This window comes from Erithacus rubecula (genome assembly GCF_903797595.1).
Source record: "Erithacus rubecula genome assembly, chromosome: 1".
NCBI classification, from domain to species: domain Eukaryota; kingdom Metazoa; phylum Chordata; class Aves; order Passeriformes; family Muscicapidae; genus Erithacus; species Erithacus rubecula.
In genome coordinates, this window is record NC_136658.1 from 95,685,636 (window position 1) to 95,757,724 (window position 72,089).

At 40.0% G+C, this 72,089-nt stretch overlaps 1 protein-coding gene across 1 annotated transcript; it reads right to left on the reverse strand.

Annotated features, from left to right (window-relative positions):
• Positions 1-10,515: 10,515 nt before the first annotated feature.
• On the reverse strand, positions 10,516-40,962 carry VEGFD (vascular endothelial growth factor D). Its single transcript, XM_079297695.1, has 7 exons — positions 40,163-40,962; positions 22,790-23,000; positions 18,682-18,872; positions 16,547-16,695; positions 15,211-15,308; positions 12,641-12,836; positions 10,516-11,186 (listed from the first exon to the last, which is right to left on the reverse strand). The coding sequence occupies exons 1-7, from the start codon at positions 40,250-40,252 to the stop codon at positions 11,060-11,062; spliced, it is 1,062 nt and encodes a 353-aa protein (XP_079153821.1). The 5' UTR covers positions 40,253-40,962; the 3' UTR covers positions 10,516-11,059.
• Between the last annotated feature and the right edge of the window lie 31,127 nt (positions 40,963-72,089).

The following is a 72,089-nucleotide window of genomic DNA, read 5'->3' on the forward strand; positions in this document are numbered from 1 at the left end:
CCGCCCCGGCTCCCTATCCCGGGATCCCGCCAGTCTCGCAGCTCCGTATCTGGGGATCTCGCCCCGCTCCCTCCCCGTTCCCTCTCCATTCCCTCTCCATTCCCAGCTCTGTATCCCGGGATCCCGCCCCATTCCCAGCTCTGTATCCCGGGATCCCGCCCCGCTCCCATCTCCCTATCCCGGGATCCCGCCCCATTCCCAGCTCTGCATCCCGGGATCCCGCTCCCGGCTCCGAGCGCACCGCGCTACCGCAGCAGCAGTGTCCGTGCTGTAGCGGGAATCCCGTCCCGGATGGTTGTTGTCAAATAAGTGTGGTACGGAGCTACTGAGAAAAACTGACCTAAATGTCGTATAGCGATGGGATTGCCTCAAAATTCCAAAGGTTTTTCTCTGCCCCCTGTGGCGAAGCTCTTCTGGTGTGTTTGGCCTAGTTACAGATGCAGCTCCTGAAATGTTCTAGTCTCTTCTGCCACAAATGCTGAAATCTTGCTGTCTCTAAATGAAAATAAATAAAAAACCCAGGGGTTTTTATAGACGGACCAGGAGCTTGAACACTGAGAAAGGAGCTGTTTTGGCATCACTTGGCTGTGTATTCCTGGTCTTCTCAAGGAGCCTTATCATCAGCCTTTTCTGGAGCTTCAGCACTGTCCTGACTGCTGCTGGCTGCCAAGAAAGGTGTTCACGCCTTTCCTGTATGTTCCCAAAATGATTTTTGGCAGCTCTTTTTTCCTGCTAAGATTTCTGATATGAATTTTGTCAGATTTTAGTCTGTCATTATTCCTATGCAAATGTGCTTCTTGTGAGTGACAGTACAAGCTGGCCTAGGCTGGAGTGCTAGCTGGGTTCCTGTTAGACTAAAGCTTGGACAGATGTGATTTGGGGGCACTGATACCAGGATGGACTAAGGAGAAAATCTGGAGCTTAAATCTGGGGACTGAAAGATGTGAAAAACTCTTACTTTGTATTGAATAAGAAAAGCATGCTCACTGATTGAATTTTTCTCTGATTGAATGTGTTCAGAAAGGTGGTACCAGCATTAGCAAATTAGATTTCATCATCAGGTGCTTCTCTGGCATGTCAAGAACCAGAATTTCAGGATGAGAAGTGAGTGTGAGGCCAGAAGAGGGGAAGCTTCTCATCAACAACAGCGGGTTGTGAAAGAGTTTGAGAAGCAGGGGATTGTAGTGATCCTGGTTCTCAGAAGAAACTGTAGCCTGAGTGTAAACCTGTGGCCTCAAATTGCATCGAGGAAAAAGCCACCAAAGTAGTGCCAGGAGAAGGAGAAATGCACGTGGGGGTTCTCCACTGCAGCACCCCTTGTGAGCTCTGGTAAATGGTGGTGGTGACCTCCCTTGCTGTCACTCTGCCCTGAAGAATCAAGCTGTTGAGTCACTCCAGTTTTAGCTGTCATGGTTTTAGCTATATGGAATTTATTTTTTTTTTTTTTAAGATCTTTATAGAAGAAGTAATAGAATAGAAATAGTTCTTCTCTAGAAAAGTTGCAGTTCTTGGTATGCACACTTTAAAAATCTGAAGAGAAATCACAACTGGTGTATGGTATAGCAGCTCCTTTACCTTCTCAGCAGTAGTTCATAGGCTCTGGATGTCTTTCTGAAGGAGACCAGGGACAGTGGCCAACCTTCATGCCTTTGGCCTGGCATGTTGGCTTTGGTGCTCTGACATCTGTGTTCTTCATTAAATGTGTCCAGTTAGGCTTAGTGTCCTTCCTGTCAGTGGTCCAGTAAATCCCCCTGTATCAGCAGCCTTATCCTGTTGTCATGTTCAAGGGAACTTGAAAAATTTTTTGACCAACAAGCCTAGGAAAAACCTGAATGGAAAGGAATCTTTGCCACTGCCAAGCTGAGAAAGATGTTGCTAAATTTTGTCTCCACAGCTGGTTCACAAGGATGGGATAACATTCACTTCACTGGCTGTGCTGCTGTGTTGTGTATCCATAAAAGTGCCACAGACCCTGGTCATATCCAGAGCCTATCCTGCCCTGATCTGAGGTGAAGCTGATACTGAAGGGACCAACAGCTGAAGAAAAAAATCAAATTTTCTTACTTTCTAAATTCTGCACTCAGTATATTCACTCCCTCAGAGTACACACAAGGTCAGAGTGAGACTGTGAAATAAATAGAGTAGAGAGTAAAAATGTAGAACCTGTGACAGCAGAGTAATTGCCACTTCCAAGCCTGGTCCTTGAATGCTCTCTAAAACATCTCATAAATTGAGTTAATGGAGAGAGAAGATGGAGGACACTCAAAGAGACTCCTGTGTCTTTGTTCAGGTAGCAGATGCCATTGTGCCTCAAGGAGACCTCTTCAGTGTACTTGAAAATATAGGAAAAGTTTCTGCCAAATATTCTGCTTTCAGCTCCCACTCAGTCTCCTCTCAGGCTGAATTTGCCACTCTATCCCCCAGCCTGTTGGATGACATTGCTCTTATTCTTATTCTTATGGAGCAAAGACTATCACTATTTGGTGAAGTGCCTTTGCTGTGTGTTATAAGCTGGTGTATTAAATTAATGCATTTATTTACACTCAATAAGCATGCACATTTATTATTAAAACTAGTAGTAATTGACAAAAACAAGCTATCAGTTATTCACAGAGTACTTCACACAAGAGCTGTGAAGCAGTGCTGCTCTAGAGCTTGATGCTGTGACAAGGGACCCATAGTGCTCCTGGAAAAGAAATCTTGTGATGTGGAATAGTGATGTTAGTCTGCATAACTGGGCTGAAGTACATTTTTTTCCATGATTCAGGAAAGCTTTGTTGGAAGCCACAAATTAAGTACATCACAGAAAAACAGAACTGCTGAAAGGAGAATTGTGCTCTATAGATGTATCATAGACTGAGACTGATTAATGAAACCAAGCAGGACAGTCAGACAGCCCAACACCTTGTTTGAAAAATGACAGTGCTTGCAGTTTTTGATCCTGCTGGAATTAAATAGGTTCCAAAACAAAGAGGAAAGCAGTATTTGGAATTGTTCCTCTGAAGAAAGAGGACTATTTGTCCTTCCATTTAGTTTACTTTTACAGGGTTGGCCTGGAGTGCCTTCAAGGATTCCTGCATAGGAGTGAGTGTCCAACTGTCTATCTCAGCAGTTACTTTTTGCTGCTAGGAAATAGCAACAGGATCTAATAGATTTCTGTAATACCTTAGAAAGATTGGTTTTGCCTGGTTTCTGCTGCATATGGCCAATCTTATTACCTGGCTGAATACATCCCATAAAGTAGCCAGAAAAAAATCATGGTTTTCTCATTTAAGCACCTGGGTCTTCCATTTCACGGAATCCCACAGAAGCTGGCTGAAATTGCATGTTAATATACTTCTAAAGTACAGGTTTCAAGCTGAAGGCTTAACAAACCACAGTGCTGTCTGTGAAAGAAATTATCATTAAATGCAAACTGGAGAAAGGGCTTCTTTTCTTGAAGCCAAATTTCTCCCTTAGATGCCAGAAAATAAGTTGGTTTTCCATTTTACAGACACTTCTCCCTTCCAAGCAGTTTGGAATCCATCTGTGGGACATGAATTTTCTAACAGAAGGGGGGAGTTGGTTGGCAAGGGTGAAGGCTGTGCATGTTAGCTCTCACATGTGAGTGATCTGTGCCTCTATGCATGCCCTGAGGTCTCAGTCACTTGGTCATCCTCTGAGTAACACAATGCTCTTCCACCCCAGAGCCCAGAGCATTCCCTTCCCTGTCAAATCAGGTCAGTGAAGGTGAAGAAGAGGGCTTGGGAGCAGTCAGAGGATATATACCAGGAGTAGCTTCCAGTCCTCTGGGCTAGCAAACAGGTTACATCTTGTGGGGAGTAGAAAAGGTACAAGATTTTTAGAAAGCTGTGGGAAAGCAAATTTTCGAGTGAAGAAGTGTAAGAAAGTTGGGGATATATATATATAAATATAAAATAAAAGAAAAAACATCCCCAAACCAACAAATCTCTTAGCAGGACAGGACAGCTGCTTGCAGTGCACTGGCTGTTACTGAGAAGAATCCTCATTTTCACCACCTGTGAGTCACTCACACTGCCATGCAGGCCCCATTCCAGTACCTGAGCACTTGGTGCCTGGTCCTTCCTGGTCCCTAGCAGGAGCAGTCATGGCAAACAAAGCCTGGATGGCCTCTGACTTCTGCCTTCCCAGCAAGGCAGTGATTCAGCTTAAGTACTCATCAAATAGGGCAGGAAAAGATTCCTGAGCACACAATGCAAAGTGGTGTCTGTGCTGATCCTGGCATTTTAAGTCTGTCAGAAGTACTGGCTTCTTTTGTGGTGGCAGACCCAGGGAATCTGTCCTGCAGCCAGCACACCACTATTGCCCACTCTCTAACAAGCCTTCTGACTAATTTAACAGAAATACAGCTCAGCCTGTGTCTGACTTGGCTCAAATTATTTACAGTAGCACACAGGTCTGGTGTCAGTTATGAAGCCACAGCGTGTTGACCACGCTAGCCTTGGTTCTACTTTCTTTCTTTTTTTTTCTTTTTTTTTTTTTTTCTTTTTTTTTTTTTTTTTCCCTGCTTTACTAGATTTTACTGTCTTGAGGCCACCTCAGAGTACTTTAACACTGATGTGTCAGCTGTGCTAGAAGAGACTGCCTGTCCTAGAGGTCTTCTGTTTGTATCTTTAAAATTGTACTTGGCAAACTCTTAAAAACTGGCAATTTATGTAGCAGAGTTCTACATTGTATTATTCTGTGAGTTGGTACAAACTGGAGTGGCAGAACTGTCGAGTGAGTTTCAGCTTTTAAAATGCTAACAAAATGTGTTTAACTGAAAGATGAGTGTGTGTGAGCACTAATTGGTGGAGGAGGGAAAAAAGTGCAGTGACAACAGTAGATGGAGCTATTGGAAACTTAATGTGTGTTCGTCCTTGCAGTGCTGCAAAATATCTCTGTGCAAAGCTGAAGAACCTTTACCTGGTATGTTTTATTTCCTACTGCTAACACTCCTGCTACACAAATGCTCCAGAACATTTTTAGCCCTGTTCTCTGTAGTCATTATACCACATAGAGTAGTACCTGCCTGCATTTTAAAGTTTGAATTTAAAGAAAGCTGAGTTTCTTATAAAAGATAAGCATGAACTACCTATAGTTCTATATATTGATACTATAATTAACTATATATTGATAATTTTAATTCAGACTTAAACTGTAAATCAAGAATAATTAATTTTAATTATGCTTTAAAATCCATTAAATGAGACAAGGGTTTCTTTAAATTGATACTGCTACTGTAGCCTTGAATTGTAGCCTTTCATATCTAGGTGGGAAACAGAAGCCACAGATTTCAAGCTTTGTGCAGGCTGGAAAGTGCTGCTCTGAGGTTAATTTAATTGATGTGGAGCAGGGCAAGGTGAAATGTGACTCTGCTCCAGGGGACAGGTAAAGAAATGCAGGCATTCTCAGCTCTGAAAACTTTTAGGAGTGAGCTGTGGGGAGATTTAAAATGAGATGCACAGGGAAATGGAGGGACTGAGAGACTGGATGACTTTCAAGGACTTTTTGTGATATGCCTTCATAGCTCAGCTACAGGAAAATATTGATGTTTACTGCAAAGACAATATTGATAAGAAGCACTGCATAGTTCCTGTGGATGTGTTAAGCTCTCCTTTGTGTTTCATCACTTGTATTGGTGATTTTATTCTGAGGACTGAATCAAAATAACCTCTGTGCAACTGTATTTAAATGTTTAAACACAATTCTGAAAAGTTAGTCCATTAATAGGAATCAAGATACACTTTCCCAAGGAAAAAAGACCAAAGGAGGCACATGAGTGTGCAGAGACAGTGGGGCCTGGGGTCAAGGGAAAATTTTGGATAAATGCCTTGCCAGTGAGTCACCTAACAGAAACTGATGGGTTAGTCTGGGTGTCTTGCATTACCTTTTCAGCTGGACCTGTGATCCTAAGCCACACACAGAGACAGTCTTCACCAATTAAAAATACCACTTAGCATAAGAAAGTGGGGCAAATGGCAAAATGAAATGCTTCCTGCTTTGTTATCTTTTTTTTGGCACTTAATTTGTAATCACACTCCATAACTAGATACTGTTGTATTCTTAAATATATAGCATAAATCAATGCAGACTAGAATTAAATAATTGGTTATTCTACCATAAACATTTTAAAGCTACCTTTAGATATTTAAGAAAGGAAACAGTTCATGCTAAATTATTTATTCCCCACTGCTCTCAGCCTGGAGTGACCTTTCACATTGAGTAGTATTGTAAAGTACAATAAAAGTGGAAACAAAGAAGTGTGTTAATGGCATTGAAGTCAAAATGCAGACCAAGCCCTGACACATCATTTTCTGTACTCATTTTGTTTTATTGACCAAAGGAACACTTTCCTTTTATCTTAATTTAAACCAGATCTTTTACCCCTGAGTTAAAAGTTTCTAGTGAGGTTTTTAAATAACTGCTGATGTAGGATCTTGATAAATGAAATGAATGGCAGTACATCACTTGTAACCCCTACTTGTTTGTTTTTTTTAATGTAGACTTTAATGAATTAAAAGATAGATTTACTTGGCTTGGTGTCTATTTTGTAGTTCCAGAAAGAACAATTTATTCCACAAGTCCAGAATTAGAAGATGAAAACTTCTTTGATAGTTTAAAGTTGAAATGCATTTATCACTTATTTAGAAAATACAAAGGATCTGAGCAAAATTTAGATTCAGTTTTGGGTTCTCAAGATTTCCCTTTCCTTTTTTTTACGCTACTGTAAAGCAAAATAACTTTATTCACATAAATCCTGACTTGCAGTGGTACAAGAAAACAGAAAATAAACCCAAGCAGATTCACATTTGTTTTTGCTGCAATACAGGAAGGGACCTTACGAGTCAGCTGGAGCTGATGCCCAAAGGATACATTCAGATTTATATGTTTGCAGGGTACATGAGTATGGCAGGATTTTTATGTGCTCTGCCAACCCTCCCATGAATAATTCTTGCTGTAAGCAATGTCACAGCATATGACCTGTGATAGCTTTTGAAGCAAATGAGAGCAGTACTTTCAACATGCTTGAATTTCTTCCATGTCACCAGCATTTGGTAAGAGCACATGTGCCTCTGTCCTTCTGGAAGTCAAGTAGTTTTTGTAAGTAGATAAATATTTCCTGACTCTTTCAATGCAGTGTGCATATTTAGCTGTTACTCTGATTCATATTCTTCCTTGTCCCCCTCTTGCAAGAAAGCACATATAAGTAGAAACTAGCTACTCATAAAAACTGATGGTTTGAGAAACTTCATGTGTGTTTATTTAGAATTAGCAATTATCATTTAACTACTGTCATTCCTATTATATACATAACACAAATATCACATTAAAGACATCCCTCACTATATAAAAATTAAGACACACAGCAACAGGAATTTTTAGCACTATTATTCTGCCTATGAAATCTGTAAATCATGTCCATATGCCTAAAAAGCAAGTCATGCTGAATGCAGTAATAAAAGGCCTTTCAAACTTCAAAGAGAACATTCCACTGTTCAATAACCTCCTCTCTCTGAGGGTCATTTAGTCATAGGTTGAGTTAATGACATCAGTCAAAAACCAGATCTGCTATGAATTTTACATGCCTAATTTAATTCTTCTGAATTGTTATATTAAATATCCTAATTAAAAGTCAATCTGATGTATTGAAATGAAAGATAACAAAAAGCATCTCTATTTTAAAGTTTGTTGAATTTTTTAAAATGAAAAATCCAGAATTTCACCTACAAAATAGCATTGAATTTTTATAGATTCTCACCAAAATCTAATTATCTCCATGTGTTTACATCTTCACCTAGACCCTCCTTTTAGTCCTGGTCTTCCACATAGAGGATTTATGGCTATGCCACAGGGTTAGTGACATCCAGATGCTCTTGGGGCTGTGGCAGTGAAAACCATCACACTGCTCTGCCATTCACAGCACTGTGCTTAAATTCATGAGCTTTTCCACACAGTGTTTCAGTGGATGTTACAGATTTGCACTACCTGCTCTAGCTTTGGTAATTTTCTAATAATTAGGTGAGCAGGGCAACAAAGAGCAGCACCCTACAATAGACTGGCACAGGGCCTTAGCAGCAGGTGATCTGCTGGGGTAGGAATTTATTGTAAAAGAAATAGGCTGTAGGATGCCTGTGGGTTGCACCAGGGCTGACAGCCCTACTTGAAGCACACAGAAATATATTCATAAGGCTTCCAGAAACTAGGGCTGAGAACCTCTGAGGAGAATGGAAGTTATAAACTGGATAAAAACCTGTTGGCTGCTTAGGTTGTGCTTGCTAATAAATGCCACCACAAGCAGTTTCCTTTTCACAACAAACCTAAGAACCATTCTTAATCCTCACGCTTTCAGGCACACTGCTCCTGCGAAACAGAAATCCCTCACAGGTAGCAGAGCCTTTAGGGGGTCAAATTCAGTGAAAATCACACTGAATTTTACATTGACCTCCAGGTTTGTTTTTGATGGTCACATAGTCTCTGTTGCTTGAGCATGTCTGTATCTGTCCTGGTTTGGGCTGGGATAGAGTTAACTTTCTTCTGAGTGGCTGGGACAGTGCTGTGTCTCATTTTTAGTATGAGAATAATGCTGATAACACACTGATGTTTTGGCTATTGCTAAGTAGTGCTTTCTCTAAATCAAGGGCTTTTCAATTTTCCGTGCTCTGGCAGAGAGCAGATGCACAAGAAGCTGTGAGGAAGCACAGCCATGACCTCAGCGGGCCAAAGTGATATCCCATTCTATAGAACATGATGCCCAGTGTATAAACTGAGGGAGTGAGGGGAGTCCATCACCACTGGGATGGACTGGGTGGGTGCTGGACAATTGTGTTGTACTTCATTTGTGCTTATGGGGTTTTATTCCTCTCTCCCCCCTTTCTATTACAACTACCACTCCTAGCAGCATTGGTATTCGTATTGTTGTTGTAGTCGTTACATTTAATTTTGTTTCGATTATCAAATTGCTCTTAATTCAACCCATGAGGTTTACTTTTCCTTTCCAAATCTCCCCACTAGGATGGTGGTAGGGCAAGTGAGTTATGGGGTACTTAGTTAACAGTTGGGGTTAAACCACAACACTATCAAAAATGCCTAAGTGTTTAACAAAGTGATCCACAAGATTTAAGAGCAAAATTTTGAGGTTAAACATTAAATTCAGCCAGAGGATTAAATTGAAAGAAGCCTATCTCATCTCACTCCATCCCACTGAGACCTTCAGTCCTGCACTGGGCATCAGGTCTCTTTTTGGAATGGGGAAATGTGAAAAGCTCAGAGCAGGGTTCACAGTGGTGGTCAGTGCTGGTACCTCTCCAGGCTAGGTATTCTAATGGCCATTGTCAGCTCCTGGAGATTAGGTGGCTCATTTTCAAATCCCTCTCTGTCTCTGTGAGAAAAGCTTTGGGGTTTTCAGCCCCTCTGCTTTATCTAGGAGCCTTCTGGGGTTGAAGCAGACTTACTTGTCTCTCTGGCAAGAGCATTCAGTTTTGAAAAATGAAGTTGCATATTCACTGGTCAGGACAGAAAACCAAGGAAGCCTCTACAGATCAACACTGACAGACACAGATGTCATTAATAAGCATTCCAGTTGCTAAACTCCAGGATAAACTAGGAAATGTAAAAGTTTGATTTCTTTCCACAGAATTTAGCTTTACAGATAGTTCTGTGTGGTTTTGCATAAAGGTGTATTTTTACTCCATATACCTCTGGTGCTACAGTTAAGTGGCAGGTTTGCCTTACTGGGACTAAAAGCATGTTAAATTGTTTGGTGCTTTGTCCAGCCATTAATCAATCTTACAGTATTTGGTTCTAATTTTATTATACAGCAATCTATTTTTCCTATATGAATAAAAGTTACTTGCACCTCAGAAATCCTTTTCCTGTTCCCTGTGTTGTTCAAACCTTCCATCTCTGTAACATTCGTTTCATGAACTCTATTCCCTTTTTTCACAGTGCAGTGTAGAATTGGAGAATTCAGCAACTGGAAAAAAAATCATTCAGATGTCAAGAATATCACTTCCAGTTCAGAATTATTGCTTATAATATTTTCTCTGGACTAGCTCACACCATACTTCAGTGGCTCAGAAAATAATACTGCCCTTTTACCTGATCTTGTTAAAGCACTGTTACTCAGGTCTCACACTGGGGAGAGGAATTTCAGTGCAAAGGAGATATTTTCATTGTGTGGCAGGCTAAAAGGAAAGCCATTTTCTAGTGAACAATGATTTTCAAAAAAATCACTGAAGAGTTAGTACTAGTATGGTGTTATCCCCTTAGGAAGATTAACACACTATATCAGCAACAAATAAATAAATCACACATGCTGTCAGGCAGAGATGGGAAAAAATGCTTCTTTTTTACTGAAACTATTGGGTCAAGTGACCTTATTTCGATTTAGGTTTGGGCAGAAGCCAGTCCCTGTGGAACAAATGTAGGAAAACTGTACTTGAAATGGCTTTGGGTTTTTTTCTCATTTTCTTTTTGTTGGGCAGAGTTTTAAAGTAACAGATAAAAATCAAATCCACTCGAATAACTGATGTATTTATTTTCTTATATACACTTAAATATGGCACATCTGACAGTAGTTGTACAATAAACACAAAATGATAATCGAAGCTGGACAGTAGATCAAATAACTCAGTGCTGAACCTATTAGAAGCCAAATCCTGTACACTGAATTTCTGAAGAAAGTTTTACCCAGGAGCTGCATTAGCTAAGGATTCAGAGGCTAAGATTATCAAGTCTCAATTTCTGAATGACTGGCTGGAGTCTGTGACTCTCTTTCCAACACACAGTTTCATCTTCCATAACGTGACATTGAACTGGTACTTTCCAATCTTTCTTCCATGCAGCCAGAAGTTCATCAGCTGTTGTTACCTCTTAGAGAACATTACCAAGGTCCCAAAGGATTCACTTGCAGTTAGTGATTACTCTTATAAATAAATGCAGACTGGATTAATTCTTCTGCAATTAATGTGGAAAATGTTCATGTTTGCTATTGTTTGAAAGTCAGTGACAGCTACTTTGCGAAGCAGTGGATTTTTGAAGAATAGGGGAAGCTCAGTCAAGGAGTTTCTCTGCTTTGGGACCCATGAGAACCTCTCTTCTCCTTTGGACAACGACAATGCCTGGAACACACTGGTTTGGCAGTTGGGCATGTTCTGGGTTGGGATGGACATCTGTCTTCACAACTGTTTGATAAAGGAGAAAGAACACAAAAGAGAAAAATAATTTTACTATGAAAATTCTTCACTGTCATATTCCTCAACTTTTTCATCACTGAACACTGCAATGCTGCCTACACAGTTTGGGAAAGTGTTGACATCCTACAACACAGGGAGACAAGAATTTGCTGCCTCACAATTTTTGTCTACAGCAACATATCTTGCAGTGGTCCATTTGTCCAGATTCATAACTTAAGCGATGCTTTCCTTTCTTGAGACCAGGAAAGTCCTGAGGGTCAGCACTGGACAGTGCTGCCCTTGGACTCTGCAAAGTAGCTTATCTCACTTCACCATTCAGCTTTGCTCCTCCAGAAATACTGCACATGGAAGTCTGGCATTAAGGCCTTGTGTCCAGATTACAGGAATTTCTGGAAGCCAAATTCATGTAAACAAATTATGACATTTCTCCACTCCCACCTGTCTGAAACATATAAATAAACAATTCTTTCATGCTCATTTTTAGCTCTGCTGATTGTTTTAGCTATTTTTATACTTGCCCATTAATTTGTGTTTGTCTTTGTTTTCAAACTTGAACCTGAAGATGCAAACATTAATTCTTCCACATGAAGAACCTATGAAGCCACTGAGAGTGGACTCTGAGTCACCACTCAGTGAGCTACAGCTCTGCCAAGGTACCCAGGGAAACTGAATGCTGACTATCCTTATATAAACTTTGAGACTAAGCTACTGCATGTTCCTGAGTCTCTACAGGGGACCAAAGCTTTCTAAAAAATTTAAAAAATTAGCTAATCCATGAGAGCAGGTATTATAAGAGGGCATTTTCTGTCTGTGATTTGACACAGGAACCTCGAAACTAATAATGCAAACAGATTATGGGAATTCATGGAGTATAATAGTCCCAGAACAATTTTCCTGCTTCTCAGTGGAGTCAGAGCTGGTTGAGTAGATTTATATGTGTACCAAATTGCATTAGGTTAAAAAAATTACTTGCTCTGAGGACCAACTGGATAAGGAATGTGCTGTGTGCTCTGTGTGCAAATTTAGAGTCTTTGTCCCTAACCATCCATGAGATTGGCTTCAGCTGGCACAGAGAACAGCTGGCACAGGATGGGCTCTGCCTACCTACCAGACTCAGTATCTCACTGCAAAACCTAATATCAGTTGTAGTACAGGTGTAATCATCATTCTCTAAAGATTAGCAAAAAAAAAAAAGTAGTAAGTATTGACAGTTTAGTGGCCGTGTTCAAATTTCTTAAAAATACAAATAAAACTTAGATTAATTTTATATGGTAAGTATTGTAAATATAACTATTATTATTATTATTATAATAATTATTATATTATTAACTCCCTAACTTCAACAAGATATTTTATCCCAAGTGGACCTCCCAGCCAATTAAGCACTTGCACCTCTAATTCAGCTCTTGCAGTGTAGACACTGAGTGGCAAGGATTACTTACCTGCAAGTTTCAGCGTGAAATATCTTGTGTTTTAGAGCACAGCTCTCCTGGCTCTCCCTACACAAATAGCAGCTGCAATTCTCTTTACTTTGAAAGAAATCTGTGGGACACTTATGTCTACAGATGCATTCACAATTTTCTTCATCAAATTCCATATGTTGTCCACACATAGCCAGCTCAGCAAGAGGAGGGAGTCCTGCAATAGCACATACATCTTTTAGCAGTAAGCTTTACATGACTAAATCATGCTTTTGAAGAGACTCTTTATATTCTCTGTTCATTAGGACTCACACATTTACTTTCTGATAGATTCTAGACTTCACAATTTCTGTTGCAACTTCCCATGCAGAGAGGGACTCAAGAGGACTGAGCTGATTATTTACTTTATTCTAATACTGCTATTTCTTGTGGGTTGAACTTAGGACAAAAAGGTTTTGGGAGATATATACTGAAAGAGCCTAGTTTTATGTTTTTGAATGTACAAATATTTACTGGACAGCAAGTTTTAAAAAGATAATCTCAAAAAGGATTTAGTCTATAAAAAGGCACATCCATGCAAACTACCACACCCACTACATGTACTTCACTACAGAGTCACTGCAGGAATTTTTAAGGAGTAATGCTATGTCTACTAGGGGGCAAGCTGGCCTAGCACTTCAACAAGGAGCACATTCATATTTGTCAAAGATGAAAGAAAATACTTCATTTCAGAAAAAAAGCCAAAACAGCCAAGGGAACTCGCTGTCTAATATCTTCCCTGAAAGTGCACATCTGGAGTACAATGTGGAGCTAATTCTAGCAAAAAGGGAACACATTTTGTGAAGGCTTTATTAAAATGCAAGCAGCACATCCCTGGTTAAAGGTCATGGCATATAAGGTGTCATTGGGAAGGTAATTTCCTGTAGCTTTACAATTAGCTCTTGGATATAACCTATGGAATGTGAAATGTAACCTGCACCTCTGCCATCTGATCCCTGATCTCAGTGGCCAGAAATGACTTGCACATTACTTGAAAGAAATTTTCATTATTATTTACTCAATGCTGAAAAACCGGTATCTTGACAGAATAAAACCTAAGGGCTATTGAAAGGGAGGAGGGAGTCTGCCCAAAATTCTTGGAAGACAAACCCTTTCCTTGTGTGATAAAGCTTGGCATGTGTGAGGTGGTGCAGAGTGTTTCGATCTCACTTTGTTTCAACCTCAAAGACAGATTTTTAGTTATTTTGTCCCAGCCACTTGCCAAACACAATGTACTTTAGAGAATGATATTTTTTTCTGAGGAACTCTTGAGTCTATGTCAATAAAGGCCATAATTCAACAAGCCACAGATTTTAGTGCTCCAAGCTGACTTTACAAAGACTCTGAGTTAAGGGGGCTCTGGCTATTCTCAGTCCTTTGGACTCAGCCTGAAATACAGAGTACTAACCCTTCCTGGACTGAAAAGTCTGACCTGTGTTTGACTGCCTAACCTGCTGGTCAGAGGATCTTATCCACAGTGAGAAAAGATCCAACAGAAACCACTATGCAAATTATTTATTGCTAATTAACATTAGGAGATTGTAATCAGTAGACCAGTTTATAAGTTATTAGCTTTACTTTAGTTTGCTAGTCTAGGAATTACTCTCCAGATTGATTTATTGTTGTCTTGAATGGCTTATTCTTTCTCTTACTGAATGGAGCTTGAAGCACAAAGGCAAGGTTTCCTTCTCTGTTTCCTTTAGTGCTATGATCATGTCATTTTGACCAATACAATTTCCTGAGAAAAACAATTTTTTAAATCCTTACACAGGACTTGAAGAAAATTTAATATCTCTTAATATTTACTGCTAACTAAGTATGTTTAGACTTACACAATTACCACCCAGAATATTTCCTGCAAATTATTTTGACAAATTAAAATTTTACAGGAAAAGCAGAGGAAGAAAGGCAGTAGCTATTCTTCTACAAATTTTATCCTCTTCCATTTCCTTCCACAGACCTGAAGATACATACATATATACTCCTAAATATGTAGGGTGTATCCGTTTGAAAGATTCCTTAAGACTAACTTAAGATTATAATTTAAAAGGTTGTATTATTTTTGCACTGAGTACACTAATATGCAGGACTGGTTTTGTCTATCTTAGTCCTTATTATTTCTTTTCTTAAGAACTAAAAATAAACTTTAAAAAAAAATAGTACCTGCCCCATGCAATGTATTCTAGGGCATCTCTTTTCTACAGTTTAGAATTTTCCCTGATGTCCATAATACAATTTAAGGCACACATGAAATAAAAAATTTGTACAGAGTGCCTACTTCACAAAATCTTATAAATACTTTCCTATGTCCAGGTTGCTAATATAGAGAGAGTAAAACATCCAATCAAAAAAGCATGAGATGGGGGAAGCACATGTGTATGTTTATTTTCAGGTGAGTTTCCACACCATAATCCAATCTGCTTAGGGATGTGAAATAAAAGCTTTAACTCTCTCAATGACAAAAAAAAAAAGAAAATTGAAAAGAAAAAGAATGAGAGTTAAAGAGCTTGGAGGTAATATTCAAAAGTGTCTCTTTGTTATTCCATCTTTACCTTCTCGTCTGTTGGAGTGCTGTGTGTCTATCACACATTCACATTTGTCACTATCCCAGATCCATCCATTATGGCAAAATTTGTTGGTAAAGGGGCATCTAGAAGAAAAAGGAATTGAAATAGGAATTAAAAAAAAAAAAATAGGGCATCAGAGTATGCATTTGGCAGAATGAGGTGCTGGTGTGCTGTGTGCCAGCTGTACAGGTGAAGGCCTGGCAGCTGTGAGCTCTGCTGCTGCCAACAGAGGATGGGGTCTGGGTGGTTCTGCTGATAGGGCAGAGCTCTCTGGCTGCCAGTGACAGACACAACTGCAGCACCTATTTCAGATCACAGCCTTAGGAAAAAGCTGCAGTTTTGCAGCTCCACTTTTCCACAAAACAGCTTTACTCCAGGCAGGGTGTCTTTGTCCTGCAGTATTCATGTCGTGTAACTTTACTTAATTTTGCCTTGCTGTCAGGAGGTTCAGTTCCAGTTTAATTTGCCCATGTTCACGGATGCACAGGGGGCTATTTCAGTGTCAGAGGGACAGATTGACTTTGCTCTGGGAGGGGAACTTACAAACTGAAAGAAGACTGAAGTTCTTCTGTATTAGTCAAGAAAGAGGATTTGGAGTGGCCAGCAGGTTGAGGGAGGGCTGGAGTGGCTTTGGACCCCCATGTCCAACTGAAGGGCAGTGATGGGGACAAGCCAAATGCAGGGCTTGACAGAGAATTTCGAGCTGACTTCCAGTGAGCCACTCAAGCTATTTGAGCTTCTAGAGTCTTTGTTTAATATATGTAGCCTTTTCTCATCAGGAGTACTGGTATTTTATGCCATGTTTTGGAGTGAGATGTGAGGTCACTTTTCTCCCATCCACGAGCCCAACAGATGCAAATCAAGCCTGGGTCAAAAAGTGGAAAGCCAAGATTCACATTGATTCTGACCCAACATGCTCTGTCAAGTATGACAGAGGGCTTGAGCTTGAGCACAGAGCTCAGTGTGCCCTGGCTAAATAATGCACAAGCAGAGTTGCTGTGTCAGGATGAAAACATCTGAGCACACCCTCTCAAATAGCTGCAGTGGAGCATAGTGCCAATATGAGCACTTTGAGCCCCTGCTCAAGAGCCTAAATATCTTAATGACTCCAGAAGCTGCTGAACTGGTCTACAGTTTGTGGGATTCTGATGACCATTCACTTAAAATTCACATGGTTTGGGTGTCCTTCCTAACCCTGAGTGATAACCAAGTTATTTGGAAAAACTATTGGGATAAAAGAAAAAGAATGGACCATTAAAACATGCAAATTAGGACAAAACAATTTCAACATGTGTAGAAGTTGGGAAATGAGGGAACTTACCCATCTTCTTCTGGGTACTGGACAGATCTTCGTATGATGGTGAACTGCTGGCGCTGGGTATTTGATGTGCACTTACAGGCTGTGTGGTTGGCAATTTTGATGGGCACAGGCTCAGGAACACTTGTCAAGGGAACTGAGATCTCAAAGAGCTAGATGGGACAAATAACATTTATTTTTCAGTTTATATTTATCCTTCAGTTAATAATTTATTATTAATAGTTACTAATTAAATAGTAATTAATAATTAAGTTTTTAAATAAAAATCTTGTATTCTTTTCCACTATTTTTCCCACCTTTGCTCTTATCTAGGGATGGTTGCCATAAATATAAATGAGCAGGAGCTTTAGGAGCAGAGCAGGCTGCTGTCAGTGCATCCAAATTGCTAGGAGTGATCTCTGGGTAGGCCTGTGAAGGCTCTGGTTCCTTGGGCAGCTGCCTATAGGAGCTGTTGAAGTGATGCACACTCCCTCTGCCCCTCAAACCAGCTTCTTTCCCTTGGAAACCAAAGCACTGGACATGTCTTGGGGTGCCAGCTTGTCTTGGCTTAAAGCTGCATCCACCTGAGTATTCCTAAGCAGACTGCTCAGGCATTGAAACTCACATGTTGCAGAGTCTAACTTTAGGTGGCATCAATATCCTCCAAGCAATAATTTATACCAAGGGAAAAAATCCTCCCACTTATATGAGAATATGGGAATAATTCCACTAGATTAATAAATCTGAACTGATATCCAGAAATGGAACTTATCTGGGGACTTTTGAAGGAATGCTTATTTTGAAGGATGTTAAAGGAATGTTGCACTCTGCAAAATTGTGGTTTTTCAACAAACTTATGAACTGTTGCTCAAAAACACATAAATAAATAAATACTTCTTATCCTGACCTAGCTCCCTGAGCTGATCAGATGTCTTTTGTGTGTGGCCAACAGCTCATAACAGCTTTCTCCTTCTGGTGTGGAATGAAAGCAATTAATGAGCATTGACGCAAGAAGGACAGGCCCTGATTTATTTTACTCCAGCTATATTCCAGCACAACCAGACACAGTGGAATTGCATTCCAACAAACATAAAATAAATACAGAAGTCAATTTGAGCTGTTCCCCATAAGGGCTTCAATTTTCTTTTTGAAACAACTGCCCTTGATCTTTATTATGATTTAAAGAAAAGCCTTTTCCAGAAGTAGAATTTCATTTATTAGGCCAAGTGAAATAGCAGTGCACAAGGTGAAGGTTCATCAAAGAGGATCAGTTTCCTGTGCTTCATCTGTGGGTATGAATCATAGAATCATAGAAGGCTTGGTTAGAAGGGACTTTAAAGATCAGTTCCAACGCCCTTCCCATGGGCAGGGGTCCCACCCACTAGACCAGATTGTTGATGAACAGTGGTTTCATCCACATTTGCATTTGAAGTACTAAACTTGGAGCTCTGCTCAGTCACCCACTGAAGCAAGAGATCTCTGTAGATAGCCTCTAATGGGAGTCTACAGAAAGAATCTGTCTGGCTACTCTATGCTCAGTTTTTGGGACTGGTCATTAAAACTTGGGAATGCACCTATTTAGTAATTGACTACTGGTTTATGCCCTTCTTTCCCTAAGAGGTGTGTGATTTAGGACATTCAGATCCTGAGCCATGCTAATTAAGAGCATCTGGTCTCACCTGATTAATATGTCTCCTTTTCTGGCTTGCAAAATTGCATATCCAAAATTATTAGCCAGCTTTCTTGGCACAGACAATAATGTTGAAAGGCAGTGGCCCAACACAACAAAATTTCCTGGGGTTAAACCCTGGATACAGAGGATTCCTAGGAGACAATGCTCTCAAGGGGTTCCCAGTCCAAGTAACAATATGTTAAAGAAGGATCTAACTTCTGATGATCATGAGCCTGCAGTCACTTTCTCAGGGCCTGATTTTCCATTTCTACACTTATATAAACAATTTTTAATAATGCAACATGAATGTATAATTCTATTGCACACTCCTGCATTCGCTCCGCATGGACGAAAAATTAATTCCTCTGTTTGTTATGATAGTGCAGACAGATCTTTCATAACAGGATCTCAGAAACCAAACATCCTCCTTCCCCTCCCTTTTTGGTGAGCCAGGGTAAAAAGAAAACAGATGAACAGCCTCATTTACCGTTTTTGACACGTAAGTTGTGCTTGTATTCATGCAGCTGAGACTCTCCTCGTTACAGCAGCCCCCACATCTGAACACGTTCACACAGGGAGGCTTGAAAAATTTGTTGGTTGTTGTACCCAGCTCTTTGGCAACTTCCACACAGGTTTCCCTTGGCACACACTGAGTCTTTTGCCATTCTTCATCTATGACTGGAGAAAACACAATTTTTATAAGCAATTATGGCAAAGTTAAACCTCTTGATTAGTGAAGCAGAAGCATTATATAAATAAAAATGAAGCACTGGCAGGCCATTTACTTGGATCAATTTGCAGTTATTTGTATCAATCTAATGACCAGAGGGAGTCTGAGTGCAAAATTATCCCAGTAGCTTACACCAGCTGCACTGGCAGAGAATTGTTGCATTTATCTCCCTTTAGCTTTCAATGCAAATGATCAGAATCTGTTAATTCCAGCAGATCAGGTGCATTGATTTTTCTTAGCTGACAGTCCCCAGCTCCACAGTGTCTATCTGACAAAGCTGCCCCACACCTTGTTGCCCTTTGGTCCAGGGTAACCTTCCTTATTGTCATTTTATCCTCTCTCTGAGTTTTCCCCACCACAGACTCAGCAGAGCCTGGCCTTAGTGCAAAAGCACATTAATGATTCCCAGATTCTGGTCAGAGGGTATGAGCACTCCTGGTGGATGTCAGCCAGAGAGCACTGTTTCCAAAATGCCCAGTGAAATCCAAGACAAACAGTCTCACACCTCAGTGCCACCAGGGGGTTCAAGGCTGAATAACAGGAATATGAATTCAAGCATGAGTCGTCTATTCAAAGCACCTTTCAAATTCTTAATTGCTATAGACTTGTAGACTAGGCTTGACTGATTTGTCAAATTCTGACTTTGAGGGGGAATAACACATTAACTGCTTGAATCGGGCAGAAAAAATAGTGTCATTTACATAATACACATAATAGAGTCGAGTTTTGTCAACAGGTGGCTCTCCTTTTTTGCCTTTTGCTAACTTGATTCAAGTTATGGAATTGCTCATGCATTATCAAGCTTATGCTTTAAGTTCTTCTTAAAATGATGGAAAACATTTTTCCTCTTTACCCCCTACATCAGGCTTGTGACAGATGAAAAGCAACTTTTATGCTATTAAAAAAATATTCTCTCTTCTAGCGCAGTACTCCTCCCTCCTATTGTAAAAGCTGTGCCTACATTTACAGTGAAATTCTGAGAAAGAAGAAATTCTGGAATACTTGTAACCTACATGCTATACTTTGCCTTCAGATGAAGATCTATTTTCTCATTCCTGACTTTGCTTTTGTTAATTTTAACTCTTTTTTCAACTGTCTTTGTATATTTAAATAATTTTGTTTATTTCTGCAAAGTCCTTTGACAGGGTTGATTTGCTCCATTTTCCAGTCATGCAAAGAATACAAGAAGTAAGATTTTGATGTCTGAATTGTGAGGAAGAAGCTTAAGTTAAGAATAATCATTAAAATTAATAGAATTTTCTAGAGTAATGTTAGTTGAAAACACCAACCTAATCTTAACATTAAAACAGAAAATAAAGTGCCAAATTCATAAAGGTGTGTACATGTACATGACATCACTTCAGATGTCACTTCAATGAGTAGAAGCAGCAATGACCTTTCCAGCTACACACATCCTCACTTAATTAACCATTTTCTTAGCAGAAGGGCTATTGCAGGAACTGGCTGCCAAGCAAGTGGGTGTCACATCTTGTTCAATCCCCAGGGTCCCCCCGGTCATTTCTGTGACCAAGCACAGAGCAGCTTCTGAGAAATTTGTCTGTGGTAGTGTGTCCAGCTTGAAAGTCCTTAGTGACTGAGCAGCTCAGGGGAGACTGTGGTTAGATGAAGTGACACAAACTTTCAGGTAATTCTGTTAAAGCTTTAAAAAGGACAAACAAAGTCCTGAATTTTCCCTAGTGGAGTTTGGAGTGCTGTGGAAGATACTCCAGTGAAACAATGGTAAGTCTTGACCCAGCCTTCTCATCAAAACATTTTATTGAAACAAAACAGATTCCCTTGGCAGAAAGGTCACTGTTTAATGACTGCAAAGGGTGTGGGAAAGAAATACATGTTTATGGGCTTGTGTCTTTTTTAAAAGGAGCTTTAGTGCCTTGAACATATGAATACATTGGAACAAAAGTGGTACTTTCTGTCCTGGGATAATTCCAGAATGGAGAAGATGGTCCAATGGGATTTTTTTAACTTTTGTAACTTTTTTGAATTTCAGCAACCTGACTTTTAATGAGAAAGCTGACATCTCTGTGTCTAAAGTTACATTTTCAAAGGGAAAATAGGAAGCAGCCTAATAGCTTTTCCCAGCAGAAAACTGTATCTATATGACCACAGTGAAATAGAACCACATAATAGTTTAGTTTAGAAGGGACCTTAAAGATCACCTAATTCCAACCCCACTGCTGTGGCCAGGAACACCTTCCTGTAGACCAGGATGCTTACTGATCAATGCAGCCAGACCTTGAACACTTCCAGGGTCATCCACAGCTTCTCTGGGAAACCTGCTCCAGTGTCTGCCCAATACCTAATCTAAACTTACCCACTTTTAGCTTCACTACATGCCCTTGGGAAAAGTCCCTCTCCAGCTCTCTTTCAGCTCCCTCTTAGGTACTGGAAGGCTGCAATTAGATCTCCATGGACCCTTCTCTTTTCCAGGCTGAACAGCCCCATCTGTCTTGGCCTGACTTCATAGAGAGGTGTTCCAGCCCTGTGACCATCTCAAATTAGTCACAGCACTCCAAATGACCTACTGACCTTATTATCTGAACATTATTTGCATTATAAATATTGAGTTACATTACTCTGCCATTGAAAAATGCCATTTCAATGTTCCCTATCTCAGTAACATTTAAGAACATCCCCTGTTTTCCTGCTGTTATGACAAAAGGGATGTTTTAGTTTTGCAGAAATGTTGGTGTTCACTAAATGAACAACAGTGAGTATTGCATTACAGCACTTGACTCTGGGTACTCCTAATAATTCTATGGACGTTTAGTGTTTCTGAGTAGAATTATAAGGTTATGTAAGCAAAAATGTTTATCACTATTAAAAGCTGTCTTAATTGTTCTTCGTGTGTTTATTTGTTTTAACTATTTTCTGTACAAAATTTCTGTGAAAAGTGTATGCCTGTTATATGAAAACCCTCTTCAAACAGGCACTTGTATACACATTTCTGTGTTGTGGCTCAGAGAAGCAATTTAAGGCCCTGGCTCAGACATAATTTAGCTGAGTAATGGTGTGTGAATGTGGCTGGGGTTGTTGTAAAAGTGGTATTGGAACAGGATCAGCAATATCTGATTTCCCAAAAGGAAAGTGATATGATAATATCACATCAGGATAAAGAAAACAAAGAGATTATCTCAGCCTGTCCTTCATTAGGCTACAGTTTAGCTCTGCTGTATGTTGTCTATTTGCTGGACCAAAATAGAGTAACTGATCCTTTGTTTTACATCCATGAATATATAATACCTCCTGAGCATCACAGCTACAAGGAACAATATTCATACTTGTTCCAGATGGAGGGAGTAGGTTGTGATTCTCCACTCTTAGTTGCTGGTGTGTTGCCTCAGATCTGCTTTTGTCTGGAGAAACTTCCTTAAACAGATGGAGGTTAGGACAGCACCTTCTTTCTCTCAATTCCCACACAGACTGCTGCTGGTGCAGTGTCTTGTATTATCCCTAATAAAAAAGGGATTTCTATGCCTGCAGTAAAGTTTGTTCATTTCTGCCTGCAAGCAGGTTCTGGGATGTGCCACAATGCTGCTGTTCAGCCCCTCAGCTGGAGGGACATTGTACATGGCTTCTCTTTCTTTTGTGCACTGAGGAAATCCTGAAGAGTGCATCTTTCCTTTGGAGAATATGCAGAGAAAATAAGCCTGATTTTGGCCACAAAACAGGGAGGTGTGCTCAGGCTATTGTCTGACACTTTTTCATACAATGTAATTTTCCAGTAATGCCCTGTTGTTTCCAGTATGGGTATATGTTAGAAAACCTCTACTTCACAGTTTACTGCACAAGGATCAGGAAGGGGTCTTGAAGCTGAGACCAGACTTGGCCACAGAGCTGCACCCACCTTTCAGTGTGTCAATGTCATAGAAAGCAGCAGCAAATCTGGTGGAGCGATGTGAAGCAGAGCGTGAGTCTAGGTTGGCCAGGCTCTTGAGTTTCAGCCTGCATTTCCACAGCTTCCAGTCCTCAGAGTGAGTGATGTGAAGCAGCTCTTCCAGGCTGGATGCTCTCCTAATCTGCTGTTCTGACCGCTCCAGAGCTGACAGAGATGTCCTCTGGAAGGAAAGGGGCAAGTCAGAAAGCCAGAGCTTGACACCCAGTGCAGCACAGGGAGCACTGGGACACCTGAGTGTCCTGGGAAAACAGAGATCTCCCAGGTTTGAGAGTGCCCAGCACCAGACTTACCTGCAGGATTTATGCCCACATAGATTAGGAAGGGGAGGTTCCCCCTTCCTGACCCTCTTCATCACAGAACTGTTTGACAAATGCAGACAGGCTGTGTCCCTGGTAGACACTGATCCCATCACTGCTGTTCCTGAGCTGGCCAGCCATGCCAGAGTGAACCCCAGGCCACCCTTGAGATAACCTGACTCAGTTCAGCAGCTGAGCCCAGCCCATGTGCCCCTGCAGCAAGCCACCTCAGTGCCAGAGCTCTGGATCCACCTCTGCAGGGCCAGGTGTTACAGCTGGAAGCTGCACTAGGTACAAGGGCCCGTCCATGTGGCAGGCAAGCACTTCATTCAGTGTGCTGCAGAGGGCAGGGTGCATCTGCCATCTCCCACTGGGGCTACACTGGGGTCATGCCCATGTCCAGCCTCAGAGCTGTGGCTGTGCAGCAGCATTAGCAGTCATTGCATTTTCCACCTGGGTGATGTTCATGACCACTCTGCTTTCATTGGAGAAAGCTCTCTACAAAGATCTGTACCATCAGTTTGAAGTTAATATTAACTTTAAAAATAGCTGTTTAATACTTAATATTGCACAGCATCCCATAACAATACTGCTTTCTTTGGCTGCTGCTTTCTGACATCTGTGTTTGTGCCTTTATCAAGGCACTGAATATTTATTTCCACTGACTCACCAGATCTGCTGAAAACATTGTCTCCCGAACAAGTAAGAGGTTATCTTTGTAAATGTCTGCGTTGCACTGGGCTGGTGCTCTCTCAGCTGTTCTCTCTGGTCATACAGTGACCTGTATTTTTTGACTTGCAAACAAAGGGCTGCAGTGCCAGCTGCCACAAATAGAATTCCAGCTCTTTAAAGCAAAGCTGTAGTACAAGAGGCTGTTGATGAGGTGTGTAGCAGACAGCAGTCTGAACCAGTAGCAGGCAAGTGCTCTGTGTAGGGCTGGGGAAGGGGGAGGAAAGGGCCACCTATAACAGGAAGATTTTAGATGAGATCTGAAATCCAAGCACTGAGTGCATCTGTTGCTTGTTATAAAGACATCTGTGGCATTTATTTTGCAACAATACAGATGTTAGCCTGTGCACATTGGCCAAGTTAATTTTTGGATAATTACCTTCCACTGACCTAAAATTCCTTAAGCAGTTAACTCAGAAAAGAGGTTGTTTGCTTTCCTTTTATGCCCATACAGAACATTATATTGTGCTCTAGCAAGTTGCCATATTTCATCACAGAGAGGGCTGCTTCATAGGTGAATGATTTCTCATGCACTTCATATGTGGTAAAAACTGGAAACCCCATCTCAATACTTATGGACAAATAGCTCAGAAGGAATGTGAATACTTAGCACCAGGAACTGAATTTCTAGACAGCTTTACAAACAAGATACCCAGAATTTTGCTGATCCAGGAAAGCTGAAATTCAGCTTGAGGTCAATGCGTCAAGACTTATTTGTTCTAAGAACCACAGCTTATGTTCACTCCCATTCACAAACTCTCTCCTTGGTCTTGCAAAACATGCAAGTGTAGGACCAGCACTGGCATGGTAATGGGATCAAAGATATCAAAACTGAACTCTGTTAAGCATTGACTTTTTTCCACTTTCTTTGTGGTACAAAATACATTCTAGGTGAATCAGCATCCAAGACTTTTAAACTAGACTGAATTTACAGAGAATCTGTAAAATGAGAAGATAGCATTCTGGGACTTAGAAGATATATCTCTGCACTTCTTGTAAGAGTCAGCAGTTTGGATGACTAGCTTATCAATTTCTCTTATTCCTATGTCAAGAGATTTTTATTAGTCATAGAATCATAGAATTGTTAAGGTTGGAAAAGATCATCAAGTCCAAACATCAACCCAACACCAATACTTTGTTCATCACTAAACCAAGCCCTGATTATTATATGAGCAAAATAAGGTTTAAACTTAAGATGAAAGAGCAGAGAAAAAGTAGCAATGCCTCATCATGGTAAGTGAAGATCACTGATTTTATCTAAAGCAAGAATTTTTACTGTTTTAAGGACTTTTTAATTTTTAAAGGTATACAAATTCCATAATGTGGACACAGTACACTGAAATTAACAAACTTTATGCCATCACAAGTATTTTTGTGTAGAAGGGTCATTAGTAGAAGCCATTTCTATACTAAAATGCATCTCCAATGGGATTTGTATTCTGGCAATTAATAAAACCATACTTCCGATGTTGATGCATAATAGTGGCACTAACAAAACCTGCCTATGAATTGAGGTTGTTTCTTCTCTTACTGCTTTTCATACTTTGGAAATTGGAGGGTATGGTCAAAGGAAATGGGACAAGCAGTGCTCATTGTAGAATTGTCATCAGAAATGTATCCTAATTAACCTAACCATGATCATCCAAAACTCACACAGAGTTGGCACTTGTCTGTCAGATCCATCTCTGCTCAACATTGCCTAAGCTATTCAACCCCAAAGGGAATCTGTTGCCCCTTCTCTCATCATGTTTCCTAACACCTGTCCAAGCTCTGCAGCTTGATGGGATTGCCTGTTGCCTGCCACAATAACACAAGAATAATTGTATTCCTGCTTCTTATATTGGACTTCTTCCTAGAGGAAGCAGATTTCACATCTGACTTTTTAACTTCTTCACAGGATTCTCTATTCAGTACAGAACATCCTGGTGCCCTTTCCCATAACAACAGCACTGAGATAAAGTATGGTCTTTGCCTCTGAGCATTGCTGACTCCAGACAAAATGGTGAGCTGAAGGCACTGCTGGTATTTAAGGGAGGTCTGAATCTCAAGTAGTTATAGGATTTTACAGTAGGGACATCTATTTTTTTTGTGAGCTGGTTGCCTCTGGGCCCTTCTGTAGCAAAGACAGAGAAATATAGACACTTTTAGAGCATGATTCATTTGAAATCATGCTGAAAGCCTTTTTGCTGGGTGACCAGCAAGACGAGGCTCACCGCATCACAGGAGGTATCAGTAAGGTACATCTTTGGTCAGACATATCTCAACACAGCTATCTAGGGTAGAAGCACCAAATTTTGTTCCAATCTTGATAAGTGTTGAAACAGGAACAGTGAAAAGCCCCTTATGTGTTTATTTTGATTTGTTTGAGACTACTACAATTCTCTTATCTAAAACATTGTTCTAAGTGCTTGCTAGAGCACACAGCAGACAGTTAAGCAACCAAAAGAATCTTGATCATAATGCACTTTGACCATATAGATGGCTGCCCAAAACTTAAGAGCATTCAAAAGTAAAAGCTTAAAAAATGGAAAGTGTAGAAGGTGCATCAGCTCCATCAGCAGGACAAAGCCCTAAGCCTGAACTGCTTCTGCTGGCAAACCTCTTCCTACAGCACAAATAGAGCATTGTCATGAAATCTTTCCAAAGCATTCATTTCTGGTTATACTATTTTGAAAAGGACAGCACCAAATAAAAACACAGAATCTCTTCTGGTCTCGGATAACACCATGGATGAAGTGCCATAGGGCACCACACAGGTCTGGAGGCTTCTTTCATATGCTGCTGTTTAAATTCAAGTTCTGTTTAGATATAGACATACTCTGGATGACTGAAAAGACCTACTTAGAAGAGTGCAGATTTGGACAGAAATGTGAATAAATCTTTCAAAATGTGAAACTGGAGAAGGGTGTTAGATTCAACAGAGTCCCAAACTTTTCTGTCATGTGATTTAGGACTTTATTCCCTCTGACCTTGGTAGTAAGTAGAAAGCAGTTAAAACTAGCATTTCAAGAGGAGGGGAGCTCTTCACTCAGCCACAGAGGAGAGGAAGGAGACATCGATGTCAGACTGACATTTAACAGACATTTTTGGGAGATCCAGTTCCTCACAAAAAGCAAAATAAGAACAGAACAATCGACTGCAGCCATTTGCATGTGCTGTTTCCCACTTTTCAGATATCCCTACCTCCCATTCTTTCTCTGCTAACTACATTCCTTCCTTCCTTCCTTCCTTCCTTCCTTCCTTCCTTCCTTCCTTCCTTCCTTCCTTCCTTCCTTCCTTCCTTCCTTCCTTCCTTCCTTCCTTCCTTCCTTCCTTCCTTCCTTCCTTCCTTCCTTCCTTCCTTCCTTCCTTCCTTCCTTCCTTCCTTCCTTCTTCCTTCCTTCCTTCCTCCTTCCTTCCTTCCTTCCTTCCTTCCTTCTTCCTTCCTTCCTTCCTTCCTCCTTCCTTCCTTCCTTCCTTCCTTCCTTCCTTCCTTCCTTCCGTTCCTTCCTTCCTTCCTTCCTTCCTTCCTTCCTTCCTTCCTTCTTCCTTCTTCCTTCCTTCCTTCCTTCCTTCCTTCCTTCCTTCTCCTTCCTTCCTTCCTTCCTTTCCTTCCTTCCTTCCCTGTTCCCCTCCCATTCTCCACTTTGTGCTTACCATCTGAATGCTTGGATCCACTGTGCTTTACATATGCTGTTATTTTCATTTCTCTATAGTCTTGCTAGGTGAGAGTCTAGTGAAACCTATTCTCAGGCTTGAGCTGCTCAGCCTCCTGGTTCAGAGAAACATATTTTTTTTCCCCTTCCATGCCCTCATCAAATTTCCTTTGCATTGACACAGAGTTTAGTAGTCAGCTGAGGTGAGCTGTTGATTGTAATGGTTGCAATCAAGACACAGAGCAGAACTTCACTGCACTTGGCATGGTACACATAGGGAGCAAAATCATGACCTCTGGCCCCAGAAAGTTTAAAATATGAATTAAGACATGAGAGAAAAACAAATTAGACAAGGAGACATTGGGAAAGGACCATGGCAATGTAATTTCAATGCTCCCAAAATGAAAAAATTACCTATGGAGCCATATCACTGCAAAGCTCCAAATGCCCTAAACTTTCAGTACTCATCAATGTACACCCCATAGTCCACCAAAGACATGATGCTATTCTCTGTGAGAAATGTTGCAGTAGAATTCATCAATAACAGATATCAAAGTAGCAGGTTTAAATAGTTCATTCTTATCTCCTCAGCTTGCTACTGCTCTTAGTGTCATTTTTCCAAGGACCTTATCTAAAAATGGATCCCATATCCCAAGACAAAAACCAGATTCATAATGAACTGAAGTCACATGTTTTTTTAAACACTGACCTCTCATATGTTCCAAAATTATTCTTCAGTTCAAAGAGGAATATCTGTTTTCCTCTATTTTGGCTATGAACAATCATCAGGAAATGATAAGGCAAGTTAGTATTGTGATTTTTGGATAATTACAACTCTTCTCCTTCCAAAAGAAACCATAATGGACTATCTATCTTTTCCCTAGTTATCTTAGATGCCAGAGAAACCCTAAAAGTAGTCAGCATTGGAAAGGAACAAGAGAAAAAGCAGTGATACATTCAGTGGCCTTTCCCACATTGGACACTGTCTAAAATCAGACACTGAGTTCATTTCCCCACTGATTTATGCTAGTCCAATGTTTGGCTTATGCATCATGTCATGCAGATGCACATCCCACAGGCAGCCTGCACTGATCAAAGTGAGCTCTTTCTGGAGTATTGGTGCTGGCCATGCCCTGTCAGGGGCTGCAGCTCTGCAGTTTGCACCTTTTCTCCACCCTTGACAAGCTCCTAGATTTCCTGGAATAACAAATCAAAGTTATCTCTAAGAAAGCCAGAAGAACTCACCTTTGCAGTACAACTTTTTCTTTATTTTTTTTTTTTTGGCATGTGCTGCTCTTTTCAGCAGCATTAAGGCTGTGTTTCAAGACCTCCTGGAGGAATTTTGAACAATAGAGGAAAGATGTGGAGTACAACAGTAAAAAAAAAAAAAAAAAAAAAAAAAAAAAAAAAAAAAAAAAAAAAAAAAAAAAAACCTGGCAAGGTCCTAAGTTTATTTGAAGACCTATAGCATAAAAACATGTGAGGTTGTATTTAAGAAAACAGATACATGAATAATCTGCATTGATGCAGATGAATAATGTTTTGTGTGAGAAGACAAAAATAAAAATTGATTGAAATCTGTATTTTGCTCAATCTGCCTGCATTTCACTCTGTACTCAAGCATGCTCACAGACCCAGGAAATACATCCTGAAAGCTTTACACATATGATTACTTTTCTTAATCCCCAGCCTCACAATCTTTCTCTACAGTAGGACATAAACTTCTGCTTAAAGCTAAATACATGTAAGAATTCCTCTGATAAGGGATGTTTTTCAGAGTTAGGGTCACAGACTCTATCATGTCTAGTACTGCATAAATACCAACGGAAATTTTCAACATTACCACTGTGTCTGGGGCCAGGACATATGATTAAGGAACCTCTTGATAACCTTGCACTGTTTAATCATCCCTCCTCTCAGCAGCTAAGCAATAGAAAGAAGGTAACAGATTAATCTGCCAGTGAAGGCAGATTGTAGCTGCATAGCACAGTGATGATTCTCTTAATGCCATTGTGTCACAAACTCAGCCAAACAAGCTTAAGATAAGGTCAGACTAAAGCTTTCACAATTAACCAGTCTCTGGGGTGGAAGTTTTGTCTCAAAATGAGGACACCTGAGCACAGAGTACTGGCAGCACGTGGGGACATTTTGAACCTTTATGCCATCACTGTGTCCTTCACACAGCTGCAGGAACTGCATTCAGTTCAAGAGAAGTTATATAGAAGACAAAGATTTGATGCAACCAGAAGGTGAATTCCCCCTGTTCCAGTGCTGCCTGAAGGCTAATCTCAGAACTAGACTCAAACCAGTTTAAATACTAGGTAGATGATTCATCACCACAAGAAAATACCATGGAATTTTGCTTCCCTGTAGGCTACACCTGAAAACACACTCCCTTTCTCTTCCATGATGCATTCCCCCAAGTCATTTTACCACAATGGATAAACTGATTATAGTTGCAGGCTTATCTTGTGGAGATAGAGTTCCTACAGCTCCCTGCCACCCCAAAATTATAAAAAATAAAAAATACCTTGATTCTATGATTCTATTTACCTGAATGAATATGAACTATTTATCTTAGAGTCCTCTCATAGATAATGGAGAAAAATAGGGCCACTGGGTGAACATTCATCCTATTCTAAAGCCTGTTGAATCAACTCCAAAATGCCTCTTCCTCTCCACTGATGCTGAAGGATGAATTGGGAGATCACCAGCTTAGCTGTATGGAGAGGAGCTGAATCCCACTCAGCTGGGAGTATCAAATGAGATTAAATAGCCTCTCCTAATGTAAAGCACAAGCAATTTATGAGGTACGCAAATCCAGCCATCCAGAAGTGCAGCAGGGTCAGAAGGACCTGGGCTGGCTGCAGTGGCAGAGGAACTGCAGAAGAGCTCCCATGGAAATGTTTGGCTCTCTCTTGGCAGGAAAATGAAGCAGCTCCTGCCATGATGATGCCAACACAAAGAACTACATTTTTCTGGTAAGAATAACAAGCTTGTGTGGAGTTTTTGCAGTAAGAAAAACTCTTATGAGGGTTTTCATCATTATTAGTAGTATTTTTAGCATTATTGTGTCTCCTAAGAGTTTGGAGCCAGGTAAAAACATGAAATGAAGACTTGATAGCTAACCTGGTGTCTGTAGCCAAAGCAAAAGATACGTGAAAAGAGAGGAAGGCATTCATCCAAAGGGAGTGCCAAGGAAACACAGAAGATATTGCTCAGAGTGACAGGCCATGGTTTTGAGGTAGCAGGGTCTCAACCATTGCCAAATGTTATCATAACAAATGTTGTCTGTAATACAGCATCTTGTATCCTTGGGGTGTTGCATAACAGGTCATAAAATAATGAGAGTCTTTTGCAGCTTGAAAACATGAGGCTTGGAGGAGTGACTTAGTGCCCTATCAACAAGCAACTGCATCACCCCATAAATATCTATCATGAGGAATCTAACTCTGCACGTGCCTGACACATATTAGCATGCAGTAATTTTATCATCACATTGTATTTCATTTCTAAGGAGAGAAAGAGCATTTACTTTTCAACAGCTCCAGTAAAATCATAATTTTGATTCTCTGTCAGCTATGAACTTCTGATATATGAAGTTGCATCCCTGACTATATTTGTTCTGGAAGCATCATTGTACAAATATCAGTGCACAAATAAGATATTATTAATTACAGTGAACATGGCCACAGGGAGACAAAACAATTAGGTATTTTGACTTCCTACTAAAATTGTTCTCTGAAACATGATGGGCTTGAAGTGGCTATTACAATCTTTGTTACTTCAGAAGCATGGATGAAATTTCAGGAGCACATAGTACTTCACTCAACCTTCAAAATGTTGTAAACAAATACTCAAATCTCTTCTAAAAATGTTTCATCTCTCTCAGTGCACTGCCTTGTCCAGACTGAACATTCATTTCACCATCACAGTTACAGCATTAATAACCTGAAGGGGTATTCTGTTTATAGTGGGGACAAGTTTAGGCCCTGTGAGACAAATTTCCAGCTGTCACTTTTTGAAAAGGGTGTTTTCTCCAGTGAGAGCTGTATTGAAAGCATACAGCAGTGTTGTCCAAGTATATAGCAAAAAATATGCAAAGGGATGGAACTTCTTCCCTGAAAAAGCTCAAGGACTGAAGAGCAGCACAGGGAAATTTTACTTCCTTCACCCACAATCTGTGCAAAACCTCTCTGCAGTGTGCCTGGAGAGTTAGAGAGTGCTGGCCTTGCCATGCATCCTCTCAGGGAAGGTGACTGTGACCCCAGCACTCCATCCTGTGTGCCAGGCTGCTGGGAGGGAAATGCAGGGAGCCCAGGGCTGAGAAGAGCAGTGTGAAGCTGCCAGAGCACAGAAAGAAGGACTGACAGATGTGTTACTTGTGAGTTTGGGAGGAGCAAAAAATGGTCAAACTGTTAGTCTGGCCAGGGAGGCAGAGGGCTGACAGGGAGACCTGGGACTGTCACATTTCTCACTGATACATTGGTGATGTTTGAGGGCCTCTTTTACTGAAACCTTGACAGTACATCATCTGATTGAGACACAAAACCAGAGGAGGAGGCAGCTCTAGACTGCTCCACCCCATGTTCAAGGTGGTAAAAGGCTTCCTCCAGGCACTCCTTGAGAATCTGTCTTCTTGGTCTCCAGTTTAGCTTCCACTGAAGAAGGGGACTTAATTACCCATTTTCTAAAACTGGTGGCAAAGGTGGTGATAAAACAGCTTCTACTTTAGCTGAAGATGATATGCTTTCACAAGTAAATCATATTAACTTCCCTGGGGCTTCAAGAAAACAGCTGTTTTGTATTTTGAATGGGCTTTGAACTAGAATAGATCTTTTGTGGTACTACAGCAAACAAATCAGACTTCTTGTACTTTAGTAGCATGCTTACATTATAAAAATCCTTGGAGATGAGACATTTTGGTTGCTGTATTCTCTCTTGAATAAACCAAAATACTGAAGGCAAATAACTGAAAACAGCAGAGTTGGACTTGGTTTTGTGGAAGCATGAATCTCATAATATTTCATATGATTTTTCATGTCCAAAGCAGACACTGATAATATTTTATCAAAATGCCTCTCAGAACTATATACTTCTAGCCAGTTAGGTCATTATACCAAAATGAGGCAATTTTTCTCAGCCAGCAAACATTTTGAGTATCAGCTACAGCTCTCATTAAACAGATCCTTCTTCCCACAGCCAGGTCTTTTGGCTCTTATGGGAAACATCCTCCAGTTGAGATTTTGAAGGTAACAACATCCACTGTGCATCAGTTTGCTGGCAGTAATGGAAAAGCTGGAGTGGTAAATGACAGAAAAGAGTTGGTCTGCTAAGGCATGGATTTTCTTCCTCTTCAAGCCTGGTTAACTACATTGAGAGTTTACCTTTAGGTCCCTCCTACAGGGATCAGACAAAGTACATTAATTTGGTAAGTGAAAAAACACAGGCAATTTGTCATAAATGTCCAGTGTGGTAACTCACTGATATATCCTAAATTCTACTGACGACTTTGGGAGTCCTACAGTACATTTTCTGAGCTTCTGCTCACATGCTTGTCCATATGGTCTTGCATTGCTGCAATGCATTGAGGCAGATGTGCTGCTCAATACAGAGCTCAGCTAAGACATTATCACTTCACTGTACACTGGGTTAGGTGCTGGCCCAACACTATAACAGCATGCACACATCAGAAACAGCATATTAAATGTGTTTACATGAGTGTGCCCAGGCTGTAGTCACTATCTCTTGATATTTGTCCATTCTTTGGAAGTCACTGGGGTTTGGAGAGTGAGTTTGGAATGGCTCAGTAACAGAGACCTGCATGAAATCAGAGGACTATATATTCTTTCAATACTTGAAAATATTTTTAATGTGATGAAGGGTCCTTCAGTTAGTGCTTTTGTTGGTTTTTGGGTTTTCCCCAAGACTCTTTAATAAATGTTTTGGAAGTATGAGTAGCCAGTTGGACAGCTGGGTTTCAAAATGTCACTCACAAAGCAAAGCCATTGCCAACACTGAATGAACTTATGTTACCCCAATCACATGCACACATTTTCCTGGAATTGTAGTTTTTCTTGAGTAATACTTCCCTAGCAATTCAGGAAAGTATCCTAGCGTGGTTTCTGGGTCACGTTGCTAATTAAAGTGAAAAGTTTTGCCTGTCTTTGTGGCACATTCTCTGTGTGCAAAGTGACATACGATAGAGTAACATGATGCAACTTTCTGCAATTCAGCGTGACTCAGATAGAATTCCCTCCCCAGCTGCACTCAGTGACCACTGCAGTCTGGGACTGTGAATTGTCAAAGCCAGCACAGCCTGTTTCCATGGAATCATGGCTCAGGCAAACCCATCCTGGCATCCTGGAGTGAGCCCATTCATGTGGTGCCCACATGGGATTGCCACAAGTCCATCTCCACGATGTTCCTGCTCAGGATTGACTTTGGGGAAGCAGGAGGACCCTAGATGGCATCCTACCACCAGCTGAATGCTCCCACACCTTAAATCACATCTGGGAAAAAAATATAATAAATACGCAGCTGTCCTTCACAAAGAAAGGAACCTGAATCTTTCTTAATGCAATGTGAAATTGTTCTGCTGTTCATTGGTACAGAAGCCCATATACCACCAGGATGTTAAAAAAGATATTCTGCTTGGTCTTCCCAAGGCAAAGGGGGTCTGTGCAGCTGTAGTGGGGGCACTCAGCGTTTTGTTTCCATTCCTCAAATCCCAGCAAGATGTATGACAATTGGTAAAGCATGCTGGGGAGGCAGGAAGCAGGTGGAGAAGTAGATAAGGGAATTGCACGTAGTAAGAGGAATGAGAAATTTCTTAGGAATAAGTGTTTCTGAAGGAAAGTTACCATAGCAGATTTGCTTCCCTGCAGCAGCATTGCTCAGGTCATTTTTCCCCCTCAGCACTATGGTCTCAAAGCCAAGTCCAAGAAAGGGCAAAGGCCAGTTTTGCAACTAGACTTACTTGCCCTCAGAGAAAGACCTAAAAGAATCACAGATCCCACTGTGTGATATCTATAAAAAGTATTGTACAAGGGATTTTTTAGTTGGAATAAGAATACATGAGTTATCACCTACAACTGTACCTTATTTATTTTTCCCAAATGCCAGTGTGGTGTCCACTGGAGATAAGACACAAGTAAACCTTATCTGGAATAGGGCAGTGTTGATCAAAACAAAAACTGCAGACATCATGACAGAGGTCCCACAAGCCAAAGTTTGCACCAGTTTGTTTCCTGTTTTCAGGCAGATCTTTTCTCTGCTTGCCTCCTGTGGGAGTCTACATTGATATCACCCCCTAACACCAATGCCTGTGGGGAGAAAGCACCAGCAGGCTGCAGAAAACAGAAACAAGCAACACTGGCTGAGCCCGAGCTGATGGTGTGTTTTGGATGCTTTCAAAGCACTAATTAACAAAAAGATGGCCCACTGAACCTGCCTTCCTGCCTCCCCTTGGTTTCACAGACTTTCAGATGTGAGTACAACTGATGGCAATGTTTAATTTCAAACATCTGATAATTGGATTTTTCAAATGCTGCATCTGATTAATCTGCACGGCCTGGTGTATTTTTCCAAGTTCTGCTCTATCCTCAGACATTAAATCCTAGCTGAGATGGACTGGATTGGATCAGCAGCTGGGAGGGATTTTTTTGCTATTTCTCATGAGTGAGAACTGTTCTTGATAAAGCAGCAGGGTGTTAGTAGTTGCCTTTCCAAATTGATAAGAGCCAAGGATGGATGCTGTGGCATGATAATAGTACAGGATTGTTCTGTTTGCCTTCAGTGCACCTTGTCAAGACAGTAGCAGATAAGTCAGAACAAATTGGCTTTCCTCACAAGTTCCCTGATAGCTTCTCACTTCTGAAGGAAAAACACAGTCATTTCTGCAGGAATACTCTATTTTCACACATTTTTGGCTCATCGTGCCAATCAGAGATGGTAATCACAGAGAGTCAAAAGCAGCAGACAAACCTGGGAGAATGAAATACTTCTGAAAACCACAATCTCATAATATTTGTTTAGAAGTGTGTCCTAACTTTGAAAGAAAGCTGGATTTGAGGATAAAAAACCTTGTTTAAACAGAGAAATTGTTCCCAATGACATTTCAATTTGCTTTTTCTAGCAGTTGAGCACTTTGCTGGAATTTCAGAAGTTGCTTTGAGGAAGAGATCCCATGACACACAGAAGATTTGTTAGAATCTAACTTTTCTAGAAACCGAGCAACATTTGCAAGCAGAGTTTAGAAAGCTGTGTAGATCTATCTGAAAGCCAGTGTCAGTTATAATTACAGAGACAAAAGCTTACAGCCACCTGTGCTGCTCAGGTTCCCCCCAGAGCTCTGTTTCAGCTGTACAGACAGACAGACTGCAGCTGCCTCTGGGAAAGAAGATGGAAAGAGCTCCCTGATTTCTTCCACCCGTGGTGTGATGGCTCTCCAGTAATTCCACACCTTCCCAAGGGCAAGGCATTCCCCACTTAGGTGGTCCAGGGCCTCAGGAGAATGGGGAGGTGCTGCCTCACAAGTGGACAAGGACTATGTACCAGCTGTGTTGGGAAAGTGACTTCCCAGACAGTGACAGTAGGAGAATAAGAAGATCTGTTTAAGCACGAACAAGCTCTTGAGGCTTCAATGTTTAGTGCAGAGGTAAAAAAGATTTAGCTGTGGAAAAGGAGTGCACATTTACCTCCAGCTAAGTCCACCTAACCCCTTGATCTTTTGATCAGAAAGCAGCTTTATAGTTCAGGGGGATTCCTCAGGCCTGTCCACTGTGGGCTTCTCTCTAACAAAACCAAAGGAGGGCTCAGCGTGGGTAGAACACCCCTGCAAAAGGGAAAGGCTCTGAGTCTGTTTAACTTGGAAGTGACCAGTTGCTCCTTTCTCTTGCTTGTCCTTCAATGCTTTATTAATACTGTGAAACAGCAGAATTGAGGAGGAAAGCAGTGAGATTTTAACTCCAAGATCAAAACTTGCAGCCTCATTAGAGAGGCAGTTCTAGTGTTGGAAGGCAGAACATGGATGATGGATCATTGGCTTTTCTTGGCAAAAAAATTGCCTCAGCTCTGATGAATATAGGACATAGCTCTTCACATCTAATTTTAAAATTCTGGAAAAAATAGTTTATGTCTGTTTTTGCTCTAGGAGAGGAAAAATTTGAGGGGGAGAGACAGAAAGAGAGACAGCGAAATTTGCGGTTCTCTAGCGGAGAGGTTCCAAAACGTAACAGACTGTCGGGACAAGAACTTCAATAAGGAATTTTAAAAGCATTTCCTGATGAAATAAAACTTTAAAAAATAATTCTCAGCCTACAGAAAACCCACATGGAAATCTAATTCTTCCATGAGGACTTCATATGTTAGGTTGGGATCCTGAACCAAGCCACTGGAGGGCAAGGGCCAGCCTTGACATCAGTTCAGCTCTGGAGCCGAGCCCTGCTGGACACCTGTGTGTCTGTGCTGCCCCAGCCTGGGGCTGCCCACTGCTTCCCACCATGAGCTGTGCTCCAATTGTGCTTCTGACTGCCAGACATTTGATGTTCAGGCTGAAACTTTCCATACCAGATGTCTGCCCCAAAATTATTTTAATCATTTTTTGCTTTTCTCTGTCAAAATGGTTTGACCACAGTGGAGGATGAAGCTCCTCCTTCATCCGTGCAAAAATTTTTTCTATTTCCCTACTGTGAATCACAGATTCAAATTTTTGACACCTGAGGAATCTTTTTTTCTGATGTATCTACTGGTACATTTGAAAAAAATCTGCCCAGATGTGAAAGCCTCCAAGAGCAGCAGCATAGCCCTCCCAGGGCTTTGCAGCAGTCAGGTGCTGTGCTGGTTCCAGTCCATTTGTGAGCAGAGTAGGACATGGGTGCAGGCCACCCATGGGGCTAGGAGCCCAGGACCTGCTCTCCTTCCCCTCAGGACTCAGGGTCTAGCATCCAGGGGCAGGAAGCTGCTGGATTTGCCTGTGGGAGGGGAAGGAGGTGAATACTCATGGAGGAGGGCAAGACTGGCCAAGGAGGCTGAGATCACCTTTGGAGGTCAGAACAAGAAATGGGTCAGGAAAAGGAAAGTTGGGGCAGTTAAAACCACAGGGACAAAGAAGGAAACTATGGATGGAGAAGGGAAAGAGGAATCATGGTCAGATATGGCTGGAAAACAAAAATGTCCATTAGGGCTGTCTCTGAGGAACTTGGGCAACACTGCTGAGGGTCTGCAAGGGAAAGGTGTCCCCATCCAGGAGGAAGTGAGTGGGAAGGAGTGTAACACTTGGATAGCACAAAAAAGAGACCAATCAGAAAACTGATCCCCTGAGTCATGGAGGTGAGAGAACACAGGTCAAGTGTTGGGAATACAACTAGTCAGGAATGGAGAGAGGAAGGAAGAGCTCTGCCAGAGGAGGAATATGTACACATGGTGGGGAAAAGGGATTCATGTGCTCAGAAGAGAATGGAGTTTTTGAAGAGTGAGGAAAAGCTAAGTGCCATGCAGATGTTGGATCATGGCAGCTTGATCATAAGCTTTTCATGCCTTTAATCAGGATATCTGAAGGGGGAAAAGAGAGTATTTAAATCCTCAGCCCCCTGAAACTCTATTGCATGATGCCACACTGACACCACCTGATGGTTTAAAGCATAAACAGGTTTAAAATTTCAGGTGTCCTGGGCAGAGCTCACCTCACTTGGATCCATTTAACAGGGGGCAGAGCAGCTTGCTGGTGCTTAACTCTGCCTAGGTCTCATTAGTTGTGTATTACCTGCATCCTGACCTTGTGGGTTTTATCCAGACAATGCTGCTATTGGTCTTTAGGAACTTTAGAATAATAAGGTAGGGTAGGTGAATGCAATACATAATTTCTGTGTACTGCAAATTCAATTTGAGGTGCAAATGGTAAAAATAACCCTGTGTGCCATCCAACACTGTGAGATGAAAGAAGTTTTGTGGTGTATTTCCACATATGTACACACACAGAATCCCTCAGGTCATACAGAGAAAACATCCCAGAGAGCTAACACTGTATGTAAAACATTAAAAAAAAAAACCAAACGGTTTAGCAGAAAACCTCTGTCTATACCAAAAGAACCAGAACAAGCTGAAAGCCAGTCTTTTCCTTTTGGCAATCAGCAGCCAATGCAAGTGAAATGCAGCATTTGAGTGTGACACCTTTTTGAGTGTGACCTATAGGATTCCTTTAGGATTTTGGAAACTCTATCATTTTCCAAGAAACTCAGTCAGTTGTTTCAAGAACAGTAGCCTGTGGCTAAGCTGGCTGCATGATGGTGGTAACCAAATTTCAGTGAAAATAATCCCAGTTGTACCTGTGTTGGATGGACAATCCTATCACAGTGAATGAGCTGTATGCCAGTTTAAACTAGCAAGAAGAGCTCTTGCATTTGCTGTAGGCAAAGGGGATAGGGATTGAAAGCTGACAGTGAAAGGGCTTTCTAGTGGTTTTACTATTGTGCTGAATTGACTTGTGTCCCACATGCGGATAGAATTATCAGCCCTGCCAATTATGAAATGGTTATATTCTGTATGAGAAAGCATGCTCTGGTTTAAATAAAGTGATTTGTCATGCAGTGCACTAAGTTGATGTATTAAACAAGGCTTATTACTCTGGTCCTAATGCCTTCAAAGAGTTGATTGCTGGGGCTGTAAATTAGAAGCTTGTGAGCAGCCAGCAGGCATCAGTCATCCTGGGGCACACATTGCTCACCACTGACTTATGGGGCTGGCAACAGCAGGCTGCAATTAGGCACACTACAGCATTTCTTCTCTAAAGCACAGGTCAGCATGCAGCAGGCTCACAGACCAGTGTGTGGTCATCGCTTGCAAGCAGGAGGTTTTCTGAAGTGAAAACAAAAATATTAGCTTGTTTTGCTCTGCTAGTGAAAAACAAATAATTTGTTCTGGACCACACACTGAATTAATCATTTTTGGACAGACTGCATGTGTAGAAACTTGTTCCAGTTTTTGTTCTGACTTTTCTAAATGATTGTCCTGGATGTTCTCACCCTGTCTCAAAGTCAGATCTGAAAAATCCTACCCTCATGGTGAGGCTCCAGCTTAAATTTTGTTTCATGTACTATATTCAGAAGAAAAGATAATTTCCAGGCAATGTGTTCTATTATTACTAGGTGCTGTTTATTTTAAAATCCTTTATTAATTTTTCTACTGAAGGAAAAGAAAAATGCTTCTCTGATATCTGGCAAATAAGTGAACAACTGATGAACACGTGTTTTTACAGGGAAAATTTCAATGCCAGCATATTAATTCCTGCAATTATAAATACCTGAAATAAAAAAGTGTATTTACCAAATATTCTAAATACTCTGACTCATGCTTCTTTTTCAGATTTTTTTCTTTTATTTTGCATGACTGAAACTAAAACTTTAACAAAATTTAACAAGAACAAAGCATCTAAGTACTTAATAACTAGTAAAAAAAAGTAATAAAATATTAGAGAATATGGATCTAAATTCCTTGTACATTCATTTTCCTCTATGGTTGCTAAAAATCTCTGCAACTAAACCATCACCAAAGAAAAAAACAACAACCTATTACCAAAATAACAAGAAACCCACTACCTTGCACATTAAATGTATTCTGGAAATTTGTATTTTTAAGAATCACAGTAAATAAAGCTGACTTACCTTCACAGATCCATTCTCATAGTCAGATCCTTGCAGCAGATGCAGAAAAGAAACTATGAAAATGTTCACAGTTGCCCACGGTTTGTACATTCTGATGTTTAAAATCCACAGGTTACTACGCAGTCGTACAGCTGGAAGTGTCTGTTTCAAAAGGCATTTCTCTACCACCAACACAGAAAAGCTTCCAGAATTTCTCTCATAAACTCACAAAGGATTCCAACATCTGAAAGTAAATATCTGTCTCTTTGCTGCTCAAAACAATTGTAAGTTCCTCTAGAGAATGTAATTTCTTGAAGCAGATCTTAGATACACTTGAAATAAAATCATGATAAGGTTTTAAATAGATATATATCTGTATGTATAAACATACACACTCACTAGCAATCAGGTATGGATTCCAGTTAATGAAGTAAATATATCTTCCACCAAGACACAAAGAGACATTCAAAATCCATCTGTGGTCCAGAAAATGTGAGAAATCTGCTCGATTCTGTGCTGTGTTACAGCAGGCTCTTAAGATGGTAGAGTAATGGCCAGTGTTTTGAGCCCAGAGCTGTAATCCAACTCGGTATGAAAACTTTTTTCACAACCTTCATGGAAGCTTGCAGAAGCATGTGTCTTAAATCTGATACAGACTTTGGCAGCAACACAGGCAAATTTTGGCTCAAATCCCATTTTCTTCCTACCAATAGCATAGCACTTTTTAAACTAACTGATGCAATCTAGAGTCCCATTATTTTAAAGAAGATTACCTGAAACATGAAACTTCAGCCACCACACACATACTTAATGTTACTTCTCTGAAAAAAAAAAAAAAAAAAAAGGGAGGAAAAGAAAAGGGAAAGACTGACTTTCTTTCATGTGCTCTATTTTATGTGTCATAGGGGTTTCTTTTTAAAGAGCAAAGTTAAGAAATATTTCTGACAACAAACAAGATTTTGATTTTTTAAAAGGAAACTAAAGACACAAAAGCAAAAAACCTCTTTTTAATGCAGCAAAATACAACCAGCTCCAAAATAAGTATTTTCTCTGTATATTTCTGCAGTTTAAAACAGAGATTTAAAACCAGAAATCAATAATTAAAAATTATAGCAGGGACAAAGACTCCAATAATTATGCATGTTAAATCTATATTGCTGTGCTCATATATATTGTGTTCAGGAGAATAGTCCCACTCTCACATGTTTTAGTGTTTGCAGAATCAGACTCCACAGTTAACATAAAACAGTCAAGCATATAATACTTCAGAGTCCTGGTTTCCTACCTCTGATGTCCAAACAAGTGCTGCTGTCTTAAATACAAGTTACCCTTCTCTACCTCAATTATTAGGTTGAATAATTTCTTCTTCAGTATTGACCACAAATGGACCTTAGCAAGAAAATTATTTTTATCCAGTCTTTCTAGTTGTTGTCTTTAACTGTCATTATGTTTTGAAAATAACATATATAACTTGATTATTTTTTAGCTTTGACTTTTCCCACTTGTTTTGTGAAAGCAATTTATTTCTCTCTTTTTTTTTTTTTTGTTTTGTTTCCTCCCCCACCTAGTAGAAGGACAACAGGAATTTCACCTCTTTGAAATGAGAGTGAAAAAGCTGCTTTGTCAGTGTACCTGCTGCTCCCCCTCATACCTCCCCTGCACCCAGCTGCCAGAGATATTCACACAGTTTTGTACACTGCAGGGTCATCCTGTGTCTGTACTGTAGGTTATAATTAAAATTCTTGAGCTATTTCATTCATCATTTTAAATTATTGTGTTATCTAACACCTATGTACAGTCACCTTGACCTTATTTAATGTCTCTGGTTGCTTCTGATACTAATATCCATCTCCTTGCAGGAGCTGAAAGCTGCTAAAAGAAATGGATATGCTCAGCCTCGGATGCACAGCTTCCGAGCAAGGGATCCCACCAAAAATAACCTCTGCAGGCTCAGGACTGCATGGAAATGACTTTCTGTCCACCTGGAGGAAGTGTCTGGCCATGCTCACCTCCCATTTCTGGGGTCATTTGGAGCACAGACCCAGAACCAGAGGGGAATCAAGAAGCAGTGTGTGCCTCCACTCCTGAAAGCCTGGGGAGTGGGATCTTCACACTGCCTGTGGCAGTACAGCTCAGGGATGAGCTGCTCTGTTCCCTGCTGCCAAATGCCCACAAACTGCCCTTGAGGGACTCCAAGCAATCCAGAATTAGAAAATTAAGGCTGTTTGGTTTGGAAATGTTGGAGGGAAACACCTCAGTAATATATTTTCTGTATGTTGTAGTTCATTGCTGTTACTTACCAAATTCAGCTCTGAATTACAAATATATTCGGAAAGACCAGGCCTGCATCTTTCTCAAAGCAAACCATTCATCAGAAAAGGTCACCCACCTCTGGCTTCAGGGGGCTTTTTGGCAGGAAGACTGAGCTGACCCTCAGGCACTGAATCAAACTCGTTTATACATGAGCAAGTTAGATGCTGCAGGCAGAACACAACAAGTACCCAGTCTCTCCCTCAGGACTCAGACACCAGGACTAGCAAATAAAGAAAAAAAACCTCTTAACTGCAGAGGACTCTAAAGCAGGCTCAAAGCTGTTAGTGAAAGCAAAGGCAATGCAAGAGAAACCAGCTGATAGGACAGCAGAGCAACTCAGAGCATGAATTTCTGGGGAAGCTGTTTTCACCATCTGTATCTCTGTGCTCATCCCATGCCCTGTAGTTCATCTCTTTCCTCAATTCCAGATAAGAATCACTTCTCCCTTCAGCACCCTGCTCTTTACACAGCTTATTTATGATTTTTCCTGCCTAGTGTTTGAGAACAATTTAAATACTTCTTTATTGGAGCTCGAATCTCAGAAGTGAGATTACATTGCAGGCTGCCTGAAACAGCAGTGAGCAGACTTGCTGTCTGGCCAGACACCCCTGTTTTCATTTAATTTATGAATATAAGTTAACAATACATACACTCTAGTTTCTTCTTTGATCTCAGTTAACTGTTGTAGAGCCACCTGCTCAGTTCTGTGCAGGGTTTGGGGTTTGTACTTCTTTTAAAGTCTAACACTGTCTACAAAGAGGCTTAAATAAAATTTATATGACTATTTAAATTACTTTTTAAACTGAATAATCAGCTCCACAGACATCAGCAACACTAACACATTTACTGCATAATGAACTGAAATCTCAAACATTTATGCAATCTTTGGGTAAGCAACTAATACATTAATATTGTGGCAATTAGTCAGCTAAGAAGAGCTTAAAATTTTGTTTAGTTAAATCTCGCTCTAATATTGATGAACACTGATTTCTGAAATTGATGAACAGCTCAGATTAAAACTTAAATCTATTTATCTACAAGCATTATATATGATTGTTTCAATAACATTTGAAGTAGGAGCCTTTCTTCCAAAGTAAGTCTCACATACATTGCACAGAAATCCTGATTCACTGATTCCTATTCTCTGCTTTTGTGATGAAAGAAAACATATAAATGACCCAGAACTTGGTAAATGAATGTATTAATCATAATTTTTTGGTACTTTTATGATAGGATATGCAGACCAAGTGCAGTTTATTTACTAGAACTCGTCACCATGATGCATTGAGGGTCCTATATTTGGACTTCACAGCACATAAAGAGAAAAAAGGCCAGTACAGATGACTAAAACTAAAAAAAACAACACCATATTTAAAGCATGCATTTCTTGCATGAGTGCACACCCAAGGAGCAGAAGGATTTCCTGACTGTGCTGAACAACTCCTGTTCTTCAAGCTGAAATCCTTTCAGGTGAGACAGTAAATTCCTTCAGTAATCTGACAAGGACCTAGACCTCCAGATAGGCCCATACTAGTGTCACTACTAGCCAGAAAAAAACTAAAAGGGAATAACTCAAACAAACAAATAAAAAAAAACCCCTTCATTTGGAAAAATGTAACAAAACAACAAAGGAAGATATTGCAGGCTTTTAACATGAGAGTAAGCCATAAATCAGTAGGATTACTCAGATCAGGAAAGGTTTGTGAGCATATGCCCTTAATAAATTTCAATTAAATTGATCAGCTTGCAAAGTTGAAATTGGAGATAAATAAAGGCAGTTCATAGTCTTTATTTTAAATAAAGTATTGTTTCACCAGCTGCTTCAGACTTAGAAACTCCACAGCATTAGAAGTTTCAGTATGGCAAAATGTCCAGAATAACATAATTCCCAATAATGGTCAAGTACTTTCAAGATGATTCTATAAGCAGATCTGTACATTCCCAATTATTAATCCATACATGGAGGAACTTGTTTTCTTGAAAAAGAAAAATTGACACAGTTTATAAAATATTGCAAACAAGGATCTAAGTTAGATTTAATAAAGCACTTATGATATAGCAGTTATATGGCAATCTGTTCACTTAGCACACTTTAAACAAATTATCAAGTAATTATTAAATTAAAAACCTTTTTTGAAATACAGCAATGTTTATTGAAATGGCTACTGGCATCAGAAATGTCCATGAAATAGCATACTTCTTGAAACATCACACTAATGCTAAGATGGATTGATAGAATTTGGGGGGGAGGGGGGGGAAACAAGCAAAATCCCATGCACAAAATCTCAGATTCAGAGAAGGTTTTGGGCTAGTGGAGTGATGGGGACAGCACAAGAGAGCCAGAGCCATCCCTGTCACCAGCCACAACACTGCTTCATCTCCTCAGGCTATTCTTTAGTTGCCCTTGAATTAGGCTATGTAATTGTCTGCTTGCTGCAGCAAACCTGGAGCTCACAGCAGGATGCAAAACGGGCTGGGAGAGGGGAAATCCCACTGGGAGCCTCTGCTGTGCTCCAGGCTGCGGTGGCTGAACTGCTGCCCACACCTTCATCTACTGGCTGAAAGTTCACCAGGGAATGTCTGCACAGGCTGCAAACACACCCTTGGCTGAAGGGCAGGCATGCTCCCAGCTCCCCACAGCATCCCCTGGATGGTCCTGCCCCTCTCCAGGGAGGGACGCCCTTGCTGGTACAGGAGCCAAAAGGCAGATACAAATCACCACAAACACTTCTGAGAGATGGGAACCCCGTGTAGCTGCTCTCTGTGTGAGCAGGCTCTGCCTCAGCCTTATGGATAGCACTCTGCTTTGTTACCCTTCACTAGTTCACATTTGTCATCTTTAATGCATGGAAAGACAGAAAATCTCTCTGCTGTGAGGAGCAACAGCTTTATATCAAGTATGAAGAAATTTGTGCTTTTTTTGTTTCAGTACTTGCTTTGTCTGTTTGTGTAACTCCAACTTCTAAGAAGTCTAACCTACACAGAGATATCTGCTCCAGAGAGCCAGAGCTCTCTGTGGATTCCTGTTATTCATATTTATCTTCAATAATGGGAGCTCTGTGTCTGCTTGTCTTCACATCCATCTGTGTTTACATACCTGTTAATGAGGGCACAACTGAAACAATAATCAAACTTTAATTACAAAGGTGTGTGATAGCTTTCACAAGCCTTTATTTCACTTATTATTTTATAAGTTCACATTTTTTTCTACAGACAAGTGGGAGAAGCTGAACATAAAGATAAAACAGTTAAGGAGAAGGAGAAGGAAAAGGTGGGGAGGTAGGGGATAGGTGAAACAGGAGACGAGGGACTTTGACCAGATGAAATCCTTCACTCCTACCACTGACTGCAGCTAGCCTTGCATCCAGACTGTGAAGGCACTGGCTGATGTCCAGGTACATGTCAGGATCAGGTCTGAAACAGCTCTCAAAGCCAAGGCAGGAAGCAGCTACCAAGAGGATGGATTCAGCATCCAGAGTTCAATGGCTGCATCCAGTCTGAGGCTTCATCCCCAGCTGCTGTACAGCAAGATAGGGGAGGGTAACTGCAGGGCACAGTAAATATCCAGATTACTGAATCCTGAAGGTGTTGCAAGCAGAGCAGATGAACTCATGGGTTCTCATAAGGAAGAAATTAATAATACATTCTCATTTTCTCCAGCACACGTGGCACTGTTGCTAAATTACCCTGGGAATTAAGGTATGCACAGCTTGCACCAACTTGTGTAACTGAGCAGCCATTTGTTGCACTGTGCACATCAAGCCCAGAATTTCTCAAGAGAAAGATGTGACTGCAGGTGATACCAACATCCTTAACCTTGAAGTCTCTGCTAATGCCTTGAGCAAATCCACATGGCAGAGCAACATTACAGCTTGTACTTCAAACATTTACTTTCTTCTCATCCAGTAGAGTCTCCCAGCAATATAACTCAAGTGACTGCAGAGTGGGTGGTGGCAGAAGAGCAGCTACAAGACATCAAGGAAATGTCTTTTACATGAGGAAATACTCATTTATTCTAGTGACTGTTGCATTCTTAGAGGTCAAGAAGCAACTATATGTTATGGGACTGGAGATTTTAAGCAAATTTGTGCAAAAACATTTTTCTGAAGCAGTCTTTACCACACAACCACCTTCAAGTGCTCTTGGAGAGCTTTAACCATCTCATCACAACACTTCTTTGAGGTAAGGCAGGCTTTGAGACAGGAGTGGAAAATGTAAGATTAGTTTCATCTTTGCACTTCAGACACCAAGCCAGAATTTTCCAGAGGCTCCCATAAGCAGCTGGTGGAACTGTCAGTGTAACTTTATGTATCAGAACAGAACAATATAAATAGTCTTACAGTCACATCTACTTGCAATCAGCTTTTGGCCTTTTTCTGGACTTTATAATCATATCCAGTTTGCTTTAAAACAGTTCTTGGTTAAATGCAATACAGAATGCCTCAAGTTCAAATGCCTGGCCAAGTTCCAGGGCTCAGCTTTTTCTTTTTTCCTAGTTCTGATGTGCTGTCAGGGAGATGTGGCCTTGAAATAAGAAGAAACAGCCCCTTGGGAACAGTTTCTGTGCCAGAGTCCCAGACTCTTGACCCAGTGGGTAGAGCCAGAGCATTCTGTGAAAACATCCTGCCCCTCAAGGCCAGCAAGGATCTCCAAGGCTAAGCCCCACATAAGACAGCTTAAAGATACCTGTAGTCACCCTCCCTGCCTCTTTCTGTATTCATTGAATACAAAGCAGCTTTTTGTAGGACCTTTCAGCATTAAAAAGTCTTAGAAACAACTGCCTTTGCCCAGAATTTCTCCTAAACAGAGACTTCTGCTCCTCAGATAAATATTATTACAAATAAAGGTTACTAAGTGATCAGATAAATCAGGCAGAGAAGTTAAAATGTTCAGAGACAGAAACATTTGTTACAAATCTGATGATAACTGAAATGACATTGTGGGAAGTAGGACAGCAAGGAGGTGATAATAAAGGGATTTATACTTTTATTTTCTACAGGTAATTTCCCTACCTACTTCTGTAGCACCCTGAAGTAACATCCTTGGAGCAATATGTACATACATAGCAGATGATCAGAGAACCAATACAGGGTTTTGCATAACTCTCCTTGCAGGGAACACCCCAAAAGTGTGCACACAGCTGCAGCAAACCACTGACAGTTAATTTCAGGACTTATACCTATATGAGGACATTTCAGAGTAACAACAGCTCAGTAATATGAGAATAAAACCCTTCTGGTGCCTCTTAGAGTTTGAGGATGAAATGGGTATTATTTACATTTTGTTTCACTGCTTTGATACTCACAGATACTAGGGCAATGAAAGGACAGATCAGCTCCCTGACATCAGCAGGGGAGAATAGATGAGATCTCTGTTGAATGTTTAGATAAGCAAATGTATGCTTCAAAGTGTGTATATTGCAAAGTTCATCTCTGGCTCTAATAGGATGATTTTTTGACACTTAAAAGCACTTCTGTGTTTTTACAAGAAATCCACCATTTCCTATTTTTATTACATCCTATTGCTATCAATAATGTGTAAGCATAAACACAGTTTGTCAGTCTCACCCTATGTATTTCCCATTGAAGACAAAATAAAAGATAGCCTGGCTAACTGACTCTCCTACAGAGTTTTAATGCCCTCGTTGTCAGTGTTGCTCCAGCTCTGCCTGCATACAAGATCCAATGAACATTTCAGATCCATCATCTGGCCAGGCACCTGTGTGAAGCAAACTGCTTATCTCCAATGCCCATCCACTGCAGCACCAGGGCTCAGAAGATCAGGGGCCAGCAAGGCTTCTCAAAGGGCAGGAGGTGTCCTGAAGCAGCTCAGAGTGCCCTGACATTCATTCACCTTGGAGCCTGCTGGTCTCACACCCAATGCAAACTGATTTTCCTGTGGATGAGACTGCTGCCCCCACATCTGCTCACAGATTAGGAGTCTGCACTTGTGTTCAGCTAACACAGAAAGCTTGATGGGTCCCTGTCTTGGGTTGCAATACGGGATGTGACCAGAAATGTGTATTCTATCACCATCTGTTGGAGCTAGGTGGGGCAGTGACCCTTATCTTCATGGCACATATTATCTGCTAATGGGCCATTTTTAGGACAAGGTTGGGCAGTCATCTTTATCTTTTCCACAGCCCATCCTCCCTCCAGGAAGATATCATCTGCTGCTGGGCCATTCAGTCCCACTGTATGACTGATAAAATTACATCATCCCACTGGGAGATGCTCCAGCCAGGGCAGGAGCCAAGCCTTTCCTACCTAGATAAAAACTGAGATTTTGGACACCAAGGTACCTTCTTTCCACTGGATTCCAGAGGAGAAGCCTTTCTACATCATCCCTGGACTTTTGGAGGAAAACTGCACCTTCTACAGGAGCACTGCTCCAGCTGAACAACATCTGCCACTGCAGGAGGATGCAGCCACCATTTAATGGGACTGCTACCAGCACCCTGACTGACAGGGTGTCAGGCTGTATTCTGACTCTGTCAGCGTTTTGGGATTGTTCTCTGTAATACTGTATTTCTATTTTAATTCTCCTAGTAAAGAACTGTTATTCCTAATTTCCATATCTTTTCCTGAAAGCCCCTTAATTTCAAAATTATAATAATTTGGAGGGAGAGGGTTTATATTCTCCATTTCAAAGAGAAGCTTCTGCCTTTATTGGCAGATAACTGTCCTTCAAACCAGGACAGTCCCCTACCAGTAGCAGTGGTGGAGAGAGGAAGAGTTCACTTGGCCATATAAACTGTAAGGTTTTAAGCAGAGTGTTTTATAATGTCACAAGAGCTCTGAGAGTCCTCCTTATCCATCTGGGAATGACCCTCTTGTTGGTATTTGATGAATAACTGTGAACTCAAACCTCCAGCACTGCCTTTTGGCCAGGGTGTTCACAAGAAAATCTTCCAGGTTCAGGAGGGCAGCCAGGGAACAGAAAGCAAACCTATGCTGCTTAAAAGAAAAAAGACAAGAAACAATTGAAATATTGATATAATTATTCTTAAGTCCATATCAAATGACGTATTATTCTTTAAACACAGTGGAGAAATTTTATAGGAAAATTTCCAATTAAAAGAAAAGTGAACACTATTTAGACACTGAAACAGGAATTACTTATTTAAAGAAAAATAAATAAATAAATAAATAACCAAAAAAAAAAAAAAGCAGACATAAGTCCAAAGGAAATTAAACCTTAATTACTCAGAAGCTCTCTGGAAACAGATCACTGCTGTAACATGTTAATAAAGAGTAATAGCTAACTTAATATCAAATTTTCAACAAGTTCTAAAACACTGAAAAAAAGCCCCAAGATATGCTCTACCTAAATGTACCTTAATCTTCAGTTCTAGCTGTTCTGATCCCTTCAGTTTGACAGAAAATCTTCAGTAACACCCTTCAGGCAGATTTTAAAGAGCAGAAGATATTGCAAAATCTTTTCAGGCTCCATAAAAGACACTAAAAAGTAGATTGTAATCCAGTTAGCAGGTTTTAATCAATTTATTCTTTCAGTATTGACTAGGAACTAAGAACAGACTGTTAAATATAGACTGTGAGAGAGGCAGTGACAGTTTTCCTCTGCCATAAGTCATGGTTACCTTGCTCCATGGTCCTGTTTTGGGCCACTCCAGTTATCTCCCTCCAAGGCAACACCCAAGTATGGTTCTGGCAATAGATCATTCCAGAGACCTCTTTCCAAGGCTGAAGCAAGGGGATTCCCTGATTCCCCTCACACAGAGCTGTACAAGCAGGCTTTGCTTCTTCAAACATGCACAAGTGTCTTCCTGCCATGCCCCAAGGCATGGTACATGCATAATTATGATATAATAATTAAGTCATTGAGGATAATAATGTTTAAAAAGTCTTTAAAAATGGATAATTATTACTTAAAGCCACAGGAATATCACATGGAGCTTTGAGGAGATGTCTGGACAAATGTTCCATAGCCCAGATTCAGACAAGCTGCCCTCAGTCCTGATGGGGGGCCTTGAAGACAAATGTCATCAGAGAGAGAGCCTGTCCATCTTTTATCCAAAATCCTACAAATAGTCCTAGGACTATAACTCATATTACTACCTGAGGCTTATAAAATATGTGTTATTACATGTGTTCTGTTCTGGGCAGATTTGAATCTTCACTGGCCTTTGATACAAGCAAGGATACTTGATGATACTTCCCTGATTTTAATTATCTTCTGCCACTGAGGGACAAAAGCAAATACAGCAAACACATTTCAGTAGACAATTATTAAGGACTCTTTCTGCCAAGCTGGACTTCACAGTCAGAATATTTCTCTGACATGCAGGACACCCACCCAACATTTTTCTGCCTACAATAAGGAACACTTAGCATTTAAGGAAGCAGAGCACAGATCAGATGAGACAGAGGGTGAGAGGATCCCATCATGATGTAGATTCATGAAGAATTGTAATGACTGACTGAGGCTGTCTACTTTGCTTCTCCAAAGAGACATTATTTTCCTGTTAGTCTCACAGAAGATCCCCAAGGCTGGAAAAGTAACCTGGACACAAAAAAACCTCATCTGGAGAATAGTTAGCATGCTAAACGTAATTACAGACCTATTGTTGTTCTTTTCTCCTATTTTTGGGAAAAGGGACATTGTTCTGGGATAGTTAAATTTTTATAATGTCAAAAAACATTTAAAAGAAATTATCAGCCCAGGTGGAACTAATCCTGATGATGTCAAAAAAAAAGGTCCTCTTTACAATTCCAACTTCAAAATGAATGCAGAGGCTGAAGGATTGATGTATATCATAAAAATTAAGAAATATTGGACCAATTAATGAAAGACACAACCATTATGAAATATTTAGGAGCTTTATGATCTGAAATACTGAGAATAGGTTTGTAAATTTATACTTCAAAGGCTGCAAGGAAGTGCCAGGAAGTTGATGAGCCAACAGTTATGACTTATGGCAACAATGTCAGCAACTCTCATCTTAAATCTTAAGCAGAAATGTCCTTCAGACTGCAATCATTAGGGCAGAAATACCTTGTCCTCAAACTGAGCTGTCATTGTCAGTCAATACACTGTGGTGAAATTTAAGTTTTTGTTTAGCATCATCAGGATCTTTGAAGAAAACATTTAAATAAGAAAATAAATACAGGAACCAGGCTGTATGCTTTTGCTAAACACTTCTGAATTTATTTTTTTCCCTCAAAAATATTTATGTTACTCTTACAATCCATTTTAAATCCTTACAAGAAGGTTTTTTTCCCTGAATACATTCAGATTCATTCTTTCTTAGTGTTGACTGGAAGAAGGCTATTTTCTCTCTACTTTTAAGACAGATATGTGCAACCAGCCTTTTTTCAAACACTGAATATAAAGGATGGCCCAAAACCTTTTGTTGATGTATGGACTATCCATCTTCACTGTCACTCTGTCTCCATTTAAACATTAAATACCATTTTTCAGAGTCACATATAGGATTTTTTTATGTAGCAAATCTGAAATTTGAATATATCAAGAATGCCCTTTTCATAAAGGGCATATATATTCCTTGGAGAATTTATTTTCTCCTGTCATTTCTGAGAATTCTAAGGTGTACATCGTTAGTACAAGTTTGCCAAAATATTGAACTTGTGACTTTATATGAGATCATTTTTCCTTTCCTCAGTTTTCAAAGGGATGGTTGGAAACAGCAATGTTGTGATATGAAAGATCATTTCAAATTACACATAAATATAGTTTCTGTGGCCTGTTGCTGGACTGCCAATTGCTGTCTTCATGGTTAAATGACACAGCTATGTCTATAGACCCAGACACTGAAGTCAGTTATAAAAATGGGGAAAGCCAGCTATATAAAGATAGATTACATATGCAAAATATATTGCTCTTTATACATAAATTGCTTACAAAAGATTTGCAGCGTAGCATCAAAGACAAGTACATAAATGTTCACAGGCAATTTTTTTGATACATTATGAACACTGTTATTTTTTTGTAAATCAAAAATATTTCAAAAGACAAAATACATTTTACATGTCTTTCACTTACAAATACAGCCAAATCAGATAAGAAATATTTTCCATTGCTAACCTGGGCCAAGAATGCTAACTAACAGCACAGTTCACAAGGGTCTCTCTGAAAATAGCTGTTCTAAGTATGTGGTTAGATTAGGCTGTCTAAACATTTGTAAGAGCTCAAGGAAAGCTATCTGGAAAGGCTATCTTTCATTTCTAATTGTAATATTTTCATAGGGTATGACTTTTATTGGCTACCACATTTAATCCCCGTTGACTCTTCTTCCTTTCTTCTAGTCCTGTGGATTAAGCAATAATTCCCACCATCTTGAGGCACACAGACCAGACCAATTAAACTGCAGCACACATATTGAAATTCTGATTACTGCTTCATGTTTTGGTTGGAAATATTGAGCAGACTTACAGATTGCCCTAATTCTCTTAGCAAGGGAATAAGAACTGCAGACCTGAACATGGAAGAACCGTCCCTGAGCTCGGATCATCCTATTCATCCATTGAGGAGGAGAGTGCATTTAGGAAGGAGAGCTGAGCAGTCAGATGCTGCAGTACTGCATCTAGGTCACTCTGCTGGAACTGTCAGGGCACACTTTCCCTCTGGGCTGCTCTCTCTGGGTGGCCCCTGCCTTCCCCAGCAATGTGCAGGCACGCAGCCCCATGCAGATAAAAAGGGTGGAGAGCACTGGGTCCTAAATCAGTTCCAGCAGGTGGGAAAGCAGATCTGATAGACAACACTGAGCATGTAAATAATAATCTCATAATACAGACCTCTTCTGTGGGCATTTTTCTCTAAAGCACGGTGGTGTCAACAGTGCTCAGACACTGAAGAGGAAATGAAAGCAGTAAGCTGTCAAAACACCAGCACGTTGTTCTGCTCAGCCACAGACTTTTGTTGTTTTTATTAAGTGCAGCATCTCACATACTTGCAAATCTTGTCATCCTGCCGCTTGCCACAAATCTTGTCATCTTGGCGTGTGCCAGAGCTCTGCTTTTGGAGAGCTGAACAGAAGCTGCAAGCAGAGTTGAATGCAGATTTACCAACCATACACAGTGCTAGGTGTGGTGTGAAAAAAGGTTATCAACACTGGACACAAAACCCAATGAGAGACAAAGCCCAAGTTCAATATACAGTTTTAGGAATCAGATGAGAAGGGTAACACCCAGCTGAACTGAGGGGTTTCATAGACTTGGTCAGTGAGCTGTTCATGCACAGATGAGTCTGTGGTTAAAGTCTGTAAGCCTCAGGTACTCTGGCCATTGAGGAAAAGACAGCAAGAAGAGATTTAATAAACTATCTTTTCTCCTTGTTTCGAACCTCACAGACACAAACAAAGCAGTGTAACAGTCTGAGAGTGTTCTCAATGTTGCTTTAGACTCACTTGCAGTCAGCAAGGTAATTTGGGACAATGATTGCCTTCCATAGGAAAGTTGAGCAGCTCCTTCAAAGTCTACATGTGTGTTTGTGCATGTGTGTCAGCTGCAGACAACTGCAGCTCTGTGCTACCTCTCAGTTTTGTGCATACAGAGCCTTGCACAAATGTGCTCAGAACAAGCACCAGAGTAAATACCAACACAGTCTTTCCAGTTTTAGCTGGGGTACCTAACACTCGTGCACTGAAAATCTGAAACCTAACTGAGGCTCAAACTGCTTGCACTGAGCCAAATCTCTCACTATTCAAGGGACTTACTGGTACCTATGACTGGATTCATTTCCTCCAACTCTGGATTTTTGCAAACAAGGGGATGGGTTTATCAGACCAAGAACATGCATGTGCTTTGAAACGAGGATGGTGCTCTAGTGAGCCTGTTTGCCCCCACTGACCCTGTAGTGGGTCCAGAGTGACTGGCCCAGGTGTGGCTGGATTCAGTCTTCACAGTCACAAGCAACTCCTTCAGCTGTTGTTCAGCCTTGTAATAAAATCAGTGTTTTCCAGATATATTATTCTTCTGCTTAATTATTATGCCACAAGTCAAAACTTACCACTTGCAGAATTCATAACATATCCCATCTGGGGTTGTTGCTTCATGCAAATTGAAATATTTGTGTCTTTCTTTCCTCAAGGTGAAATAAAGTCTTCCAAAATTTTCTGCAGGTCCCTTAGGCTTTCAGACATTCTGTCCATTTCTTAAATAACTTCAGACTAATAACTAATAACTTTTATGTCTGCCTTAGTTACTACCCTGTAGCATTCACCTCTAGCAAAAGATTTCCCTTTAGAGCAGTTTACTCCCTATTTTATTCAATCTTTTTTTTTTTGGTACAACTCTGTTGTCACCTTTGAAACCTTCCCTCCATTATTATTACCACTTATTTTTTTTTTTTTCAATATATGCAGGCTGCAACAAAGATACATTATAAGTAAGGAAATACCTTTTGTTCTGTATTGAACAATGCTGCATTACAGATCTAAGAAATTACTACATTCAGTAGAAAATAGGCTTTACTATCTGAGATGTAGAGTAGTCTTACTGGAGATGCTATTCCAAAAATTACATACACATCAGTTAAATTCCAATATTCCACAACTGGAGTACTTTTTCTAGTATCAGAGCACTTTAAAAGTAGCTTCTTTTTAAATATTAATCAAATTCTTAAGCTGAGAGTCCTTTGCACATTTTTCCCTGCTTTGCTCTCCAATGCAGGTGAGTTAATGTTGCAATCAAATCATGACTTTGAGTGGAAAGGATTTTTGATGTGTCAAATTTTCAATTAATACCACATTGAGAAACATTCATATGTAAATAATGCACACACATTCACTAACTACTTAACAAGCCAGCAAATAACCCAGTTCTATTTTGGAATATGTTTGGTATCAGGGATATATCTGCAGTAAATCCGCTGATGGGAATCCCACTATATTACACTGACCACATTTTCTACATTCCCTTCACTTGCTATGTGCAGGGAATAATTTTTCTTGGTGATCACCTCTGACAGCAGGGAGAGGGGTGTAGTCCTTAAGTCCTGAAATTCTCAAAAATGCCATCTCATATGTTTCACACCCTTATTTTTTCCCATTCCATCCATTTTTTATTATTAGAATTCATCATCAATAAAAATGAAGGGTATACCTCAGTAATTTTTTCCCCTAGCTCACATACTTTTAAGGCTAGAAATACATAAACTCCTTGACCCTTTAAAAGTAGCTTTAAAAGCTGCTTATCTCCAACTGTGGTTAACTCCTAAATCAAGGCCTGATTCCTAAATGGCACTATGGACTCTAAATCTCCCATTTGTGGACACCTGCTGACACCAGGACTGATGCACTCCTTTCATGCTCACCTTGCAGACTGACTGGGTGCCACACCATCAGCACCTGAAGCCAAGCTTGCCTCAATCCATTTGGCTGATGCCATTCTCCAGAGCCACTGGAGAATGTTACAGCAACTCAGATCTCCAAGGATAATATAACCCTACAGCAGAGCTCTGCATCCTCCCAGATGATTTATTCTTAGAAAGGTACTTCAGGATAAAGAAATATCTTCCAGTTTCTCTATCAGATGAACTGTTGATTGTGAAAACTGAAAGGATTTGACCTATTTGTTTTGCATGGCATTGCTTAATTTTGCTTTTCTCTCACCTTGAGCAATGACAATAGATCAACCTTATCTGGTTTGGCTTCCATTTGTGTTCTTATCTGCAATTCTGACTTATCATAAGTTAACTGCAAATTAGTATATTTTGGCTGCAAAGAAGTAGGAAAATCATCCTACCATCATTTCTAAAATTTATGGGACCATGTTCAGTGCTTTTAAGTGTTTAAAGAAGTTATTTTTTAAAATCAATAAAATCCTGCAACTAAATTTCTCATTACACTGTTAACCAAAGAGTGCTTGGGGCAAATGGAATAGAAAATGCTTCCCTCCAATATATCATGCCCACCATCAAATTAACAAATCAGCCAGAAGAAGTGATAAAACACCTGGTGAAAAATTAGAACAAAGGTAACAAAAAATGGTAACCCTGCTGTGAAGCTGCACTATAAAGAACATTGGGATGCACTTCTTTTTAAGACATTTCAGCTAAAATAACTGTAATTTATCTAGAATATACAAGAGCATCTCATAAGAAATTGTCAAGCAAATCTAACCTAACCCTATTTTGAGTTTCATTAAGGTAAAACTTTACATCCATTCTTACTCAGCACTTTGAAAGCAATTATCTCTTGTGGATGTATGCAGAGACAGAAGAAACACAGGGTGATTCTTTTTAGAAAGATGAGGTGTATCTACATGTTATTAAATTCAAAATCCCCATAATACTGAACTTAACTAAAAAACAACAGGTCAAAAGTGACTTGTTTTATGGAAACTAGAATACACTGAGCTATCTCCACTTACTGCATTCATGCATTCACAGAGGGCTGGGTTAGCAACTCTCTATTTACAAATATGCATGGAGTTGTCATCATGCAAGAAGAGATAAGTAAGTGTACTGTGATTAAAGCAACCTGCTAAATCATCTCCTAACTCATTCACAGCTTCAGGTCATTCATGGATCCCTTGTCACCCTAACCTTTTGCTAATGTGAAATATTTGCTCACCAGGTTCTTGTTACTTCCCATGCCACGACCATCTCCATTCATCCTTCAAGCAATCCAGCACCAAGATCCAGCATGCTGATTACAGCAATTGAACACAGACCTGACCACTCAACTACAGGCCTATTCACACACCTGTGTGATGCATTCAATGTGTAATTTGTAGTGATTCACTACACACAGCTTCCCATCTTTATTGCTCTCCTAATATGTAAGTAATTTGTAACCTATGACCATAAAGACAAAAATTGTTTTGGACGTGTTACATACTCATAATGATTAACATTATTGCTCACCTGACCTTTTTTATTTGGAAGCAGCTAAAAACTGTATTTTGTACTACAAATGAAATCGATTTCTGGTGCAAACCAAATCCACTGCCATAGATAGCAAGGAATTCCCTTTTATACAGCTAGCAGGAAGAAATGTGTTACAAATGTGAAAGAATTATGCAATGCTGGGATTCTGCTAATCCTGAGGGCAGCCACTGATGCTGAGACTGGTGCATGCTGCGTGGGGAACTGCTCCCAGGGGGAAGGTTTATCAGATGGGTGCAGGCTGCAGGATGTGGCCTTGGGTTCTCTCCAAGCCATGCAGAATGTGCTGCTTTCAAACCCCAGCCTGCTCTGCTGAAACATCTGTTTTCCATGAGACAAAAAGCACTGACCAACTGTTTAACTCTTAGATGTTCTAGTTTAAAGGAATCATCCAGGCAATTAAAACAAAATTCATCTCTAATGGATGTATGCCAACTTATTATTTATTTTTTTCCTTTCACTCCTATGTGAATTCTCAGATGTTGGTGAAGTGCAGATTACAAGTGATGTTTTCCCTGTGGTTCTGGGCACCTGCAGCACCCTCTCTCATAGGGTGGGTAAGAGTGGAGTCCAACTGCTGCCTTCCTCAGCACAGGGGTCTAAATGGAGCCTCCACCTTCCCATTTGCAGTAAATTTGCATTATCATGTGAATAATCGTTCATGAGCAATCTGCTTTTGTGACCTGACTGACACCAAAGTACATTCACATAGTAAGGTCTTCCCTTGCTACCTGAAAAAAATGTATTGTCTGCCATACATTGATTGGATATATTCTTATTACTCCAAACTGAAGTAAATAGACATTGCAATTCTGCCCTGCTTCCTTTTCAAGGTCTGTCTGTAGTAGATTAATGCATGAAAACATCTGATTGCCATTAGCATCTGTAGTTAATCTTCCAGTTGCAGTCTGACAATTAAGAAATCTGCAGAAGCCAAAAAATGAAGGAACAATAAATCAACACACTTGAAATACCACATGAAAAACGTTACTGTTTGAGCTGTCTGTGTTTAAATCTTTCTCCCAACTCTTCATCTGTTCTCACATTAATACAGCTGGTATGTATAAAGTCATTTGGAATGCCTCCTCACAAGTTTATATAGCTGACAACTACACTTTTGCTTTTTTTTTTTTTTAATTCACACCAAGCGAAACTATTAAACTGATTAATCAGCATGAATTAAACAGTTTTCATTCACTGAAGGCATTACAAGCTCACACTCTCACTTGAGGGTGTTTTGAATCATCAAGTGCATACTTTTCTGTGCAGAAGACAAAGTTTCTTCCCTCATCCAGTCCATCATGAGCTGAGACAAAGAAATTCAGTCTTGCTGGTGAGTTTTGACCTTTTGTTATCCAGAAAACAATGAAGATCTTACAAAATCAGCTCTGGTGTTAATCCACAATTCCCCTGCAAGGAAATAAGCTCTTTTCAAACAAGCCACCACTAGTTTATTAAAAGTATCTTCCTATGCTCCAGTACAGCACCTCAAAGTCACACTTAGCAGGCAGGGATTGCATCTTTCAATTCCTGCTGATTTTCTGTCAGTGGAATTTGAGCTGCTCTTGAGTGCAGCTTTAGATCAACAGAGACATTCCACTCCCAGGCAGCTCCCATCAAACACTGTACAGCTCTGTCCTGAAAACAAAATTTGGGAACAAGTAACTGCCTTTTTCAGTAATATTATCAAACACTCAGAATACAGAACACTGCAAAATTAATATGCTGTTCACCCTATAAAAGTGAAATATTTTATCATGTTATGAATCACACCCAGTTCATTGTATTCTTCTTCTCCTACTTTCCTCCCCCCACAAATCCAATAACATTCTTCCCTCCAAGAAAGTTGTGTGTGCTTGATTTCTTTGTCCAGCCTGAAGCCCAGGTACTTGCATGTGGCTAAGGATAAAGCAAGCAGGGAAGGAAAATGTTTATATACCTAAAAGCTAGTTTGTAATTTGTAAGATGTTTAGGGCCACTATTCAAAATCACTTTCCTTTATTCTTTGAAAGTCAACTGTAATATCTTAGGTAAATGGAATAGAAGTTCAGGAAGGTTTCTACATTTTTAGCAGAATGCTTGTAGTAATAGAAGCTTTAATGGCAGCTGTATAAACATAATGTGGAAACAGAGAAAAAATAATTGTAAAAGGCAAAGCCAAGGTAGCAAACAGGGAGGAAAAAAAAGGAAATCTGGCTGAGGTTAATATTCAATACACTTCCTCAGGTACACTAAATAGAAGTATATAATGTCCACTATGAAGAAATAGGTCTCACACAGTAGTTTTACCTTCTTTCTGCTTGGCAGCTCCTGCATTACCTCATTCTTCTCTGTATTCTTGAAGTATTTATATAACTATTAATTCTTCAGAAGAAAATACGGAATTTGAAACACGAGTGAAATTAATAGTATGTATGAAGAAATTACTTGTTGCTATCACCGTTGAGACAGTGAAGCAAATTAAGGGAAACTTACAAAAATTGAAATTCTAACCAATATTACACTTCACTGAAAATGTTATGCTTGTCTTTAGAGATTACTGGCAAACTAGAGGAATCACCACCCTTGGACTGATATTCACTGGCAAAAATGTTCAAAGTGTTACATCACACAGTTTTATAACAAATTTCTTTACAGAAATCAATAGGAATTGTGAAATATCAGGCATGCAAGTGATATGACTAGAACCTGAATAAATAAATCAATTAAAATATACATTAGGAATAGCAATGCAGTAAAGTATTTTTTTTCAGTGCATGTTTAATTGGCTAAGCATAATTTGGAAATATTTCTATTTAAGAGGCAAATCCAGTTGTACATTGAAAAAGCCTTTTATTTCCCTCCCTCTGCCAAATAAAAAGACAGTGTAAGCACATTGAAGTTAGACATTGATGTTTTCCAAAATATACACCAGCCCTCCCCAAAAGAAAAGCAGTAAGAACTCTTTGGAACTTCCTGCAGTGTTGTATAACAACCCCAAGGCACTCCTGCCTTCTCCCCTGCAGCAGAATCAAAGAAACCCAGATAGTTGTTGGGAGGGACTCTGGTAGAATTAGTCCACTCAGCTGTAATGAGCAGGGTTAGGAGGTCAACAGAAGAGGTTTAAATGCTGACAGACATTTCTCTGTCACCTCTTCCTCAATGTAATGCTGCTGCATTTGATCACCTTCTAATTCTTGTAGAGCTTTCTTCTTTCCAAAGTTAACAATTTAGGGATTATTCCTGGAAATGTCCTTTTCTGAAGATCAGTTGAATCTAACGTGCAAAGCAAAACCAAGAGCAAATTCCTGAGAAAAGTTGAAGTATCTTAACAGAGAAATTTCTTAAGATTTCTAGAAAAAAGCTGAAAGCTACTCAAACCTCCAGAAGATTTTCAGAGAACTCCCAACTCCTTATGCTCTCAAGACAATATTCTGTCTACCCACAGCCACAATGAAAAGCAGATATTGAACTGTCCAACAACCTTTATTGTTGTTGGATCAGCAATAAAGCAGGAGCCCAGCCTTCCTCTGTGCTCACAGAGATTATTCAAATGCATACTGCATGGTCACAGACATGATCTTTCCTGCTCTCTGATGACATTTCAGCTGCTGATATGTCTGTCTGAAAGTCACCTGCCCACAAGCAAACCAACTGGACCTGCATGGGTGCCAGGCTGCACAGCAGTTACAGAAAATATGCAAGAAATCACCTTTCAGCACCTGAGCTCTGCCTAGACAGGACAGGTTGGACACTCTAACCAGATAGTGGCAAATTCCTGAGCTAAGTTATATGCTTGGTCATATCACTGTTGCTTTGAATTGACTTTTCATCAACTATGTCATCAAAATACTGAATTGGTAATTGCAGTGAAATCACAAAACCAAAATGACATAACACTTATTGTAGATAATTTCTTGTAGACCTAGCCTGCAGCATTCTTTATTTATATGCATTGGGCAAAAAATGGAGTAAATTGAGTTCAGAATTCACATTGGCAATGCTCTGTGAAACTGAGACTTAATCTAGAGCTGCAACCATAAAATAAATGTTCCAGTTCTCTTAGGTAGGGTTTGTTATATTTTGAAATATGTATGTATATATTTTGAAATAATGTCTGTCTACTTTTTCCATTAAAAAAATAGTGCCCACAAAACTCAGATATTTCAGAAAGATTCTGGGTGTCAAAGCCTCAGAAGATGAGTTATTACTAAAAAATTGCACAGTGCTTGTACATCATTGAAATAACAAAATGGTATATTACACTCACCTGGCTCATTCAGCACATGAGGTTTGGATACTAATGACAAGGAGAAATCATTGAAACTTTGGAAGAAGACACTGGGGAAAAAAAAAAACCTCAAAGAATCAATGCAAAATATTCCAATAGCTTGAATTGTCTGAGATAGTCACCTTTGGCTGCCTTTCTGGCTGGTGGAGAGAAACAGAGATTTCCAAGTGTCATTCATCTTCTCTTAAACAACAAAAATACTCCTGTGAACATAATCCAAAAAATCTCTCACATACTTCAAGGAGCATCTATGGCAACCAACTCTGCAGTACCTGCTCCACTATGGACTTCTAAAATTTGGGAAGACAATTACCATCCTAGTTTTCCTGGATCTGTTACATTTGACCCTAGTCTACATGTGTTTAAATGAAAGTTTGACAATGGAAATCATCAAAGAAAACTGGAATAAAAGCTGAAGAGTAATGAGATTGAACATTTGCTTTACAGCACAGAATAGATCAGAGTCTTTGAGGCTGGAGGCACCTTTGAGGGCTGCCCAAGCAGCAGCACTCAAGAAAGCCACATCCAATCAGGTTTACAGCATCTCCAAGGATGCAGATTCCAGCACAACTCTGGGCAGCCTGTGCAGTTCATACAAAGGTCAACCCACTGTCCATGTCTCCAAGAAGGATGTTGAATAGTGCTGGTCCCAGTACCACCCCCTGAGGAACACCATCTTCACTGCTTTCCACTGACATTGGGACATTGACCACAGCTCTCACTGGATGTGACCATCCAGCAGATTCCTTATCCACTTAGTGTCCATTTATCAAATCCATGTCTCCAGTTTAGAGACAAGGATATCATGTGAGACAGTCCCAAATACTCCAGGCATTATCATTCATTCTTCCCTCTAATCACCTCCTCAGAGCAGGCCACCAAATCAGTCACAATTTGCTGTTAGTGAAGCTGTGTTGGCTGTCACCAGCCACCTCACTTCCCATGTGTCTTAGCACAGCTTCCAGCAGAATCTGCTTTATGATCTTGCCAGGCACCAAGGTGAGATTGACTTGCCTGTATTTCCCACATTTTATTGCACACCCTAAGACTTAATTTTATGTGCAGACCAAGAAGACTAGGCTGTAGTCTTACAGGTCTCCTTTCAGGCAGAGGTTTGTTTCCTTCTCCTGTGATTCACAGACTTCCCAGAACATTTATTTTGGGGGATGAGGATGAGAGATGGACTTCCCATTGCTGACAAGTTCCCCAGTCTGCCTTGGTCTTGGGTCACCATTCAAAACTGGAGAGTCTGCTGAGGAACAGAAGAGGCCACAGAATACCCTGGGTCCAGGCAGAAGGTGAGCTCTCCACCTCCCTAATAAAGTGGTAAGTAATGTTAAAAATTGAAGCTCTTTGATGTTTTTTCCCTTCCTGCAATTTTGCCAATACAATCTCTGTCACCACCATTGGATAGTTCCCTCATAAAGGACTGAACCAGTGGAGAAACTGGCCTTTAGCAAGCAGTCTGACATTGTAACCAAATGCCCTGTCTTGGAGCAGAAAACATGTAAATCAGAACTAAAATTAATTTATAAATTCCCTTTCTGAAATGAAGAATTTCCTATATTGTGCACCCTTCAAAGAGTTTCCATTCAGAAGTCTTTAATTTTATCACTCCTAACATTCTTTCCTTCCTTTCCTGGGTTTTATTTGTAAATGTGTTCTTAATTATAAGAAAAAAACATTGCCACACATGAGCTATGCAGCCTATTGAAATCACAGCTGCTCCAACAGGGAGGCACTGGAGTTCCTAGTGTATGAGAAAAGTAGGAGAGGCAGGAGTATGTATGTCCACACCAAATTCCCCTCCTGCAAATTAGAAATCATTTATGAACCTTTTTAATATGTCCATTTTATTGCTGAAGTGAACCAAAATATAAAACATGAAATCAAGGAGAGGGTGAAACACAGTGAGGTCTGCATACCAGAGCAGTCATAAATTTTTCAACATGTGGCTTCAAATATATCCATAACTATTTTACAGCTATATTTTAAAGGTATTTTATTTAATATTTTCTTCAAGCTTGATCAATCTTTAAAATTTCTACAGAGTATTGTATTCAATTTCCTAGTCCAAATATAATTTGCAACAGAGGTATGAAACACCATGTCCTAAGACATTCTAAAAAATGAATTAGTCTTCCTCCCTGGATTTTTTCTTTTATTCTAGTAATACTTTCCTAACAGAACAAAGAAACCAAATAGTTTGCATACAGAATCTGTATTACAACCATGGTGGGGTGGAAGAATCAGTTATTCCTAGTTCCAGGAACACTATAAGTTGTGCTTTGCATGGGAATCAGCCAAGATTTTGTCCAGTTTTTGCTTCTTAAAATGCTGTGTATTGGACATACTCACTCTGTGAACAGCTGTTCTGTGGGACTCACTCAGATCAATGCACCTTCTGGAATAATTGCTGTTTGTTAGTAAACTATATGTTGATAACAATCTGTGTTTTGTTTTATTCATATATTGCAGAATTAACTTTTTTTACCCAACACCTTGCTTCATCTACCTTTGTTTTTCTCTTGGACATCTCATCTATTTAAGCCTTTCCCTTTCTCCTCTTCTCCTTCCTTCAGCATCAATGAATCATGACCCAAAGGTGCCATTCCACAACCATCCTCCATTTTTAACTCCTCTGCTCTTTCCCTAAATCCTTTAAGTCTTGATCCCAACTTTACCCAAGCAGCTTTACAGCAGTTTACCTTCAGTGTCCCTCAGGCAGCTCAAGTGCCATGACCTGTACAAACACAAACCAAAAGACTTCAAGTCCTAGAGAACTCAAGGATGATCTTTATGACAGAAATCATCACAGACAAATGGGGGAGAGAGAAGCAGTGAGGCAATCTGGTGATGATAGAGAGTGGGCTCAGCATAAACTCAATTTATCATTAAGCTTGACACAGACAGCCTGGGAAAGCTAGTTCTTATGGAGAGATTTAGAAATGTAGATTTCATTAAATGACTACTATACTTAACAAACATAAATTTTTAAATGGTACATTTTTATATTGCTATGAATACATAGCAAATATAAAAAGTAGTGTGGGGTCAAGGCAAAGATGGCCAAGGCAGCTCTTTGTTTTACCCATGTTAATTTTCACTTTTCTTAAGACAGATCTTAGTAACCATTTTGTTGCTATCATTCTCCTGTTGGTTTCTGGTTTCTGCTCTTACACAGATATTCCTTCTGCCCAAATCTATCTTGGTATATATCAGTTGCATCTGAAAGATCAAAACCTCTTTTTGAAATACAACTCCCTCCAGCTAAACAGAATTTCACACCAGTTCAAGGTTCTTCCAATGTAGATACAAATGCAAAATAGTAGCCCCACATTATAGACAGTTTCAGGCAGGGAAGATGTGAGATCCTATGAAGCATAGAAAACACTTTGGAAAGCTTAAACACTTCTGCAATCAAGAAAAGAACTGCCACTGAAGACAGCAATCAAGGACTGAAAGCAGGATGGCAGGGAGAGAGAGAGGAAAAAATTATTTCAATGTTAAGAGCAATAGCAACCTCCAAGTCAATAATTTCCTGTCAGTTAATGACCAGACAGATCAAGATCTCCTCCAGATGGCCATTAACTGCCAGGAAATAGTCAACTTGTTGGCCATTAGTGCTTAAAACACCATTAGGGACTGCTCTTCATTAGTTATATTCACATGATGTTCACTAAGGATCTGAATTCAGCAGAAACCCTTAACAGACAACAGAACAAATACAGAGCTGGAATAGATGAATAGTTTGTCTTTAGCAGGGCTGCATTGCTGCTGTGAGAATGTGGTCTCATAGAAATCACTGTCAGCAGCATGAGCTCCACACACACTAATCCACTTACGTGCCTTCTCTTATGTCCTGAAGGGACCACCCCAAGGGGTGAAAGGTCAGTCTCCATGCCAAATCAACTAATGGTTTCCCTGCTAAGATGTCCAAAAAGTATGTGACTGTCGAGATTAGGTTACTTTACCAGTATTAAGAGGACTAAGAGAAAAATTCCAAGTGTAGAAAGCACAGCCGTTTTGTTTTATGACACACACAAATGCTTCTTCCAAACACTCCAAACACAAAATCTCCAAACACTGTAGTTTGCTACAGTTTAAATATAGTTTACTACATAGACTAAACTATACTAAATTTTATATATACTATGTTATATGTAATTTACTATGATTTATGTAGTTTCCTATAGAACCATAGTTCACAGAATATGTGCTGTATATACATATAACTACTCTGGCTGTTTACAGAGCTGTGTAGTAAGTTTAGCAGATGAACCCACAAATAACTAGAGCTTTATTTATGATAAAATCTCCAGAGTTAAAGCTAGATTAACCTATCCTTGAAAATACTTTTCATGAGTCTTCGTATGTATGTGAACAAATATATAAATATCTATGAACTGAAAAAGGAACTATTTGTGAAGTTATTAATTAATTAGGGGAAAATAACTGCTGATGTCCCTAAACCAAGATAACTAAAGGGTAGCAGGATTAAGGGTATCTGTCTTCAAAAGCACCCAGTGAACATATCTAGAGGTGTTTTACCAGTTTTAACAACAAACACAAATATTCCTTGGTCATCAGCCAATCTTGTTCTGAAAAAGATAGGAGGAACAGTCTCACCATATCTTTGCCAAGCTTAGTTAGTGTTTTTGCAACACATTTTGCACAAAGGGCATATTAACCCTTAACTTGGAAAGTCTAGTGAAGAACACACTGGATTTTCTGCAAAATAAAACACTCCAGTTGCTCATTGGGTGCTGGTGCCACAAGGCTTTCTCCCTACAACCTATAGGGTTGATGCTGCAGCCAAGCTTATCCATTTTGAGAGTTCTGATATAGAATACTGTGAGAGATTAAATCTATTGCAACACTCAGTCATGCTTTAGAGGAGCTACCACCAAAGTTTTCTCACCTGCACACCATGAATTGTATTTCCCCTGAGGTTACTATCCTGAATATGCTAAAAAACATTCCCAACAGATGCACAGACAAGCTAAAAGTTTGGAGAGGCCTTGTTTGACTGGATCAAAGCTGTCTTCTTGGAAAAGAGAAGATTTTTATTAATGTCTTCCTTTTTCTTGCATTATTTTACTATGGCTGATTATATTTGTAACATGTTTGCTGATGTCTTCCTAAGGAAGCAATGGAATTATTAAAAGAACAAAATAAGAAACAACAAAACCACAACCAAAAAACTGAACTAGAGGTAGAAAAATTAATATCCCCAGAAATGCCAAAGATTCTTAGGTGCTTTCTGAAGTACAGAAAACACAAGAAAGAAATTCCTCAAAAAGGAATCATTCTAAAAGTGCCTGAAAACAGATGGCTTATGAAAAAGGAGTGAAGGACTTTGTAGTAATGAGAACATGTGTAAATTAATAATTCTGGATACCACTATGGCAAGATCTTAAACTATCCATCAGTTTATGAGAAATTGAAAGTGTGCACAAAAATCTGGGGCTGGCAAGCAGGCTGGGTAGTCACTAAGTGTAATCTCAGCACTACAATTTAACTTTTGTCAAGATGCCTCTCTGAAATAAACATAGAATGGCCACAGTACACTCTAGCAGCCCAGTGGTGTATTGACACAGCATTTGGCTGAACTCACCAGCCCAGAGTGAACAGTGGAATCCAGGTTGCCTCTTTCATAGGGAGAAGAGCACAAGAGAGAAAGTCATAGATAATGTCTTGGAACAAAATAAGTCAGTTGGAAAAACTTTATTTTATTCCAGGCACTCTACAATGGTGTGCTAATATAAAAATAATTTCTAACAAGCTCAGAACAGGCTCCTGAATGTCCTATATAGCAATGACTTATCATGCCCAGATGTACAACACAAACTTTCATTTAGCTCTTTTTTTCTAGAGATTTGTACTCTTTTCTCCTGTTTGTGCCCTGCCAGGCCTGTTCTGGGGAGCAATAAGGTTTTTCCACTACTTGATTACCTCACCCCATTTTTAGCAAGGAGTGCCTGCCAGTTGCAGGGTACAGATGTCTTACAGAGTTCACTGCAAAGAATTAGAAAGTGCTCCTGTATGCACAGGCAGCAGTCATGGCAGAAACTTAATTTTTATAATGAGGAATCATGACTTAGTTTCCAACTTTTAACAAGTTAAGACACAATACAGTCACACTGTATGCAAATGTCACTTGCCTGAGACAGGCAGCACACACAGAACATTCTCTCCATCTGTTGATGGCAAAATATCTGCTGACATCAGAAATGCCAGAACTTCACCCCAAAATTTTTCTGATAATTTGTGCCATTAGAAATCATATTATGAAAAAAAAAAAAAAACCCAACCAAAAAGCCCTAAACAATATTTCCTCAACTGATGTTATTGACTATAATGTAAAATACTGATTTGTGCATAGAGTTGTTGTGTAACTCAGTATCTCAGTATCCCTTTAAGAAAGCCTAGGTGAGGATATTTTACAAAATAGCAAGATGCAATGATAGTGCAGTAAGAGAGTTGTTCTGAAAACTATGGACAGCAAATCAGGACATCAGTTTCCATATCCAGCCTTTCTGTCAGTTATCTGGTTGGGTAGACACTGCCTTAACCATTAACAGACCTCATAACTGGGGTAGTCCCTCATTTACTCCCTTTTTTGTGATTTTCCAATCATTTCCCCCCCATTACTGGCTGAAGACATGGGAAAGGCAAACAAATTATAGTAAAAAAAAAAAAAAAAAAAAAAAAAAAAAGTAAGGAAAAAAAAAAAAAAAAAGCAGAAGGTTCCCTCCCTTTTAGCTAGGGAGGGAAGAAAACCCAGGAAAAACATCCCAACCCTACCACATGGACCTACTACGTTTTGCCAGAGGGCAGTAAATGTCAACACTGTAGTATATTTCCTGTTTTGAAAATGAACCAGTTTACTTCAGAACTATTAAACGTCCCAGCAGTGGTAACCCCTTCCTGTCTGCTGTCTTTCTCTTGGGCAGAGCTCTTAAATCACCCAAGGCTGCTGCCTGCTGGAGACTGTCCTGAGCCAACACAACTGCCCTGCAGCCAGATTTCTGCCATGGGGCCACACTTTGATCAGAGCCTTCCTTCTTTCCCCAAGGATGAGTTAACCTCATAAAAATGCATATCCTGCCCAAATGTTTGTTTGCTCTCATTTATTCCTTTCTTAATATTACCAGCAAGATTGCTGAACAAACAAACTACTGAGGCTGGGCATAAACAGCCACCCTGCAGAGGGGTTTGTCAGAGGGGCTCAGGCCATCCCACAGCTGATGCTGTAATTGCAGCCTGGGCAGCTGCTGTTTTCCTTCACTGGTTCAAAGACACCCTTTGAGAACAAGCATCTGGCCTTGGGAAGGGAGCAGGGATGTGAAATCTCAACAGCAGAAGCAGACAAAAGTCTGAGGGGTTTTAAAAAATATATCTAGAAATTCTTCTGTGCCCTGCCCCAGTATGTATATATAATATAATTCTTACTGGGTGCAAAATTATGAATGTAACCAGAACTGCCTACCACTACTGGTTTAACACCAGCTGAATTTAAATCTGACTGCACAGATTCCTGCTGTGCCCCACTCACCAGCATCCAGGGGACTGCAGAGCAAGACTGGGAAGGGTCATGCATAACAGAGCTTAGTGAAACATCATAGCCTTATTCTGTATTTTCTAATAAAGTGCAATAGGTGAAGTTGCATGGAGCATGACCATTTGAGAGGTAGGCAGCCAAAGTGATTTTCCTCAAAGTCAAAACAAATTATCTAGCAGACGGTACAGGAGACAGCCCCTAAATGTTCAACACACTGTAACTGCACACAGACACTGTCCCCTGATGAAAGACTGAGGTGCAATGCACTTTATCACTACCTTGGGAAAAAAAAAAAAAAAAAGAAGGACTATAAAAGAAAAGATACAAGGTGAATGTAATGCAGCCCATTTAATGCTGTCTTTGCAGCCTTCCCCACTGTTATTTCTTCACTACTTTTACCCCAGAGGATCTCTATCACAGAACTTGTGCTTTCCCTTGTATTTAGGGGTTTAGATTTTCACTGGGTCTGTCAACAATTCTGTTTTTTTGAGGGTGTTTTGGGGTGAGTAAATAAAAGCAGGAAAGAAACCAACATCATCTACTACTGTCAACTGGAAATGTGCTGCCAGCTTGACCACAAAGATCAAGAGGACTGAGCTGTTCCACATCCAACCCTTCCCCTGGTTCCTTTCCCACAGATAAGGACAAACATCAGAGCTGCAGAACAATGAGAAGTGTGTGCCTCATCATCATACCTAAGAGAACCAATGATAAAATAAGGCATATGATTACAATGTTAGTATACCTATAGAAATGTTACTGCAATATGCATGCCCCTTTTCTTTTCCCCATAAATGTTAATATACCTCTGCAAAACAAATAATGATGGAGGAGCTACATAAGACTGCCTTACATCATGCAGCAAGAGTGCCTGAAATGTGCTTATGTCAGAGGTAATGGGATGTTCAGTTTTAGGGAGTTATTAACTGGGGCTGGTTAATTAATAAGCATTAATTCTGTCCTCTGACTGAGACAAGAGCCTAAATTGCAGTAGCCTTTTCAACTACGAAAAAAGCAAAATGCCATGAGCACTTGACTCAAAGCAACAATTATCTTCTGGCAATGAACTATTCCCATGGCACTTGTGCTGAAAATCTGGCTTCATTCTGTTGGTAACAAATAGTTGACTCTTATCTTGATTTGCTGAATTCTTTATAAGCTTCAGTCTCTGTGGCCCCCAAAATATTGGCAGAACAGTCAGAAAGTATTTAAAATTGTGTTTTGGATGGACGAAACAGCACCAGAAGTTTGGCATTAAAGGCAAAATCAAGCTGTCTACACTCTCATGGTAAGGCTACACAACCTGGCAGTACTGCCTGCACAAGGGAAGGAGCTAGAGAAGGCAGAGTTCCCTTAAACTAATTTTTAGTGGTATCCAAGAAATCCATTAAGAGCATGAGTTCTCAAGCTTCACCTCTTGTTTTGTCCATTGTCATGAGAAATGTTTTAAAGTGTTTTCATAGTGGTGGCAACTGCAGCTCCAGTTCTGTTTCCAGGACCTGTGGAAGTGCAGGGAAACAGGTTTCCAGCCCTATCTCACACTTCCAGGAGAAGAAGGAGGTGACAGCCAGGCCATGAACCATCTCCTAGCACAGGAAGAAGCATTTGGGGAGCACTTTGAAGTGACATCTACAATACTGCCAGCAGCTGTTCTTAATGTGGAAAGTGACCTGTAGAATGGTATGTATAAAAATGAGAGCCTGCCTTTCCTCTCTGTTCTGGCATAGCACAGGATAACACAGCTTCCCCTCCCTAGTAACATCAGGAAACAGTTTCTTTTGATCAAAAAGCACTCATATAAAAGGCAGACATTTGCATTTAAACTACTTCCTGAGGTCAACAGACCTCATTCAGATTGAGCTGAAAGGGAAATCTAAGTTTAAAAGAAAATCTTTATCTTCTCCAGTGATAGCTGAAACCTCCAAAATCAGGAAATATAATTCCACTTACTATGTTTGTAAAAAAATCACAGAGCATCAAGGCCAGAGTCCTCCTATTCAACATCCATCTGTGGTCTTTGAAACTTCAGTTACATCCTTTTCTTTCCCTTTCTGTAAACATGTACTTGCTCCATCTGGCAAGGAGAACCATAAATCTCCCTTGACTCTAGTGGCTATTCTGGCATTTCTGCAGTAGTTCACACAGATGGGGTGTATTTAGACAAATGGCAGAAGGAAAACACTTCTGTACACATATAAATGGAAGTCTCATCTACAAGCAGTATTTCTTCTGTATTAGTCTTCAAATTCATGATGCTGCACATCTTGAACTCAGCTGCACCTTCTGTCTTTCAGCACAGCTTTTACTGTCTCTTTTTGATGGCTTTCAGCAAGAAACACAAGATCAGTGGAGGAAAAGAATGCAGCAAATACCACCATTACACCAATCTGCCTTACAAAGCCTCACTTGCAAAATTAATGTGAGCCAGCTAGCATGAAGCAGTCACATGGACTGAAAACATCCATGCATGTAAGCAGAGGGTAATGATGAATATCAAAGTACATAACTCAGGGGAGACAGCTAATGGAAGATTTAGGCATCAATGCAAATCTGGTTTTACTTAAAGTATGCATTTACCATCAGGAAAACCAAGGTTTTTCCACATAAATGTAATTTTTAGTTGTAATTAAAATGGAAGAATGTCAACCATCAGTAAAAAGGGAGAGATCCTGCAAAGAGTCTTTCATCAAAAGCAGAGGGTGAGTGGTTTGTGAAACCATGTCTGGGAGAAATGTAAATCTTGGGGAAAGGAAGGAATCTGAAAAACTGATGCATTCAATGAGAATAGGGAGACAGTGACAGTGGTGCAGAATGACACAAATAGATAATGAGAATAACAAAGCAGAGAGCTCCTCCTGTTACACTGTGATACCCAAAATGACACTAGATGCAATGTGGAGTTCCATGTGCACAGAAGTCTCCACACCCTCTCT

What these genes read in the sequence shown, in the direction of transcription:
- VEGFD (XM_079297695.1), bottom strand. Translation starts at nt 40,252, where the DNA reads ATGTACAAACCGTGGGCAACTGTGAACATTTTCATAGTTTCTTTTCTG. An exon ending in TGACATTGACACACTGAAAG is followed by an intron (nt 18,873 to 22,789) that starts GTGGGTGCAGCT and finishes TGTTTTCTCCAG; the next exon opens with TCATAGATGAAGAATGGCAA. An exon ending in TTTCACGCTGAAACTTGCAG is followed by an intron (nt 11,187 to 12,640) that starts GTAAGTAATCCT and finishes TTTATCAAACAG; the next exon opens with TTGTGAAGACAGATGTCCAT.